The sequence below is a fragment of the Arachis stenosperma genome, chromosome 4, assembly GCF_014773155.1.
Source record: "Arachis stenosperma cultivar V10309 chromosome 4, arast.V10309.gnm1.PFL2, whole genome shotgun sequence".
Lineage (NCBI taxonomy): Eukaryota > Viridiplantae > Streptophyta > Magnoliopsida > Fabales > Fabaceae > Arachis > Arachis stenosperma.
In genome coordinates this window covers 105,600,080-105,672,168 of record NC_080380.1, presented here as the reverse complement: position 1 = coordinate 105,672,168, position 72,089 = coordinate 105,600,080, and the positions used below count along the sequence as shown (strand labels likewise).

Sequence of the window (72,089 nt, the reverse complement as noted above, 5' to 3'; positions counted from 1 at the left end):
TGACCTCCTTTTATTTGAGTATTTTGTGTAAATAGCCTAGTTTGTGGGCTTTTGAACTGTTTATTGTTTTGTTTAACTGCTAATACTTTTTTAGTTGTCTGCCTGGCAACTTTTTACTTTGAAAAACAAAAGTAGCGCTTCGAGGTAGATTTCGGTGGCCTTTTGAAGCTTTATCATACTATGCTTTTATTGTGCTTTTAGCATGGTATCTCTTCTGGTTTTGGAATCTTGCTGCTTGACTTCTTTGGGTTGCTTTCTTACTTATTGTTCGTAGCTTGGATTCCTTTGAGGCCGTGACTGTGTGGGTCCAATTTGTTTCTCAGTTTTTCTCTCTCTGACTTGTATTTTTAGCGCCTTATAACCGATTTCTTCATATTGATCCCCTTCTAAGTTGTTATTGTAATCCTCTTTCTTGGACCTTTGTTAGGTCTTTTTCAATGATTACTTTTACAACTTGTTTTGTAGGAGGTCGACTTCGTTAGGTCGTTCTTCTTCTAAGTTGTTTTTGTAATCCTCTTTCTTGGACCTTTGTTAGGTCTCTTTTAGGGATTACTTTTACAACTTGTCTTGTAGGAGACCGACTTCGTTAGGTCGATCTCTTCTAAGTTGTTTTTGTAATCCTCTTTCTTGGATCTTTGTTAGGTCTCTTTCAGGGATTACTTTTACAACTTGTCTTGTAGGAGACCGACTTCGTTAGGTCAATCTCTTCTAAGTTGTTTTTGTAATCCTCTTTCTTGGACCTTTGTTAGGTCTCTTTCCGGGATTACTTTTACAACTTGTCTTGTAGGAGACCGACTTCGTTAGGTCGATCTCTTCTAAGTTATAGCAATTCCTCTTTAATAAGGTTGGCGAGACCTCTTTCCAGGGATTTGCTGATAACTTGGGTTGACTTGGTCTGACTTTTTAGTGTCGGCCAGTCTTTTCAAGTTATTATATAGCAATCCGTAAGACCTCGTCAGGTTCTTTTTGGGATCACTTTCGATAACTTCTTGCATTATTCTGTGTTCATCTTTGCCGATTTGTAGATGGTGGTTTCTGTCCTGGTTTAATCGACCTTTAGGTGAATCGCATTTTCACCTTTGTCGGTCAATCATTCCTATCGAGATCGTATAGTGAATCTGTTCTTCACTTGCTGTTCGATCCGTTGCTTTATAATCGGACAATGAATGCCTCAAATTAATGCGTCTTGGGAATTTGTAGAATATCTGAAATGAACTTTATTTAAAGAAAGTGCAAATATATACAGGCGGGAGTTTTTCATACCCTTAAGTCAGATTAAATATCAATCTTGACGCCTCATTAAAAAACCTTTTCAGGAAAAAGAGTGCATCTTGTGATGAGACCTTTATCTTTCCTAACTATAGTACCTTCTTAGGTTACAGGCATGCCATGATCTAGGGAGTTCTCGTCCCTCGAGTTCGGACAGTCTGTAGTAGCCCTTCCAAAGTACTTCTGTGACTCGGTAAGGTCCTTTCCAGTTGGCTGCCAGCTTTCCTTCTCCGGATCGAGTTGTTCCAATATCATTTCGGATTAAGATGAGATCATTCTCAGCAAAACCTCTTGGCACTACCTTTTGATTATACCTGGAAGCCATTCGCCGCTTTAATGCTTCTTCTCTGATCCGAGCTCTTTCTTGGATTTCCGGAAGTAGGTTGAGCTCTTCTCTTTGAAGTTGAGAGTTGGTTTGTTCATTGTAGTGGACTACTCGGGGAGATCCTTCCTCTACTTCTATTGGAATCATTGCCTCCACTCCGTATGCTAATCGAAATGGTGATTCGTTCGTAGTAGAATGGGGGGTTTTCGATACGCCCATAGGACTTGTGGAAGTTCCTCGGCCCAAGCTCCCTTTGCTTCTTGCAGTCTCCATTTCAGCCCGGCCAATATGACTTTGTTGGCCGCTTCGGCTTGTCCATTGGCTTGGGGATGTTCGATGGAGGTGAACTGGTGTTTTATATTCAAGTCGGCCACTAGTTTTCTGAAGCATGCATCTATGAATTGGGTGCCATTATCTGTGGTGATGGAGTATGGGACCCCGAACCTTGTAATGATGTTCCTATATATGAATTTACGACTTCTTTGAGCAGTGGCGTTGGCTAGGGGTTCTGCCTCGATCCATTTTGTGAAATAGTCTACCCCCACTATGAGGAACTTGACTTGTTCCGATCCCTGGGGAAAGGGTCTGAGAAGATCGAGTCCCCACTTTGCAAATGGCCAGGGTGAGGTCACGCTGATGAGCTTTTCCGGTGGGGCGATGTGAAAGTTGGCATGCTTCTAGCATGGTGGACATGTCTTTACAAATTCGGTAGCTTCCTTCCGTAGAGTGGGCCAATAGAATCCCGCCCGGAGTACCTTTTTGGTGAGAGCTTGCGCTCCGAGATGATTGCCACAAATGCCGCTGTGTACTTCCTCCAAGACTTTCTTTGTATTGGAGGTCGGTACGCATTTTAACAATGGTGTTGAGATCCCTCTTTTGTATAGGGTGTTGTTTATGATAGTGCAGTACTGTGCCTCCCTTTTTAACCTCTTTGCCTCCTTTTCATTTGTAGGGAGCGCTTCTGTTTTAAGGTAGTTAATTATGGGGGTCATCTATCCTTGATCCCGATCTGTTATGGCTAGAACTTTTTCTTCTTCCGATATTGACAGGTTTTGTAGTATTTCCTGGATGAGGATTCTATTGTTGCCCCCTGGTTTAGTGCTGGCTAGTTTTGAGAGTGCATCAGCTCGGGCGTTTTGCTCGCGGGGTATGTGGCAGATCTTATATTCCCCGAGTTGTCCGAACTATTCTTTGGTTTTATCCAAATATTTTTTCATAGTAGGATCTTTGGCTTGGTAGCTCCCTGTTATTTGTGAAGTAACGACTTGTGAGTCGCTGTAGATGTTGAGTTTTTGAGCTTCAACTTCTTTAGCCAGCTTCAAACCAGCTAATAATGCTTCGTATTCCGCTTGGTTGTTTGAGGCCGGGAATCCGAATTTGAGGGAAAGCTCGAGTTGGGTTCCTTGGTTGCTTTCGATTATCACACCTGCACCACTTCCAGCTTTATTCGAGGAACCGTCCACGTATATATTCCACTCTATGGGGATCTCCGGGGCGTCTGTGAATTCTGCGATGAAGTCGGCTAGGTATTGTGATTTGATGGCTGTCCGTGCTTCATATTGGAGGTCGAACTCGGACAACTCAATTGCCCATTGTAGGATTCTTCTTGCTAGATCTGTTTTCTGCAATATCCTCTTTATTGGCTGGTTGGTCCAAACCTTAATGGTATGCGCATGGAAGTACGGGCGAAGTCGTCGGGATGTGAGTATGAGAGCGTAGGCAAACTTCTCTATTTTTTGGTAGTTCAGCTCTGACCCGTGCAGTGCTTTACTAATGAAGTAGACGGGTTGTTTCCCGCCCTCGTCTTCTCTAATTAGTGCTGAGGCTATTGCTCGACTTCCTACTGCGAGGTACAATATGAGTGGTTCCCCTTCTCGTGGTCGAGATAGGATAGGTGGCCGTCCCAAGAATTCTTTGAAGTCTTGGAAGGCTTGTTCACATTCCGTTGTCCACTCAAAGTTCTTTCCCTTCCTTAAAGTAGCGTAGAAAGGGAGGGATCTTATCGCTGACCCTGCTAGGAATCTGGATAAGGCTGCTAGTCTCCCATTGAGTTGTTGTACCTCTTTGACGCAGGTTGGGCTCTTCATGTTGAGTATGGCCCGACATTTATCTGGATTTGCCTCGATTCCTCTTTGTGTGAGCATAAAGCCCAAGAACATACCGGCTTCCACTGCGAAGGTGCATTTAGCCGGGTTAAGTCGCATGCCACGCTTCCGGATGGTGTCGAATACTTGAACCAAGTCGAACAGTAATGTTTCTTCACTTTGTGTCTTTATCAACATGTCATCCACGTAGACCTCCATGATTTTTTCGATGTGATCTGAGAAGACCTTATTCATTAGCCTCTGGTAAGTAGCTCCTGCGTTCTTAAGGCCGAAAGGCATTACGATGTAACAATAGTTTGCTTTGGGTGTTAAAAATGAGGTTTTTTCTTGATCCGGTGGATACATTGGGATCTGGTTGTACCCCGAGTATGCGTCCATAAACGAGAGATACCTATATCCCGATGCTTAGTAGTGGATAAGGATCTTTTGGGCAGGCTTTGTTGAGGTCGGTGTAGTCGGTGCACATTCGCCACTTCCCATTTGACTTTCTTACCAAGATGACATTTGCTAGCCATAGCGGGTACTTAACTTCTCTTATGAACCCTGCCTCTAGTAGTGCTTGCACCTGTTCTGCTACAGCCTGAGACCGTTTCGGCCTGAGTTTTCTTCGTCTTTGTTGTATGGTGCACGAAATTGTGATCATCAATGGCGCCATCAGCATGGTACGCTCAATTGTAATCTCAACTCTTTATCACAACTTCGCACAACTAACCAGCAAGTGCACTGGGTCATCCAAGTAATAAACCTTACGCGAGTAAGGGTCGATCCCACGGAGATTGTTGGTATGAAGCAAGCTATGGTCATCTTGTAAATCTCAGTCAGGCAGATTCAAATGGTTATGGATGATTTATGAATAAAGCATAAAATAAAGATAGAGATACTTATGTAATTCATTGGTGAGAATTTCAAATAAGCGTTTGGGGATGCTTTGTCCCTTCCATCTCTCTGCTTTCCTACTGTCTTTATCCAATCCTTCTTACTCCTTTCCATGGCAAGCTGTATGTTGGGCATCACCGTTGTCAGTGGCTACAGTCTCGTCCTCTCAGTGAAAATGTTCAACACGCTCTGTCACAGCACGGCTAATTATCTGTCGGTTCTCAATCAGGCTGAAATAGAATCCAGTGATTCTTTTGTGTCTGTCACTAACACCCAGCCTTCAGGAGTTTGAAGCTCGTCACAGTCATTCAATCCTTGAATCCTACTCAGAATACCACAGACAAGGTTTAGACCTTCCGGATTCTCTTGAATGCCGCCAGCAATTCTAGCTTATACCACGAAGATTCCGATTAAGGGATCCAAGAGATATCCACTCAATCTAAGGTAAAATGGAGGTGGTTGTCAGGCACACGTTCATAGGTAAGAATGATGATGAGTGTCACGGATCATCACATTCATCAAGTTGAGGAACAAGTGATATCTTAGAACAAGAATAAGCCGAATTGAATAGAAGAACAATAGTAATTGCATTGATACTCGAGGTACAGCAGAGCTCCACACTTTAATCTATGGTGTGTAGAAACTCCACCGTTGAAAATACATAAGAACAAGGTCTAGGCATGGCCAAATGGCCAGCCTCCCAATGATCTAAGAACTAGATGTTCAAAGATGATCCTAAGATCTAAAGTGATCAAAAGATTTCAAATACAATAGCAAAAAGGTCCTATTTGTAGAGAACTAGTAGCTTAGGATTTACAAAGCTGAGTAAATGACATAAAAATCCACCTCCGGGCCCACTTGGTGTGTACTTGGGCTGGGCATTAAAGCTTTCATGTGTAGAGACTTTTCTTGGAGTTAAACGCCAGCTTTTGTGCCAGTTTGGGCATTTAACTCCCATTCTTCACTACAAGAAAAATACCCATTCAGCCACACTTTTTTTAAGCTACATTTGAAAAGCGTAGCTGGTGGACGAAATTGTGATCAACAATATTGGCTCTTTGGTATGTGCATTTATTAACTCAGCACTTTCTTTCCACAACTCCGTTCATCTAACCAGCAAGTGTACTGGGTCGTCCAAGTAATAAAACTTACGTGAGTAAGGGTCGATCCCACAGAGATTGTTGGTATGAAGCAAGCTATGGTCACCTTGTAAATCTCAGTTAGGCAGATTAAATTGATTCATGATAGGTTCGAAAATTAATAATAAACAGAAAATAAAATAGGATAGAAATACTTATGTAAATCAATAGTGAGAATTTCAGATAGGCGTATGGAGATGCCGTGCTCCTCTTGAATCTCTACTTTCTTATTACATTCATCCAATCCTTCTTACTCCTTTCCATGGCAAGCTGTATGTAGGGCATCACCGTCGTCAATGGCTACTTTTCATCCTCTCGGGAAAATGGTCCTATGCGCTGTCACTGCATGGCTAATCGTCTGGAGGCATCACCCTTGTCGATGGCTACATCCCATCCTCTCAGTGAAAATGGTCCAAATGCTCTGTCACAGCACGGCTAATCATCTGTCGGTTCTCAATCAGGTTGGAATAGAATCCCTTGATTCTTTTACGTCTATCACTAACGCCCAGCCTTCAGGAGTTTGAAGCTCGTCACAGTCATTCAATACCAGAATCCTACTCGGAATACCACAGATAAGGTTAGACTTTCCGGATTCCCGGAATCCTACTCGGAATACCACAGACAAGGTTAGACTTTCCGGATTCCCATGAATGCCGCCATCTATCTAGCTTATACCACGAAGATTCTGTTGGGGAATCTAAGAGATATGCGCCCGGCCTAAGGTAGAACGGAAGTGGTTGTCAGTCACGCGCATTCATAGGTGAGAATGATGATGAGTATCACGGATCATCACATTCATCAAGTTGAAGTGCAACGTATATCTTGGAATAAGAATAAAAGAGAATTGAATAGAAAATAATAGTAATTGTATTGAAACTTGAGGTACAGCAGAGCTCCACACCCTTAATCTATGGTGTGTAGAAACTCCACCGTTGAAAATACATAAGTGAAAGGTTCAGGCATGGCCGAATGGCCAGCCCCCCCCCCCCCCCCCCCCCAAAACGTGATCAATGGCCTCCTAAGATGAAGAATAAAACAAAACTGAGACCATAGATGAAACGTGGTCAAAAGACACTGAATACAATAGTAAAATGTTCTATTTATACTAAACTAGCTACTAGGGTTTACATGAGTAAGTAATTGATGCATAAATCCACTTCCGGGGCCCACTTGGTGTGTGCTTGGGCTGAGCTTGATCTATCCACGAGCTGAGGCTTCTTTTGGAGTTGAACGCCAAGTTGTAACGTGTTTTGGGCGTTCAACTCCGGGTCGTGACGTGTTTCTGGCGTTTGACTCCAGACAGCAGCATGTACTTGGCGTTGAGCGCCACTTTACGTCATCAATTCCCGAATAAAGTATAGACTATTATATATTGCGGGAAAGATCTGGATGTCTACTTTTTAACGCCGTTGAAATCGCGTCATTTGGAGTTCTGTAGCTCCATAAATTCCATTTCGAGTGCAGGGAGGTCAGAATCCAACAGCATTAGCAGTCCTTTTGTCAGCCTTTTTCAGAGTTTTGCTCAAGTCCCTCAATTTCAGTCAGAAATTACCTGAAATTATAGAAAAACACACAAACTCATAGTAAAGTCCAGAAATGTGAATTTAACATAAAAACTAATGAAAACATCCCTAAAAGTAGCTTGAACTTACTAAAAACTACCTAAAAACAATGCCAAAAAGCGTATAAATTATCCGCTCATCACAACACAAAACTTAAATTGTTGCTTGTCCCCAAGCAACTGAAAATCAATTAGGATAAAAAGAAGAGAATATACTATAAATTCCAGAATATCAATGAATATTAATTATAATTTAGATGAGCGGGACTTGTAGCTTTTTGCTTCTGAACAGTTTTGGCATCTCACTTTTTCCTTTGAAGTTTAAAATGATTGGCTTCTCTAGGAACTTAGAATTTCGGATAGTGTTATTGACTTTCCTAGTTAAGTATGTTGATTCTTGAACACATCTACTTTTATGAGTCTTGGCCGTGGCCCTAAGCATTTTGTTTTCCAGTATTACCACCGGATACATAAATGCCACAGACACATGGCTGGGTGAACCTTTTCAGATTGTGACTCAGCTTTGCTAGAGTCCCCAGTTAGTGGTGTCCAGAGCTCTTAAGCACACTCTTTTGCTTTGGATCACGACTTTAACCACTCAGTCTCAAGCTTTTCACTTGGACCTGCATGCCACAAGCACATGATTAGGGACAGCTTGAATTAGCCGCTTAGGCCTAGATTTTATTTCCTTGGGCCCTCCTATCCATTGATGCTCAAAGACTTGGATCCTTTTTACCCTTGCCTTTTGGTTTTAAGGGTTATTGGCTTTTTCTGCTTGCTTTTTCTTTTTCTTCCTATTTTTTTCGCAAGCTTTTGTTTTTCACTGCTTTTTCTTGCTTCAAGAATCAATTCCATGATTTTTCAGATTATCAATAACATTTCTCTTTGTTCATCATTCTTTCAAGAGCCAACAGTTTTAACATTCATAAACAACAAGATCAAAAATATGCACTGTTCAAGCATTCATTCAGAGAACAAAAAGTATTGTCACCACATCAATATAATTAAACTAAATTCAAGGATAAATTCGAAATTCATGTACTTCTTGTTCTTTTGAATTAAAAACATTTTTCTTTTACGAGAGGTGAAGGATTAATGGATTTTATTCATAGCTTTAAGACATAGTTACTAAACACTAATGATCATGAATTAGAAACACAAAACATAGATAAACATGAAGCATAAAAATCAAAAAACGGAGAAATAAGAACAAGGAATGAGTCCACCTTAGTGAGGGTGGCGCCTTTTTGAAGAACCAATGGTGCTCTTTGAGCTCCTTTATGTCACTTCCTTGCTTCTGTTGGATGATCCCTAGTAATTTTGGTGTCCCTATCCTTAGTTGCTTCCAATGATTATGTGGAGGAACATGTATCCCCTGAGGTATCTTAGGGATCTCTTGATTTGCAGTCAAATGTTCTACCACTGAGCTATAAACCCTTTAGATGAGTCTTTCCATCTCCCATGACTCAGAGGTGGAAGCTTTTGTCTTCCCTTTTATCTCTCTCTCTCTTTTTGATGAGCGGATAATTTGTACGCTTTTTGGCATTGTTTTTAGTATGTTTTTAGTAGTTTTAGTTGAGTTCTTAGTATATTTTTATTAGTTTTTAGTTAAAATTCACTTTTCTGGACTTTACTATGAGTTTGTGTGTTTTTCTGTGATTTCAGGTATTTTCTGGCTGAAATTGAGGGACCTGAGCAAAAATCTGATTCAGAGACTGAAAAGGACTGCAGATGCTGTTGGATTCTGACCTCCCTGCACTCGAAGTGGATTTTCTGGAGCTACAGAAGCCCAATTGGCGTGTTCTCAACGGCGTTGGAAAGTAGACATCCTGGGCTTTCCAGCAATATATGATAGTCCATACTTTGCCCAAGATTTGATGGCCCAAACCGGCGTTCAAAGTCACCTCAAGAAATTCCAGCGTTAAACGCCGGAACTGGCACCTAATTGGGAGTTAAACGCCCAAACTGGCATAAAAACTGGCGTTTAACTCCAAGACAAGTCTCTACACGAAAATGCTTCATTGCTCAGCCCAAGCACACACCAAGTGGGCCCGGAAGTGGATTTTTATGTCATTTACTCATCTTTGTACACCTTAGGCTACTAGTTTTCTATAAGTAGGACCTTTTACTATTGTAATAGATATAGAGAGTCTTTTGATCATGTTTTGAGGATTGAACTCACTTTGGGAGGCTGGCCATTCGGCCATGCCTAGACCTTGTTCTTATGTATTTTCAACGGTGGAGTTTCTACACACCATAGATTAAGGTGTGGAGCTCTGCTGTACCTCGAGTATTAATGCAATTACTATTGTTCTTCTATTCAATTCCGCTTGTTCTTTGTCCAAGATATCACTTGTTCTTCAATCTGATGAAGGTGATGATTGACACTCATCATCATTCTCACCTATGAACAAGGTGACTGACAACCATTCTTGTTCTACAAGCATATGAGGCTTAGTGAATATCTCTTGGATTCTTTAACCAGAATCTTCGTGGTATAGGCGAGAACTGATGGCGGCATTCAAGAGAATCCGAAAGGTCTAACCTTGTCTGTGGTATTCTGAGTAGGATTCAATGATTGAATGACTGTGACGTGCTTCAAACTCCTAACCTGCTGGGCGTTAGTGACAGACACAAAAGAGGGATTCTATTCCAGTAGGAGCGGGAACCAACCGGTGATTGGCCGTACTGTGACAGAGTGCGTGAGCATTAGCTTTCACTGCGAGGATGGGAGGTAGCCACTGACAACGGTGAAACCCTACACGAGCTTGCCATGGAAAGGAGTAAGAAGGATTGGATGAAGACTGTAGGAAAGCAGAGAGACGGAAGGGAAGGCATCTTCATACGCTTATCTGAAGCTCTCACCAATGATATACATAAGTACCTCTATCTTTATCTTTATGCTTTATTCATCATCTATACCCATTTAAGTTTGCCTGACTGAGATTTACAAGATGACCATAGCTTGCTTCATAGCAACAATCTCCGTGGGATCGACCCTTACTCACGTAAGGTTTATTACTTGGACGACCCAGTGCACTTGCTGGTTAGTTGTGCGAAGTTGTGTTTATGCCATGGTATTGAGCACCAAGTCCTTGGAGCCATTACTAGGGATTGTTTATGTTTTGAAAAGTATTGATCACAATTTCGTGCACCAAGTTTTTGGCGCCGTTGCCGGGGATTGTTCTTGTGTATGGACAACTGACGGTTCATCTTGTTGCTTAGATTAGGCATTTATTTTTTTTCGAAATTCTTGAAGATGAATTCTAGAGTTTCATGATGATTTGCTGAAATCTGGCTGGCTATAAAGCCATGTCTAATTTCATTGGACCGAGGTTTCAACTTATCATCACAAGAGCTTGTTGATCTTGCTTTTGGAGCAGTGATCTGCTAAGGCTTGGCTGGCCTTTGGCCATGTCTAGTGTTTTGGACCGAAGCTTTCTTTGAAAGCTTGGCTGGCTGTGAAGCCATGTCTAATTCCTGGACCGGAGTCTTAGACTAGCATTGCACTGATTCCTGGAATTCTCATTTAGAATTTTGATATCTTTTTCCAATTAATTTTCGAAAATCACAAAAAAATTCACAAAAATCATAAAAACCAAAAATATTTGATGTTTCTTGATTGAGTCTAGTGTCTCATCTTAAGTTTGGTGTCAATTGCATGCATTCATTCATGTGTCTTAAAGATCTTCAAGTAATTCTTGATGATTTCTTACTCTGATCTTTGAATTCTCTTGACTTGAGTGTTTATGTGTCTCATATGCATTCTTATTAGTGTCAGTAGTATACAAACTGCTAAGTTTGGTATCTTGCATGCATTGTTATTTGATTCTTGTTGCATTTTGATTATTAAAAATCCAAAAATATTTTTAATTTGTGTCTTTGCAAGTCAATAATACAGAGAATTGAAGATTCAGAACATACTGCAGAGGAATTATACAGAAAAAGCGGGGCATTCGAAAATGCCCAGTGAAGAAGGCAGACTGGCGTTTAAACGCCAGCCAGGGTACCTGGTTGGGCGTTTAACGCCCAAAAAGGGTGCATTTTGGGCGTTAAACGCCAGAATGGATACCATTCTGGGCGTTTAACGCCAGGATGGTGCTAGGGGGAAGATTTTGTTTTCAAATCAATTTTTTTTTCAAGTTTTCAAAGTTTTTCAAAATCAAATATTTTTCAAATCAAATCTTTTCAATCAAATGTTTTCAAAATTAATTTCTTTCCTTTTTCAAAGATACTTACTAACAATTAATGATTTGATTGAAACATCACAAGATTGTTACCTTTTCTGTTGAGAAAGGTTTAAATGTTTCAAATCATATCTTTTCTTGTTAGGCAAGTCATTAATTTTTAAAATCAAATCCTTTTAATTTGTTTTCAAAATCAAATCTTTTTAAAATGTTTTTCAAATCATATCTTCTCAATCACATCTTTTTCAAAATAAGTTTTCAATCAAATCTTTTTAACTTCTAATTTCAAAATCTTTTTCAAAAATCACTTGATTTCTTTTTCACTTTGAATTTTCGAAAATTATCAATCAAATTTTCAAAATGTTTTCAAAATCTTTTTAATTGAATTTTCGAAAATTCTCTTCCCTCCTTCTCACATCCTTCTATTTATGGAGTACCACTCCTTCTCAATGCACAATTCGAACCTTATCTAAGTAAAGTTCGAATTCTTCTTCTCCTTCTTCTTTCTATTTCTCTTTTCCTCTGACACCTCAAGGAATCTCTATACTGTGACATAGAGGATTCCACATTTTCTTGTTCTCTTCTCTTTCATATGAGCAGGAGCAGAGACAAAGGCATTCTTGTTGAAGATGACCCTGAACCCAAAAGGACCTTGAAGAGAAAGCTAAGAGAAGCCAAAGCACAACTCTCTTTAGAGGACCTGACCGAATTCTTCAAGGAAGAAGAAGACATGGCAGCCGAAAATAACAATAATGCAAACAATGCAAGGAAGGTGCTGGGTGACTTTACTGCACCTACTCCTGATTTTTATGGGAGAAGCATCTCTATTCCTGCCATTGGAGCAAACAACTTTGAGCTTAAGCCTCAATTGGTTTCTCTAATGCAACAGAATTGCAAGTTCCATGGACTTCCAATGGAAGATCCTCATCAGTTGTTAGCTGAATTCTTGCAAATCTGTGACACAGTCAAGACTAATGGGGTTGACCCTGAGGTCTACAGACTGATGCTATTCCCTTTTGCTGTAAGAGACAGAGCTAGAATATGGTTGGACTCTCAACCTAAAGAAAGCCTGGACTCTTGGGAAAAGCTAGTCAATGCCTTCTTGGCAAAGTTCTTTCCACCACAAAGATGGAGTAAGCTTAGAGTGGAAGTCCAAACCTTCAGACAGAAGGATGGAGAATCCCTCTATGAAGCTTGGGAAAGATACAAACAATTGATCAGAAGATGTCCTTCTGACATGCTTTCTGAATAGAGCATCATAGGTATTTTCTATGATGGTCTCTCTGAACTATCCAAGATGTCCTTGGATAGCTCTGCTGGAGGATCTCTTCATCTGAAGAAGACGCCTACAGAGGCTCAAGAGCTCATTGAAATGGTTGCAAATAACCAATTCATGTACACTTCTGAAAGGAATCCTGTGAACAATGGGACTAGTCAGAAGAAAGGAGTTCTTGAGATTGACACTCTGAACGCCATTTTGGCTCAGAATAAAATATTGACTCAACAAGTCAATTTGATTTCTCAAAGTCTGTCTGGAATGCAAAATGCACCAAGCAGTACTAAGGAGGCTTCATCTAAGGAAGAAGCTTATGATCCTGAGAACCATTCAATGGAAGAGGTGAATTACCTAGGAGAACCCTATGGTAACACCTATAATTCTTCATGGAGAAATCACCCAAATCTCTCATGGAAGAATCAAGAGAGACCTCAACAAGGTTTCAATAATAATGGTGGAAGAAACAGGATTAACAATGGCAAACCTTTTCCATCATCTTCTCAGCAACAGACAGAGAATCCTAAGCAGAACCCCTCTGACTTAGCAACCATGGTCTCTGATCTAATTAAAACCACTCAAAGTTTCATGAATGAAACAAGGTCCTCCATTAGAAATTTGGAAGGACAAGTGGGACAGTTGAGCAAGAAAATTACTGAACTCCCTCCAAGTACTCTCCCAAGCAACACAGAAGAAAATCCAAAAGGAGAGTGCAAAGCCATCAATATGGCCGAATTTGGAGAGGATGGAGAGGCAGTGAACGCCACTGAGGAAGACCTCAATGGGCGTGCACTAGCCTCCAATGAGTTCCCCAATGAGGAACCATGGGAATCTGGGACTCAAAATGAGACCATAGAGATTCCATTGGACTTACTTCTGCCTTTCATGAGCTCTGATGAGTATTCTTCCTCTGAAGAGGATGAGTATGTCACTGAAGAGCAAGTTGCTAAATACCTTGGAGCAATCATGAAGCTAAATGACAAGTTATTTGGAAATGAGACTTGGGAGGATGAACCTCCTTTGCTCACCAAAGAACTGGATGACTTGTCTAGGCAGAAATTACCTCAAAAGAGACAAGATCCTGGGAAGTTTTCCATACCTTGTACCATAGGCACCATGACCTTCAAGAAGGCTTTGTGTGACTTAGGGTCAAGTGTAAACCTCATGCCTCTCTCAGTAATAGAGAAGCTAGGGATCTTTGAGGTACAAGCTGCAAGAATCTCACTAGAGATGGCAGACAACTCAAGAAAACAAGCTCATGGACTTGTAGAGAATGTTTTGGTGAAGATTGAAGACCATTACATCCCTACTGATTTCATAGTCCTAGAGACTGGGAGGTGCATGGATGAATCCATCATCCTTGGCAGACCCTTCCTAGCCACAGCAAAGGCTGTGATTGATGTTGATGGAGGTGAACTGATCATTCAAGTGAATGAAGAATCCTTTGTGTTTAAGGCTCAAGGATATCCCTCTGTCACCATGGAGAAGAAGCATGAAGAGCTTCTCTCAATTCAGAGTCAAACAGAGCCCCCACAGTCAAACTCTAAGTTTGGTGTTGGGAGGCCACAACCAAACTCTAAGTTTGGTGTTGAAACCCCACATTCAAACTCTAAGTTTGGTGTTGGGAGGTTCCAACATTTGCTCTGAGTATCTGTGAGGCTCCATGAGAGCCCTCTGTCAAGCTACTGACATTAAAGAAGCGCTTGTTGGGAGGCAACCCAATGATTATAATCTATATAGTTTCTTTTGTTATTTTATTTTTTTTGTAGGTTGATGATCATAAGAAGTCACAAAATCCATTGAAAAAGCAAAAACAAAATGAAAAACAGGAAGAAAAACAGCACACCCTGGAGGAAGATGCTGCTGGCGTTCAAACGCCAGTAAGCCTAGCAGTTGGGCGTTTAACGCCCAGTCTGGCACCATTCTGGGCGTTTAACGCCAGAAAGGGGCACCAGACTGGCGTTAAACGCCAGAAAAGGGCAAGAACCTGGCGTTAAACGCCAGGAATGGGCACCAGCCCGGCGTTTAACGCCAGAAATGGCTCAAAACGTGATTTTGAGCAACATTTGGTGCAGGGATGACTTTTCCTTGACACCACAGGATCTGTGGACCCCACAGGATCCCCACCAACACCACCACCACTCTCTCTCTTCTTCCCCCATTCACCAATCACCTCAATACCTCTTCCCCAAAACCCCTTCACCTATCAAATCCCATCTTTCTCTTCACCACTCACATCCATCCTTCATAAAACCCCACCAACCTCACCCTTCAAATTCAAACCACTTTCCCTCCCAAACCCACCCAATATGGCCGAACCCCATCTCCCCTCTCTCCTATAAATACCCTTCTTCACTCCTTCATTTTCACACAACCAAAACACCACTTCTCCCTCTCCTTGGCCGAATACACCACCATCTCCCTCTTCCTCATTTCTTCTTCTTCTACTCTCTTCTTTCTTCTTTTGCTCGAGGACGAGCAAACATTTTAAGTTTGGTGTGGTAAAAGCGTTGCTTTTTCGTTTTTCCATAACCATTATGGCATCCAAGGCCGGAGAAACCTCTAGAAAGAGGAAAGGGAAGGCAAAAGCTTCCACCTCCGAGTCATGGGAGATGGATAGATTCATCTCAAGGGTGCATCAAGACCACTTCTATGAAGTTGTGGCCTTGAAGAAGGTGATCCCCGAGGTCCCCTTTTCACTCAAAAGGGTGAATATCCGGAGATCCGCCATGAGATCCAAAGAAGAGGTTGGGAAGTACTTACCAACCCCATTCAACAAGTTGGAATCTTGATGGTTCAAGAATTCTATGCCAATGCATGGATCACCAAGAGCCATGATCAAAGTATGAACCCGGATCCAAAGAATTATCTTACTATGGTTCGGGGGAAATACTTAGATTTTAGTCCGGAAAGTGTGAGGGTGGCGTTCAACTTGCCTATGATGCAAGGAGATGAACATCCTTACACAAGAAGGGTCAACTTTGATCAAAGGTTGGACCAAGTCCTCACAGTCATATGTGAAGAGGGCGCACAATGGAAGAGAGATTCAAGAGGCAAGCCGGTTCAATTGAGAAGGCATGACCTCAAACCCGTGGCTAGAGGATGGTTGGAGTTTATCCAACGCTCAATCATTCCTACTAGCAACCGGTCTGAAGTTACTCTAGACCGGGCCATCATGATTCATAGCATCATGATTGGAGAAGAAGTGGAAGTTCATGAGGTTATAGCCCAAGAACTCTATAAAGTGGCGGACAAGTCTTCCACCTTGGCAAGGCTAGCCTTTCCTCATCTCATTTGTCACCTCTGTTATTTAGTTGGAGTTGACATAGAAGGAGATATCCCCATTGATGAGGACAAGCCCATCACTAAGAAAAGGATGGAGCAAACAAGAGACCCCTCTCATCATGAGATCCCTGAGATACCTCAAGGGATGCACTTTCCTCCACAAGACTATTGGGAGCAAGTAAACACCTCCCTAGGAGAATTGAGTTCCAACATGGGACAACTAAGGGTGGAGCATCAAGAACACTCCATTCTCCTCCATGAAATTAGAGAAGATCAAAGAATCATGAGAGAGGAGCAACAAAGGCAAGGAAGAGACATTGAGGAGCTCAAGCACTCCATAGGACCTTCAAGAGGAAGGAAGAGCCGCCATCACTAAGGTGGACCCGTTCCTTGATTTCCTTGTTCTTTAGTCTTCTGTTTTTCGAATTTTAGTGCTTATGTTTATCCATGTTTGTGTCTTATGATCATTAGTGTCTTAGTGTCTATGCCTTAAAGCTATGAATGTCCTATGAATCCATCACCTTTCTTAAATAAAAACGTGCTTAATTGAAAAGGAAAAGAATTGCATGAATTTTGAATTTTATAACAGTTTAATTATTTTGATGTGGTAGCAACACTTTTGTTCTCTGAATGTATGCTTGAACAGTGCATATGTCTTTTGAATTTGTGGTTCATGAATGTTGGCTCTTGAAAGAATGATGAAAAAGGAGACATGTTACTGAGGATCTGAAAAATCATAAAAATGATTCTTGAAGCAAGAAAAAGCAGTGAACACAAAAAAAAAAAGAAGAAGCAGAAAGCAAACGAAAAAAAAAAAAAAGAGAAAGAAAGAAATAAAGTTGTGATCCAAGGCAATAAGAGTGTGCTTAAGAACCCTGGACACCTCTAATTGGGGACTTTAGCAAAGCTGAGTCATAATCTGAAAAGGTTCACCCAATTATGTGTCTGTGGCATGTATGTATCCGGTGGTAATACTGGAAGACAGAGTGCTTTGGGCCACAGCCAAGACTCAATAAAGTAGCTGTGTTCAAGAATCATCATACTTAACTAGGAGAATCAATAACACTATCTGGATTCTGAGTTCCTAAAGAAGCCAATCATTCTGAGTTCCAAAGGATAAAGTGAGATGCCAAAACTATTCAGAGGCAAAAAGCTAAAAGCCCCGCTCATCTAATTAATACTGATCTTAATAGATGTTTTTGGAGTTCATTGCATATTCTCTTCTTTTTATCTTATTTGATCTTTAGTTGCTTGGGGACAAGCAACAATTTAAGTTTGGTGTTGTGATGAGCGGATAATTTGTACGCTTTTTGGCATTGTTTTTAGTATGTTTTTAGTAGTTTTAGTTGAGTTCTTAGTATATTTTTATTAGTTTTTAGTTAAAATTCACTTTTCTGGACTTTACTATGAGTTTGTGTGTTTTTCTGTGATTTCAGGTATTTTCTGGCTGAAATTGAGGGACCTGAGCAAAAATCTGATTCAGAGACTGAAAAGGACTGCAGATGCTGTTGGATTCTGACCTCCCTGCACTTGAAGTGGATTTTCTGGAGCTACAGAAGCCCAATTGGCGCGCTCTCAATGGAGTTGGAAAGTAGACATCCTGGGCTTTCCAGCAATATATGATAGTCCATACTTTGCCCAAGATTTGATGGCCCAAACCGGCGTTCAAAGTCACCTCAAGAAATTCCAGCGTTAAACGCCGGAACTGGCACCTAATTGGGAGTTAAACGCCCAAACTGGCATAAAAACTGGCGTTTAACTCCAAGACAAGTCTCTACACGAAAATGCTTCATTGCTCAGCCCAAGCACACACCAAGTGGGCCCGGAAGTGGATTTTTATGTCATTTACTCATCTTTGTACACCTTAGGCTACTAGTTTTCTATAAGTAGGACCTTTTACTATTGTAATAGATGTAGAGAGTCTTTTGATCATGTTTTGAGGATTGAACTCACTTTGGGAGGCTGGCCATTCGGCCATGCCTAGACCTTGTTCTTATGTATTTTCAACGGTGGAGTTTCTACACACCATAGATTAAGGTGTGGAGCTCTGCTGTACCTCGAGTATTAATGCAATTACTATTGTTCTTCTATTCAATTCCGCTTGTTCTTTGTCCAAGATATCACTTGTTCTTCAATCTGATGAAGGTGATGATTGACACTCATCATCATTCTCACCTATGAACAAGGTGACTGACAACCATTCTTGTTCTACAAGCATATGAGGCTTAGTGAATATCTCTTGGATTCTTTAACTGGAATCTTCGTGGTATAGGCGAGAACTGATGGCGGCATTCAAGAGAATCCGGAAGGTCTAACCTTGTCTGTGGTATTCTGAGTAGGATTCAATGATTGAATGACTGTGACGTGCTTCAAACTCCTAACCTGCTGGGCGTTAGTGACAGACGCAAAAGAGGGATTCTATTCCAGTAGGAGCGGGAACCAACCGGTGATTGGCCGTACTGTGACAGAGTGCGTGAGCATTAGCTTTCACTGCGAGGATGGGAGGTAGCCACTGACAACGGTGAAACCCTACACGAGCTTGCCATGGAAAGGAGTAAGAAGGATTGGATGAAGACTGTAGGAAAGCAGAGAGACGGAAGGGAAGGCATCTTCATACGCTTATCTGAAGCTCTCACCAATGATATACATAAGTACCTCTATCTTTATCTTTATGCTTTATTCATCATCTATACCCATTTGAGTCTGCCTGACTGAGATTTACAAGGTGACCATAGCTTGCTTCATAGCAACAATCTCCGTGGGATCGACCCTTACTCACGTAAGGTTTATTACTTGGACGACCCAGTGCACTTGCTGGTTAGTTGTGCGAAGTTGTGTTTATGCCATGGTATTGAGCACCAAGTCCTTGGAGCCATTACTAGGGATTGTTTATGTTTTGAAAAGTATTGATCACAATTTCGTGCACCACGTTTACCACACCAAACTTAGAAAATTGCTCGCCCTCGAGTAAGAGAAGAAAGAAAATATGAATAATAAGAAGAAGATATGGAGGACATGGAGGGATGTGTGTATTCGGCTATATGGGTGGGATTGGGTGGGAAAGAGATTTTGAATTTTGAAGGTAGGTGGGGTGTGTGGAGAAGAGTGGATGGATGTGAGTGGTGAATGGAAAACAGAAGGGATGACCATGAATGGAGAGAGAGGGGGCGAGGTAGGTGGGGATCCTGTGAGGTCTACAGATCCTGAGATGATCCTGTGGGGTCCACAGATCCTGAGGTGTCAAGGGTTTACATCCCTGCACCAATTAGGCATGTAAAATGCCTTTTCACACCATTCTGGTGTTTAAACGCCGAGATGATGCACACTCTGGGCGTTCAACACCCATGTGTAGCATGTTTCTGGCGTTGAACGCCAGTTCTATGCTTGTTACTGGCGTTCAGTGCCAGCTTTCCTCAAGGCACATTCCTAGCATTCAAACGCCAGAATGTTGCTTGTTTCTGGCGTTCAGCACCAGATTCATGCTCTGTTCTGGCGTTGAACGCCAACCAGATGCTCCTTACTGGCGTTGAACGCCAGTCTGTCCTTCCTCCAGGGTGTGATTTTTCTTCTGCTATTTTTGATTCTATTTTTAATTTTTATAATTTTTTTGACTCCACATGATCATGTACCTAATAAAACACAAAATAACAATAAAATAAAATTAAAATTAAATAAATAAAAATTGGGTTGCCTCCCAACAAGCGCTCTTTTAATGTCATTAGCTTGACAGTGGGCTCTCATGGAGCCTCACAGGTGATCGGGTCAATGTTGTATAGTCCCAACACCAAACTTAGAGTTTGGATATGGGGTCTTAACACCAAACTTAGAGTTTGGTTGTGGCCTCCCAACACCAAACTTAGAGTTTGACTGTGGGGGCTCTTCTTGACTCTAAACTGAGAGAAGCTCTTCATGCTTACTCTCTTTTGTCATAGAGGGATGGCCATGTGCCTTAAACACAAGGTAGTCCCCATTCAATTGAAGGACTAATTCACCTCTGTTGACATCTATCACAGCTCCTGCTGTAGCTAGGAAAGGTCTTCCAAGGATGATGCATTCATCCTCTTTCTTTCTAGTGTCTAAGATTATGAAATCAGCAGGGATGTAAAGGCCTTCAACCTTTACTAACACGTCCTCTACTATTCCATAAGCTTGTCTCAATGACTTGTCTGCCAATTGTAATGAGAACAAGGCAGGTTGTACCTCAATGATCCCCAGCTTCTCCATTACAGAGAGTGGCATAAGATGTATCCCTGATCCCAGATCACATAGAGCTTTTTCAAAGGTCATGGTGCCTATGGTACAAGGTATTAAGAAGTTGCCAGGATCTTGTCTCTTTTGAGGTAAAATTTGCTGAATCCAGGTATCTAGTTCATTAATGAGCAAGGGAGGTTCACTTTCCCAAGTCTCATTACCAAACAACTTGGCATTCAGCTTCATGATAGCTCCTAAATATTGAGCAACTTGCTCTCCAGTCACATCTTCATCCTCTTCAGAGGAAGAATAGTCTTCAGAGCTCATGAATGGCAGAAGGAGATTTAATGGAATCTCTATGGTCTCTATATGAGCCTCAGATTTCTTTGGATCCTTAATAGGAAACTCTTTCTTGCTTGAGAGACGTCCCAGGAGGTCTTCCTCACTAGGATTTTCGTCCTTCTCCTCCCTTGTGCATTTGGCCATATTGATCACATCAATGGCCTTGCACTCTCCTTTTGGATTCTCTTCTGTATTGCTTGGGAGAATACTGGGAGGAGTTTAAATGACTTTCTTACTCAGCTGGCCCACTTGTGCCTCCAGATTTCTGATGGAGGATCTTGTTTCACTCATGAAACTGAAAGTGACTTTTGACAGATCAGAGACTAGATTGGCTAAATTAGAAGTGCTTTGTTCAGAATTCTCTGTCTGTTATTGAGAAGATGATGAAAAAGGCTTGCTATTGCTCAGCCTATTGCATCCACCATTGTTAAAGCCTTGTTGAGGCTTTTATTGATCCTTCCATGAGAAATTTGGGTGATTTCTCCATGATGAGTTATAGGTGTTTCCATAAGGTTCACCCATGTAATTAACCTCTGCCATTGCAGGGTTCTCAGGATCATAAGCTTCTTTAGAAGCTGCCTCTTTAGTACTGTTGGATGCATTTTGCCATCCATTCAGACTTTGAGAAATCATGTTAACTTGCTGAGTCAACACTTTGTTCTGAGCCAATATGGCATTCAGAGCATCAATTTCAAGAACTCCCTTCTTTTGAGGCGTCCCATTATTCACGGAATTCCTCTCAGAAGTGTACATGAATTGGTTATTTGCAACCATGTCAATGAGTTCTTGAGCCTCTTCAGGCATTTTCTTTAGGTGAATAGATCCACCTGCAGAATGGTCCAATGACATTTTCGAAAACTCAGATAGACCATAATAGAATATATCTAATATGGTCCATTCTGAAAACATGTCAGATGGACACCTTTTGGTCAACTGCTTGTATCTTTCCCAAGCTTCATAGAGGGATTCACCATCTTTTTGTTTGAAGGTCTGAACATCCACTCTAAGCTTGCTCAGCTTTTGAGGAGGAAAGAATTTATCCAAGAAAGCCGTGACCAGCTTATCCCAGGAGTCCAGGCTATCCTTAGGTTGTGAATCCAACCATATTCTAGCTCTGTCTCTTACAGCAAAAGGGAAAAGCATGAGTCTGTAGACTTCAGGATTAACTCCATTCGTCTTAACAGTCTCACAAATCTGCAAGAACTCAGTTAAAAACTGGTAAGGATCTTCAGATGGAAGTCCATAAAACTTGCAGTTCTGTTGCATTAAAGCAACTAGTTGAGGCTTAAGCTCAAAATTATTGGCTCCAATGGCAGGAATGGAGATGCTTCTTCCATCAAATTTGGACGTTGGCTTTGTGAAGTCACCAAGCATTCTCCTTGCATTATTGTTGGGTTCGGCTGCCATCTCTTTCTCTTGTTCTAATGTTTCTGAAAGGTTACCTTTAGATTGTTGTACTTTAGCTTCTCTTAGTTTTCTCTTCAATGTCCTTTCAGGTTCAGGATCAATTTCAACAAGAGTGCCTTTTTCCTTGTTCCTGCTCATATGAAAGAGAAGAAAATAAGAAAAGAAGAGGAATCCTCTATGTCATAGTATAGAGATTCTTTTATGTTAGTAGAAGAAGAAAGGGGAGAAGAGTGAAGGAGAATGGGTTCGGATTTTTAGATGAAGAGAGGTGAAGAGAAGTGTTAGTAAATAAATAATTAAATAGAAGAAGAAAAGAGGGGGAGAATTTCGAAAATAATTTTGAAAAAGGGGTTAGTAATTTCGAAAATTAAAGATAAGATATAATCAAAATTAAAATTTAAAACGAAAAGAATTTTTGAAAAAGAGATGAGATATTTTCGAAAATTAGAGAGGGAAAAGTAGTTAGGTGGTTTTGAAAAAGATAAGAAACAAACAAAAAGTCAAATAGTTAGTTGAAATACATATTAAAGTCAAATTTGAAAAGATAAGAAGATAAGAAGTTAGATAAGATATTTTGAAATCAAATTTTTGAAAAAGATATGATAAAAAGATAAGATAAGAAGATAAGATAAGATATGTTTGAAAAAGATTTAATTTTTAAAATTACTTAACTAACAAGAAATTAAAAGATATGATTTTAGAACTTAAAGATTGAACCTTTCTTAACAAGAAAGTAACAAACTTCAAATTTTTGAATCAATCACATTGATTGTTAGTGTAATTTCGAAAATATGATATAAAGATAAGAAAAAGATTTTGAAAAAATTTTGAAAAAGATTTTCGAAAAATAGAAAAAAATGAAAAAGATATAATTTTTGAAAAAGATTTTAAAAAGATAAGATTTTTAAAATTGAAAATTTGACTTGACTTGTAAGAAACAACAAATTTTGAACATTTTTGACCAAGTCAACTCAAATTTTCGAAAATTATGAGAAAAATAAGGAAAAGATATTTTTTATTTTTGAATATTTTAATTATGAGAGAGAAAAACACAATTATGACCCAAAACATAAAAATTTTGGATCAAAACACATGATGCATGCAAGAACACTATGAATGTCAAGATGAACACCAAGAACACGTTGAAGATCATGATGAACATCAAGAACATATTTTTGAAAAATTTTTGATGCAAAAAAAACATGCAAGACACCAAACATAGAAATCTTTAATGCATGGACTCTAACAAACGAAAAATGCATATGAAAAACAACAAACAACACAAAACAAGAAATCATCAAGATCAAACAAGAAGACTTGTCAAGAACAACTTGAAGATCATGAAGAACACTATGAATGCATGGAATTTTCGAAAAATACAAGAAAAAATTTTTAAAGCATGCAATTGACACCAAACTTAAAAATTGACTCAAGACTCAAACAAGAAACATAAAATATTTTTTTATTTTTATGATTTTATGATTTTTTTTTTGGATTTTTATTAATTCTTTTCGAAAATATTTTTGAAAAAAAAACGAAAAAGAAAAGAAAAATTTTGGAAAAGATTTTTGAAAAGTTTTTGAAAAGAAAATTACCTAATCTGAGCAACAAGATGAACCGTCAGTTGTTCAAACTCAAACAATCCCCGGCAACGGCGCCAAAAACTTGGTGGACGAAATTGTGATCAACAATATTGGCTCTTTGGTATGTGCATTTATTAACTCAGCACTTTCTTTCCACAACTCCGTTCAACTGACCAGCAAGTGTACTAAGTCGTCCAAGTAATAAACCTTACGTGAGTAAGGGTCGATCCCACAGAGATTGTTGGTATGAAGCAAGCTATGGTCACCTTGTAAATCTCAGTTAGGCAGATTAAATTGATTCATGATAGGTTCGAAAATTAATAATAAACAGAAAATAAAATAGGATAGAAATACTTATGTAAATCAATAGTGAGAATTTCATATAGGCGTATGGAGATGTTGTGCTCCTCTTGAATCTCTACTTTCTTATTACATTCATCCAATCCTTCTTACTCCTTTCCATGGCAACCTGTATGTAGGGCATCACCATCGTCAATGACTACTTTTCATCCTCTCGGGAAAATGGTCCTATGCGCTGTCACTGCATGGCTAATCGTCTGGAGGCATCACCCTTGTCGATGGCTACATCCCATCCTCTCAGTGAAAATGGTCCAAATGTTCTGTCACAGCACGGCTAATCATCTGTCGGTTCTCAATCAGGTTGGAATAGAATCCCTTGATTCTTTTGCGTCTGGCACTAACGCCCAGCCTTCAGGAGTTTGAAGCTCGTCACAGTCATTCAATATCGGAATCCTACTCGGAATACCACAGACAAGGTTAGACTTTCCGGATTCCCGGAATCCTACTCGGAATACCATAGACAAGGTTAGACTTTCCGGATTCCCATGAATGCCGCCATCTATCTAGCTTATACCACGAAGATTCTGTTGGGGAATCTAAGAGATATGCGCCCGGCCTAAGGTAGAACGGAGGTGGCTGTCAGTCATGCGCGTTCATAGGTGAGAATGATGATGAATATCACGGATCATCACATTCATCAAGTTGAAGTGCAACGTATATCTTGGAATAAGAATAAAAGAGAATTGAATAGAAAATAATAGTAATTGTATTGAAACTTGAGGTACAGCAGAGCTCCACACCCTTAATCTATGGTGTGTAGAAACTCCACCGTTGAAAATACATAAGTGAAAGGTTCAGGCATGGCCGAATGGCCAGCCCCCCCCAAAACGTGATCAATGGCCTCCTAAGATGAAGAATAAAACAAAACTGAGACCAAATATGAAACGTGGTCAAAAGACACTGAATACAATAGTAAAATGTTCTATTTATACTAAACTAGCTACTAGGGTTTACATGAGTAAGTAATTGATGCATAAATCCACTTTCGGGGCCCACTTGGTGTGTGCTTGGGCTGAGCTTGATCTATCCACGAGCTGAGGCTTATTTTGGAGTTGAACGCCAAGTTGTAACGTGTTTTGGGTGTTCAACTCCAGGTCGTGACGTGTTTCTGGCGTTTGACTCCAGACAGCAGCATGTACTTGGCGTTGAGCGCCACTTTACGTCGTCAATTCCCAAATAAAGTATAGATTATTATATATTGCTGGAAAGCTCTGGATGTCTAATTTCCAACGTTGTTGAGAGCGCGCCATTTGGAGTTCTGTAGCTCCAGAAATTCTATTTCGAGTGCAGTGAGGTCAGAATCCAACAGCATCAGCAGTCCTTTTGTCAGCCTTTTTCAGAGTTTTGCTCAAGTCCCTCAATTTCAGTCAGAAATTACCTGAAATTACCGAAAAACACACAAACTCATAGTAAAGTCCAGAAATGTGAATTTAACATAAAAACTAATGAAAACATCCCTAAAAGTAGCTTGAACTTACTAAAAACTACCTAAAAACAATGCCAAAAAGCGTATAAATTATCCGCTCATCAGTAGCCTATTTATAAAAAGTGTAGCCTTAGGTATTATAGAAATCACTTATAAAGCGTAGCCCTATGTTAATATCTATAGGTCCACTTTTTATATCAAAGAGAATGCTTTTTGAAGCTAGCCTATTTATTAAGTTTTGGGTACGCTTTTAAAATGATGCTTAATAAGCACTTTTTCCTCTTTTGATTCGATCCAAAGAAAACTCACAACACTTAGTGAAATTTTCGTTCCCTCCAAAGCTCATTATCCCCTTTCTGAAACTCACAACACTTAGTAAATCACGGCGCCTTTATCCCCTTTCTGGAACCACATGAATCACAGCGCCTTTGTTCTCTCCAAAGCTCATCACCCAGTCACCACTCACCGCCAGTCACCACCCACCACTCACCACATCGCTGTGCCGCTCACTAGCTTACCACTCACCAGCTCTCACATTCTCATCCTCACTCAACACACCCAAAAGAGGAAAAAAATCAGAAAAGTGGAGAATGGGAAGAAGAAGAGAAGAAGAGAGGAGAGGGAAAGGAAGGAGAGGACGACGCCGGCTAGGGCTCTGCCGCGCGGACCATCGTCATTGCGTGCGCTGACCGTCGCCTCAGCATCGCCATCTCGTGCACTCACCGTCGCCGCTCAGCATCATCATCGCGTGTGCTCACTGTCGCTTCTCAGCATCGTCGTCGTCGCTCAGCATCGTCATCGCCTCTCACCTGAGAAGGTATGTATCGATTTTCAGTTTGTTCTATGAAATTTGGGAGGTTTTAGGTTCCAATTTAGGGTTTTTAATTAGGGATTTTACTGCATGAATGGTTTTAGCTTCCTGGTAGCCGAGAAGCAATCGCAGACCACCTACAATAATTCTTAATCTCATTCTCTTTGTTGCTCGTCATCTCACTTTTTATCTCATTCGCTCTCTCTTTATCTCACCCTCTATCTCACTTGTTCTCTGTGTATGGATTTTTCTTCTGTGAATTTTTGAAGATTTTGGGGGTTCTATTTTTTAGGCTTTCTAATTTTATGAGTTTCTGCTTCTTACTTCGTTAGGGTTTTCTTTTTTGTTTGAGAAGATTATTGGCCTCAAGTGTGCGAATTGTCGCCTCTTCAAACAGAGTTTATTATTTCTAACACCATTTATGGTTTGTGTATGCTATGAATTTGCAGAACTAATACAGATAGAAGCCAGAAGATTGGGAATTACTGATCAATGGTTCTTTAAGCTCTTCCTTCTCATCACTGATATTGGATCCGTGCAGCCTGTGTCAGGCGCTAAATCTGTTCCAGGAAGGCAAAATCAGTGGAAAGGATACAAAAACTAATGAGACTAAGGTTCGTTCACATCTAGTGGTTCAAAGAATAATCTAGGATTATTGGTTACATACTTGTATTCATTGATTTGGTAGGATGATGCGGGAGAAGATGGTACTGGTGCAAAGAATGATACAAGGAGCAATGCCCAAGCAGCTGAAAAAAGCGAGGGAGAGAAATTATTTGCACAATACTGAAATTATGCTCACTAAGGTTAAGATGCCACTTCCTGATATGATGGTAAGCTGAAAATTGGCGTGAATAAGTTTTTTGATCATTCAGGATAGAAGATTTTATAATGAAAATATCATTCTTATGCATGTTGCTTTCTAGTAAATATTAGTGTTTTTTATTTACATAGAAGATGCTTATTGAAATTTGATTGACTTGTATATGTGCCTAAGGCCACCGATAATAGCTGATGACAGGTCATCATATACCCATTTTTCAAGCTAATTTCACTTGTTTTATTAGCCTTTATGCACTTTCTTGTATCTTAAGTAAGCAATTTGGAATGAAAATGCACAACTTCTTTAAATCAAGCAATCACCATTAAATTGATGCTAAATCATGAGGTTTAAGCAAGAATTAATTGATTTTTAATGAATTATAAACCTTATGAGTTTAGAGATACTTTGAGTGGTTGTTTTGGTTTCTTGTAGGTGAAGAAAGGAAGAAAAGAGGAAAAACGTGGCTTAAGAAAGCGTGGTCCAAGGGAAGAAGGAATGTGGCGCATAGAAGGAGGAAGTAAACATTGCCCTTCACAAGGGCACACTGCCCTCCAGGAGAGCAACATTATGAGCCAAACCTTGAAAAGCATCACTGCCCTGCCCACAACAAGGGCGGAGCACAATTTGATGCTAAGAATCAAAGAGAGCAAAAACTCTGCCCTGCCCTCCTCAAGAGCAATATCGGGCTTCAACCAAGAAAAATTCAAAAGGAATTGCTTCATAATGCTTCCTATGGGTTTTGAACCCAAGGACAAGGAGGAAAGGAGTAGCGCTCAAGCACAATAAAATCAAGCAAAAATTAGCTTGCTTTCATTCTCCCTGGATCGAACACGGCACCATGAGGAAGCAAGGAACTAAGCATGACTTTGGTGCCAAGAAAACTAAAGAAAAGAAGTAGCATGCGCCTCCACCAAGTTTCGAACTTGGGACTTCACCATTGGCACATTGCCCTGCCCTCCACAAGGGCAGGGCAGCATTTTGTGATGCACGGCCAGCACACAAGATTGGCACGCACCAAGGGAGTCTCGGCCAGCAGCAGCGCGTGCGGGCAGAATCTGGCGCACCAAGAAAACTCTGCCCTGCCCTCCACAAGGGCAGGGCAGCATCCTGCAGCATCACACGCACCAAACACGCACGCAACAAGGGCCGCATGCACCATTTCCTGCCCTGCCGTCCACAATGGCAGGGCAGCCTCCTGGGAACTACTTCCTCATGGGCTGAAATTGGATTAAAAATCCAATTAAATTCATTTCTTCACCAAATCAAAAGCCCATCCAAATTCCAAAATCCAAGAATAGAAAGTGTATAAATAGGAGATAGTTTGATGTAATCAGGTCCCTCAATTTCAGCCAGAAAATACCTGAAATCACAGAAAAACACACAAAATCATAGTATAGTCCAGAAAAGTGAATTTTAACTAAAAACTAATAAAAATATAATAAAAACTAACTAAAACATACTAAAAACAATGCCAAAAAGCGTATAAATTATCCGCTCATCATTGTACCGGCTGGGATCCCAAATAGACTGCCAATTCGTGGCTCATCAGTTCGGGATCTATGCCTGGCATGTCGGCAGCTTTTCATGCGAAGAGATCAACATTATCTCGTAGGAACTGTATGAGTCATTCCTTTACGTCTCCTTTCAGGATCGTGCCAATATTAGTTGTCTTATCTGAGGTGTCTCCGATCTGAACTTTCTCTACTTCACCTTCGGGCTGTGGACGGATTTCTTCTCGTCTCTGAACTCCGCCAAGTTCGATTGTGTGGAACTCTCCTCCTTCACCTCTGAGGTTTAGAATTTCGTTATAACAGCGACGCGCCATCTTTTGATCTGCTTTTATTGTAGCTATCCCTTCTGCAGTTGGGAATTTCATACATAGATGTGGAGTTGAAACTATTGCACTGAGTTGATTTGACGTCGTTCGACCTATTAAGGCGTTGTAGGCTGAGCTTACGTCAACCACGATGTAGTCTATCTTAAGTGTTCTGGACTGGTTCCCCTTTCCAAAGATCGTATGTAGCGATACATATCCCAGTGGTTGTACTGGGGTATCCCCAAGTCCGAACAGGCTGTTCGGATATGCTCTTAGCTCTTTTTCTTCTAGGCCGAGCTTGTTGAAGGCAGTTTTGAATAAGATATCTGCGGAGCTTCCTTGGTCAATTAATGTATGGTGGAGGTTGGCGTTTACGAGTATGATAGTGATGACCATGGGGTCGTCGTGTCCCGACATGATTCCAGATGCGTCTTCTTTGGTAAACGTGATTGCTGGGATGTCTGTCGCCTCTTTTTTTCCTTCGACATGGTATATTTCTTTGAGATGTCGCTTGCGAGATGACTTGGAGATTCCTCCTCCCGCAAATCCACCGTGTATCACGTGGACGTGTCTCTCTGGTGTGCGAGGTGATCGTTCAGACCGTCCAGTATCTTCATCCCTTCTTCTTTTTCTTGGCTCTTCGTTCCGGTTGGCCAAAAACTGATCTTGTTTTCCTTCTCTTACTAATTTTTCTATGACATTTTTCAAGTCGAAGCATTCGTTTGTGGAATGTCCTCGAACTCGATGATACTCACAGTATTCGTTCTGATTCCCTCCTCCTCTTTTGCCTTTGAGTGGCCGAGCTGGGGGTATTTTTTCCGTATGGCAGACTTCTTTGTAAACATCTACCAAGGATACCCTGAGAGGGGTGTAGTTATGATATTTTTTTATTTTCTCCCTGGAGCAATCTTCTTTTTTCTTGGATTCTTTATCTTTATCTCGGTAGGCAGAACCGAACCTCGAGGCTTCCTCAAGTCGAGAATTTTCCTCCATGTTGATGTATTTCTGCGCCCGTTCTTGTACTTCGTCCAGGGATGCAGGGTACTTCTTTGATATAGATTGGCTAAACGGTCCTTCTCGTAGGCCATTTATGAGGCCCATAATGGCAGTTTCTATTGGTAAACTTTGTATGTCCATGCATGTTTTGTTGAATCTTTCCATGTAGTTACGAAGACTCTCCCGATCTCCTTGCTTGATTCCTAGTAGGCTGGGTGCGTGTTTAGCCTTATCTTTTTGTATGGAAAATCTGGCCAGGAACTTTTTGGCCAGGTCGTCGAAGCTTGAGATGGACTTCGGAGGTAGGCTGTCGAACCATCTAATGGTTGTCTTGGTAAGAGTTGTTGGAAAGGCCTTGCAGCGAACTACATCCGAGGCGTCAGTGAGGTACATTCTACTTCTAAAATTGCTGAGATGATGGTTGGGGTCTGAAGTGCCGTCACACAGAGTCATATCCGGAAGTTTGAAATCTTTTGGGATTTTGGTCTTCATAATTTCCCTGGTGAAAGGATCTTGATCCTTGCGAGAGCTATCCTCTGGAGTGGATTTAGTAGCTTTAGTTTTGAGATCAGCTTCGAGTTTTAGAATTTTATCTTCTAATTCTCAGCGTCGCCTTATCTCCCGATGCAGATCCTCTTCTTTTTCACGTTGATGTTGGGCTTCTTTCTCAAGTTGCTTTAATCGATCTTGAAGCGCCTCTATCACTCCTGGATTTGATAAATTTTTGTCCCCGTTGAGCTCCGGAGTATCTTTGAGTGTAACATCCACGTTCTTGTGCGGCGTTCTATCTTCCAAATTTGAATCGTGGTCGTTGTCATGGTCGTCCGCCATGGTGATGGGATGACTTCCAGGTTCCCCGGTAATGGCGCCAATGTTCCGAGGGTTACCTGAAACTGTAGGTCGATCTCGGTTGAGATCTTCTGTGTTGGTCGGAGCCAACGTGTCCGGCAGGTGTATAGCAGCCGGAGCTGGTGTGTCCGACTTATGGAACTGAGAGTGCTGCTGATCCTTTATCACCTAAGGGTGGGGGTACCTGCAAGGGACTCCGATGCTTAAGTTAGCAAGGGTATTAAGTAGGTATTGAGTAGAATCAGAGTATGAGTTATACCTGGGTGCTCCAGTGTATTTATAATGGTGTAGAGTGACCTTTTTAGATAAGATAAGTTAGTTATCTTATCTTATCTTATCTTCTAAGTGAGGTCAGCTTATCTTTCATGGGAACCGCCCTTCCCTCTGTAGGCTTGGGCTGCCTTAGGATTTGGGACGTGTTCCTCTATTTGGGCCCTTCTTTGGGCTTTTCTAGTGACTTGGCCAAGCTCTTTGGAAAGAGGTCGGGTTGTCCCATCCTGAAGAGGTCGGTCGCTTTGTCTATCGAACATCCCGGGTCGGACAGCTCGACCCAGGGTATGAACACCTGCATATCCTAGGAAGCTTCTAATTGCTTTGGCATTAGTAGGTGATGGTAATCATTCAATTACTTTCACATTGGCCTGATCGGCCTCTATTCCCTTGTTTGAAATCCGATGTCCACGAACAATGCCTTCGGTCACCATAAAGTGGCATTTTTTCCAGTTTAAAACCAGATTAGTTTCTTGGCATCGTTTTAAAACTCGGGCTAGATGGTTAAGGCAGGAATCAAAAGAATCCCCAAAGATAGAGAAATCTTTCATGAATACTTCAAGGAATTTCCCAACCATGTCGGAGAAAATGGAGAGCATACACCACTGAAAGGTTACAGGTGCATTACAGAGGCTGAATGTCATTCTTCTGTAAGTGAACACTCCAAATGGGCATGTGAATGCTGTCTTTTCTTGATGTTGAGGATCTACTGCAATTTGATTATATCTTGAATACCCATCTAGGAAGCGGTAGAATGCATGCCCTGCCAGTCTCTCCAGCATCTAGTCTATGAATGGTAAAGGAAAATAATTCATTCTTGTGGCGGTATTGAGTTATCTATAAACAATACACATACGCCAACCTGTCACTATCCTTGTAGGGATAAGCTCATTCCTTTCATTTTGGATCACCGTCATCCCTCCTTTCTTGGGTACAACTGGGATAGGGCTTACCCAGGGGCTATCTGAAATGGGATAGATAATACCAGTGTCCCACAGTTTTGTGACTTCTTTTTGGAATACTTCCTTCATAGCTGGATTTAGTTATCTCTGTTGTTGCACCACTGGTTTAGCATCTTTTTCGAGCCTAATCTTCTGCATGCACCGAGTTAGACTAATTCCCTTTAAGTCACTTATGGTCCACCCAATAGCTGTTCTACGGGTCTTTAGCACTTGAATTAGTGCTTGTTCTTCTTATGGCTTTAGAGCCGAGCTTATGATCACTGGGTAAGTGTCACTATCTCCCAGAAATACGTATTTCAAGGATGATGGTAATGGCTTGAGCTCGAACTTGGGAGGTTCATTTTCCACTTTAGGGGCTTTTAACACATCTTCTTGTTTTTCTGGTGCCTTTATGTTAGGTTTGTCATCCCCAAAGATGTTATCCAGCTCCTCCTCAAGTCTCTCAACTTCCTATACCTCTTCTACCAATGAGTTGATGATATCAAGCCTCAGACAAATTCTTCCTCATTGACTCTTAGTGTCACTTTCCCTTTTTGTACATCAATGAGGGTCCTTCCTGTAGTCAGGAAAGGTCTCCCTAGAATAATAGATACATTCTTGTGTTCTTCCATATCCAACACCATGAAGTCTATAGGTGATGAGCGGATAATTTATACGCTTTTTGGCATTGTTTTTAGGTAGTTTTTAGTAAGTTCAAGCTACTTTTAGGGATGTTTTCATTAGTTTTTATGTTAAATTCACATTTCTGGACTTTACTATGAGTTTGTGTGTTTTTCTGTGATTTCAGGTAATTTCTGGCTGAAATTGAGGGACTTGAGCAAAACTCTGAAAAAAGGCTGACAAAAGGACTGCTGATGTTGTTGGAATCTGACCTCCCTACACTCAAAATGGATTTTCTGGAGCTACAGAACTCCAATTGGCGCGCTCTCAACGGCATTGGAAAGTAGACATCCAGAGCTTTCCAGCAATGTATAATAGTCCATACTTCATTCGGAAATTGACGACGTAACTTGGCGTTGAACGCCAAGTACATGCTGCTGTCTGGAGTTAAACGCCAGAAAAACGTCATGATCCGGAGTTGAACGCCCAAAACACGTCATAACTCGGAGTTCAACTCCAAGAAAAGTCTCAGCTCGTGGATTGATCAAGCTCAGCCCAAGCATACACCAAGTGGGCCCCGGAAGTGGATTTATGCATCAATTACTTACTCATGTAAACCCTAGGAGCTAGTTTATTATAAATAGAACTTTTTACTATCATATTATCATCCTGAATTGTAATTTGAATCTTGTGATCACATTCAGGGGGCTGGCCTTTCGGCCATGCCAGAACCTTTTACTTATGTATTTTCAACAGTGGAGTTTCTGCACACCATAGATTAAGGGTGTGGAGCTCTGCTGTACCTCAAGTTTCAATACAATTACTATTACTTTTTATTCAATTCTCTCTTATTCTTATTCCAAGATATTCATTCGCACCCAAGAACATGATGAATGTGATGATTATGTGACGCTCATCATCATTCTCACCTATGAACGCGCGTGATTAACAACCACCTATGTTCTACATGCAACCGAGCTTGAATGTGTATCTCTTAGATTCCCCAACAGAATCTTCGTGGTATAAGCTAGATAGATGGCGGCATTCATGAGGATCCGGAAAGTCTAACCTTGTCTGTGGTATTCCGAGTAGGATCCAGGGAATCCGGAAAGTCTAACCTTGTCTGTGGTAATAAATGACTGTGACGTGCTTCAGACTCGCAAGTGCTGGGCGTTAGTGACAGACGCAAAAGAATCAAGGGATTCTATTCCAGTAGGAGCAGGAACCAACCAGTGATTAGCCGTGCTGTGACAGAGCGCGTGAGCGTAGTTTTCACTGCGAGGATGGGATGTAGCCTTCGGCCAGTGTGATGCCTCCAGACGATTAGCCATGCGAGTGACAGCGCAGAGGACCATTTTCCAGAGAGGATACAAAGTAGCCATCGTCGAACGGTGAACCCCTATACACAGCTTGCCATGGAAAGGAGTAAGAAGGATTGAGTTGAAGCAATAGGAAAGTAGGCGTTCTTGAGCCATACAGTATCTCCATTCGCTTTTCTGAAAATCCCACCAATGAATCTGCATAAGTATTCTATCCCTTTTATTATTTCTATTTTATTATTAATTTTCGAAACCATAAACAAATTTAATCTGCCTAACTGAGATTTACAAGGTGACCATAGCTTGCTTCATACCAACAATCTCTGTGGGATCGACCCTTACTCACGTAAGGTTTATTACTTGGACGACCCAGTACACTTGCTGGTTAGTTGAACGGAGTTGTGAATTCAACCGGTACCATAATAATGATTTCATACAAATACAAATAATATGGATCACAGTTTCGTCCACCAAGTTTTTGGCGCCGTTGCTGGGGATTGTTCGAATTTGGACAACTGACGGTTCATCTTGCTCAGATTAGGTAATTTTTTTTCAAAAATCTTTTTCAAAATTTTTCTTTTATTTCTCGTTTTTCCAACTTTGTTTTCGAAAAAAATAACAAAAATCTAAAAAAAAATCAAAAAATCATAAAAATCAAAAATATTTTGTGTTTCTTGTTTGAGTCTTGAGTCAATTTTTAAGTTTGGTGTCAATTGCTTGCTTTAAAATTTTTCTTGCATTTTTCGAAAATCCCATGCATTCATAGTGTTCTTCATGATCTTCAAGTTGTTCTTGATAAGTCCTCTTGTTTGATCTTGATGTTTTCTTGTTTTGTGTTGTTTGTTGTTTTTCATGTGCATCTTGGCATTCATATTTTCCATGCATTAAAGATTTCTAAGTTTGGTGACTTGCATGTTTTCTTTGCATTAAAAATTTTTCAAAATTATGTTCTTGATGTTCATCATGATCTTCAAAGTGTTCTTGGTGTTCATCTTGACATTCATAGCATTCTTGCATGCATTCATTGTTTTGATCTAAAAATTTCATGCATTGAGTATTTTTGTTGTTTTTCTCTCTCATAATTAAAAAAAATCAAAAATTCAAAAAAATATCTTTTCCTTATTTCCCTCCAAATTTTTGAAATTTTGGGTTGACTTGGTCAAAAATTTTCAAAATTAGTTGTTTCTTACAAGTCAAATCAAAATTTCAATTTTTAAAAAAAAAATCTTATCTTTTCAAAATTTTTTTTTAAAAATCATATTTTTTCCATTTTTGTTCTTATTTTCGAAAATTTTAAAAATTATTTTTCAAAATCTTTTTCTTATCTTTTATACCATATTTTCGAAAATATACTAACAATTAATGTGATTGATTCAAAAATTTGAAGTTTGTTACTTTCTTGTTAAGAAAGGTTCAATCTTTAAATTCTAGAATCTTATCTTGTAGTTTCTTGTTAGTTAAGTCATTTTAAAAATTAAATCTTTTTCAAAATATCTTTTTCTTAAAATTTTTATCTTATCTCTTATCATATCTTTTTCAAAAATTTTATCTTTTTCAAAATTTGATTTCAAATCTTTTTATCTAACTTCTTATCTTCTTATCTTTTTTAAAATTTAATTTCAATATCTTTTTCAATCAACTAACTAACTTTTTGTTTGTTTCTTATCTTTTTCAAAACCACCTAACTACTTCTCCCTCTTCTATTTTCGAAAATATTTCTCTCTTTTTCAAAAATTCTTTTTACTTAACTAATTGTTTCATGTTTTAATTTTAATTACAGCTTATCTCTAATTTTCGAAAAATACTAACTCCTTTTTCAAAATTATTTTCGAAAATTCTCCTTCTCTTTTCTTATTCTATTTAATTATTTAATTACTAACACTTCTCTTCACCTCTCTTCATCTAAAAATCCGAACCCATCCTTCTTCACTCTTCTCCCCTTTCTTTTTCTACTAACATAAAGGAATCTCTATACTGTGACATAGAGGATTCCTCTTTCTTTTCTTGTTTCCTTCTCTTTCATATGAGCAGGAACAGGGATAAAGGCACTCTTGTTGAAATTGATCCAGAACCTGAAAGGACTTTGAAGAGAAAATTAAGAGAAGCTAAATTACAACAATCCAGAAACAACCTTTCAGAAATTTTCGAACAAGAGAAGGAGATGGCAGCCGAAAATAATAATAATGCAAGGAGAATGCTTGGTGACTTCACAAAGCCAACGTCCAAGTTTGATGGAAGAAGCATCTCCATTCCTGCCATTGGAGCCAACAACTTTGAGCTGAAACCTCAGCTAGTTGCCTTAATGCAACAAAACTGCAAGTTTTATGGACTTCCATCTGAAGATCCTTATCAGTTTTTAACTGAGTTCTTGCAGATCTGTGAGACTGTAAAGACGAATGGAGTTGATCCTGAAGTCTACAGACTTATGCTTTTCCCTTTTGCTGTAAGAGACAGAGCTAGAATATGGTTGGATTCACAACCCACGGATAGCCTGGACTCCTAGGATAAGCTGGTTACAGCCTTCTTGGATAAATTCTTTCCTCCTCAAAAGCTGAGCAAGCTGAGAGTGGATGTTCAAACCTTCAAACAAAAAGATGGTGAATCCCTCTATGAAGCTTGGGAAAGATACAAGCAGCTGACCAAAAGATGTCCATCTGACATGTTTTCAGAATGGACCATATTAGATATATTCTATTATGGTCTCTCTGAATTTTCGAAAATGTCATTGGACCATTCTGCAGGTGGATCTATTCACCTGAAGAAAACGCCTGAAGAGGCTCAAGAGCTCATTGACATGGTTGCAAACAACCAATTCATGTACACTTCTGAGAGGAATTTCGTGAATAATGGGATACCTCAAAAGAAAGGAGTTCTTGAAATTGATACTCTGAATGCCATATTGGCTCAGAACAAAGTGTTGACTCAACAGGTCAACATGATCTCTCAAAATCTGAATGGATTGCAACATGCATCCAACAGTACTAGAGAGGCAGCTTCTGAAGAAGCTTATGATTCTGAGAACCCTGCCATGGCAGAGGTTAATTACATGGGTGAACCTTATGGAAACACTTATAACCCATCATGGAGAAATCATCCAAATTTCTCATGAAAGGATCAACAAAAGCCTCAACAAGGCTTTAACAATGGTGGACGCAACAGGCTGAACAATAGCAAGCCATATCCATCATCTTCTCAGCAACAAACAGAGAATTCTGAACAAAACACCTCTAATTTAGCCAATGTAGTCTCTGATCTGTCAAAGGCCACTTTCAGTTTCATGAGTGAAACAAGATCCTCCATTAGAAATCTGGAGGCACAAGTGGGCCAGCTGAGTAAGAAAGTCATTGAAACTCCTCCCAGTATTCTTCCAAGCAATACAGAAGAGAATCCAAAAGGAGAGTGCAAAGCCATTGACATAGTCAATATGGCCGAATGCACAAGGGAGGAGGAGGACGAAAATCCTAGTGAGAAAGACCTCCTGGGACGTCCCTCAAGCAAGAAGGAGTTTTCTATTAAGGATCCAAAGGAATCTGAGGCTCATATAGAGACCATAGAGATTCCATTAAATCTCCTTCTGCCATTCATGAGCTCTGAAGACTATTCTTCCTCTGAAGATGATGAAGATGTGACTGGAGAGGAAGTTGCTCAATATTTAGGAGCTATCATGAAGCTGAATGCCAAGTTATTTGGTAATGAGACTTGGGAAAGTGAATCTCCCTTGCTCATTAATGAACTGGATACTTGGATTCAGAAAATTCTACCTCAAAAGAAACAAGATCCTGGCAAGTTCTTAATACCTTGTACCATAGGCACCATGATCTTTGAAAAAGCTCTGTGTGATCTGGGGTCAGGGATAAATCTTATGCCACTCTCTGTAATGGAGAAGCTGGGGATCATTGAGGTACAACCTACCTTGTTCTCATTACAATTGGCAGACAAGTCATTGAGACAAGCTTATGGATTGGTAGAGGACGTGCTAGTAAAGGTTGAAGGCCTTTACATCCCTGCTGATTTCATAATCTTAGACACTAGGAAGGAAGAGGATGATTGCATCATCCTTGGAATACCTTTCCTAGCCACAGCAGGAGCTGTGATAGATGTCAACAGAGGTGAATTAGTCCTTCAATTGAATGGGGACTACCTTGTGTTTAAGGCACATGGCCATCCCTCTGTGACAGAAGAGCGTAAGCATGAAGAGCTTCTCTCAGTTCAGAGTCAAGAAGAGCCCACACAGTCAAACTCTAAGTTTGGTGTTGTGAGGCCACAACCAAACTCTAAGTTTGGTGTTAAGACCCCATATCCAAACTCTAAGTTTGGTGTTGGCAACTATACAACATTGACCTGATCACCTTGTGGCTCCATGAGAGCCACTGTCAAGCTACTGACATTAAAGAAGCGCTTGTTGGGAGGTAACCCAATTTTATTTATCTAATTTTTATTTTATTGTTATTTTGTGTTTTATTAGGTACATGATCAAGAGAAGTCACGAAAAAATCATAAAAATTAAAAACAGAATCAAAAACAGCAGAAGAAAAAATTCACACCCTGGAGGACGTACAGGCTGGCGTTCAACGCCAGTAAGATGCATCTGGTTGGCGTTCAACGCCAGAACAGAGCATCATTCTGGCGCTGAACGCCAGAAACAAGCAATATTCTGGCGTTGAACGCCAGGAATATGCCCAGAGAGGAAAAACTGGCGCTGAACGCCAGTAACAAGCATGAAACTGGCGTTCAACGCCAGAAACATGCTTTACATGGGCGTTGAACGCCCAGAATGTGCACCAATGGGCATTTAAACGCCAGAATGGTGTGCAAAGGCATTTTACATGCCTATTTGGTGCAGGGATGGAATTCCTTGACACCTCAGGATCTGTGGACCTCACAGGATCCCCACCTACCTCGCCCTCTCTCTTTCCATTCATGGTCATCCCTTCTGTTTTTCATTCACCACCTACATCTATCCACTCTTCCCCATACACCCCACCTACCTTTACAATTCAACTTCTCTTTCCCACCCAATCCCACCCATATAGCCGAATCCATCTCCCCTCACTCACCTCCATTTTCTTCTTCTTCTTCCTATCTTCTTTCTTCTCTTGCTCGAGGGCGAGCAATATTTTAAGTTTGGTGTGGTAAAAGCATAGCTTTTTTTGCTTTTTCATTACCATTAATGGCACCTAAGGCCAGAAAAACCTCAAAGGGAAGACAAAAGCTTCCACCTCTGAGTCTTGGGAGATGGAAAGACTCATATAAAGCCGTCATAGCTCGGTGGTAGAACATGTGGCTGCAAATCAAGAGATCCCTGAGATACCTCAGGGGATAACTTGTCCTCCACACAAACATTGGAAGCAACTAAGGGTAGAAACACCAAAATTACTAGGAATCATTCAACAGAAGCAAGGAAGAGACATAGAGGAGCTCAAAGAGCACCATTGGACCTTCAAGAAGGTGCCACCCTCACTCAGGTGGATTCATTCCTTGTTCTTATTTCTTTCTGCTTTTCGGTTTTTAATGTTGTGTTTATCTATGTTTTGTGTCTTTACTTCATGATCATTAGTATGTAGTAACTATGCCTTAAAGCTATGAATAAATTCCATTAATCCTTCACCTCTCTTAAAAGAAAAATGTTTTAATTCAAAAGAACAAGAAGTACATGAATTTCGAATTTATCCTTGAATTTAATTTAATTATATTGATGTGGTGACAATACTTTTTGTTTTCTGAATGAATGCTTGAACAGTGCATATGTCTTTTGATCTTGTTGTTTATGAATGTTAAAACTGTTGGCTCTTGAAAGAATGATGAACAAAGAGAAATGTTATTGATGATCTGAAAAATCATAAAATTGATTCTTGAAGCAAGAAAAAGCAGTGAAAAAGCAAACGCTTGCAAAAAAAAAATAAGAAAGAAAAAGAAAAAGCAAGCAGAAAAAGCCAATAGCCCTTAAAACCAAAAGGCAAGGGTAAAAAGGATCCAAGGCTTTGAGCATCAATGGATAGGAGGGCCCAAGGAAATAAAAATCCAGGCCTAAGCGGCTAAATCAAGCTGTCCCTAACCATATGCTTGTGTCATGAAGGTCCAAGTGAAAAGCTTCAGACTGAGTGGTTAAAGTCGTGATCCAAAGCAAAAAGAGTGTGCTTAAGAGCTTTGGACACCACTAACTGGGGACTTTAGCAAAGCTAAGTCACAATCTGAAAAGGTTCACCCAGTCATGTGTCTGTGGCATTTATGTATCCGGTGGTAATACTGGAAAACAAAGTGCTTAGGGCCACAGCCAAGACTCATAAGTAGCTGTGTTCAAGAATCAACATGCTTAACTAGGAAAATCAATAACACTATCCGAAATTCTAAATTCCTCAGAGACGCCAATCATTCTAAACTACAAAGGAAAAAGTGAGATGCCAAAACTGTTCAGAAGCAAAAAGCTACAAGTCCCGCTCATCTAATTAGAATTAATATTCATTGATATTCTGAAATTTATAGTATATTCTCTTCTTTTTATCCTAATTGATTTTCAGTTGCTTGGGGACAAGCAACAATTTAAGTTTGGTGTTGTGATGAGCGGATAATTTATACGCTTTTTGGCATTGTTTTTAGGTAGTTTTTAGTAAGTTCAAGCTACTTTTAGGGATGTTTTCATTAGTTTTTATGTTAAATTCACATTTCTGGACTTTACTATGAGTTTGTGTGTTTTTCTGTGATTTCAGGTAATTTCTGGCTGAAATTGAGGGACTTGAGCAAAACTCTGAAAAAAGGCTGACAAAAGGACTGCTGATGTTGTTGGAATCTGACCTCCCTGCACTCAAAATGGATTTTCTGGAGCTACAGAACTCCAATTGGCGCGCTCTCAATGGCGTTGGAAAGTAGACATCCAGAGCTTTCCAAAAATATATAATAATCTATACTTCATTCGGAAATTGACGATGTAACTTGGCGCTGAATGCCAAGTACATGCTGCTGTCTGGAGTTAAACGCCAGAAAAACGTCATGATCCGGAGTTGAACGCCCAAAACACGTCATAACGAGGAGTTCAACTCCAAGAGAAGCCTCAGCTCGTGGATTGATCAAGCTTAGCCCAAGCATACACCAAGTGGGCCCCGGAAGTGGATTTATGCATCAATTACTTACTCATGTAAACCCTAGGAGCTAGTTTATTATAAATAGAACTTTTTACTATCATATTATCATCCTGAATTGTAATTTGAATCTTGTGATCACATTCAGGGGGCTGGCCTTTCGGCCATGCCTGAACCTTTTACTTATGTATTTTCAACAGTGGAGTTTCTGCACACCATAGATTAAGGGTGTGGAGCTCTGCTGTACCTCAAGTTTCAATACAATTACTATTACTTTTTATTCAATTCTCTCTTATTCTTATTCGAAGATATTCATTCACACCCAAGAACATGATGAATGTGATGATTATGTGACGCTCATCATCATTCTCACCTATGAACGCGCGTGATTGACAACCACCTACGTTCTACTTGCAACCGAGCTTGAATGTGTATCTCTTAGATTCCCTAACAGAATCTTCGTGGTATAAGCTAGATAGATGGCGGCATTCATGAGGATCCAGAAAGTCTAACCTTGTCTGTGGTATTTCGAGTAGGATCCTGGGAATCTGGAAAGTCTAACCTTGTCTGTGGTATTCCGAGTAGGATTCCGGTAATGAATGACTGTGACGTGCTTCAGACTCGCAAGTGCTGGGCGTTAGTGACTGATGAGCGGATATTTTGTACGCTTTTTGGGGGTAATTTCATGTAGATTTTAGCATGTTTCAGTTAGTTTTTAGTAAAATAATATTAGTTTTTAGGCAAAAATCATATTTCTGGACTTTACTATGAGTGTGTGTATTTTTCTGTGATTTCAGGTATTTTCTGGCTGAAATTGAGGGAGCTGAGCAAAAATCTGACTTAGGCTGAAAAAGGACTGCTGATGCTGTTGGATCCTGACCTCCCTGCACTCGAAATGGGTTTTCTGGAGCTACAGGAGTCCAATTGGCGCGCTCTCAACGGCGTTGGAAAGTAGACATCCAGGGCTTTCCAGCATATATAATAGTCCATACTTTGCGCGAAGATAGACGACGTAACTTGGCGTTGAACGCCAAGTACATGCTGCTGTCTGGAGTTAAACGCCAGAGAAACGTCATGATCCGGAGTTGAACGCCCAAAACACGTCAAAACCTGGAGTTTGACGCCAAGAAAGGCCTTTACACGTGGAAAGCTTTAGTCTCAGCCCCAGCACACACCAAGTGGGCCCCAGAAGTGGATTTCTGCACCAATTATCTTAGTTTACTCATTTTTCTGTAAACTAGGTCACTAGTTTACTATTTAAACAACTTTTACAGACTTATCTTGTACCTCATGACATTTTCAGATCTGAATTACATACTTTGTGACGGCATGAGTCTCTAAACTCCATTGTTGGGGGTGAGGAGCTCTGCAGCGTCTCGATGATTTAATACAATTCCTTTGTTTTCCATTCAAACACGCTCGTTCTTATCTAAGATGTTTATTCGCGCCTAACTGTGGAGAAGGTGATGATCCGTGACACTCATCACCTTCCTCAACCCATGAACGTGTGCCTGACAACCACCTCCGTTCTACATCAGACTGAATGAATATCTCTTAGATTCCCCAACAGAATCTTCGTGGTATAGGCCGGATTGATGGCGGCATTCATGAGAATCCGGAAAGTCTAAACCTTGTCTGTGGTATTCCGAGTAGGATTCCGGGATTGAATGACTGTGACGTGCTTCAGACTTTAACCTGCTGGGCGTTAGTGACAGACGCAAAAGAGGGATTCTATTCCAGTAGGAGCGGGAACCAACCGGTGATTGGCCGTACTGTGACAGAGTGCGTGCATAGCTTTCACTGCGAGGATGGGAAGTAGCCATTGACAACGGTGACACCCTACATAGAGCTTGCCATGGAAGGAACCTGCGTGTGAGAAGAGGATTTCAAGGAAGAGTTGAAGTCAGAGGACAAAGCATCTCCAAAACTCCAACATATTCCCCATTACTGCACAACAAGTAACGCTTTTATTCTCTATTATTAAAGTAATAACTATTTATTCTACGCTCTAATTGGCAACAAAAATACGAGGCTAAAGAATCCTATTGGTATCCTGACTAAGCCAAATAAAATAATATTGATTGCTTCAAACCAATAATCTCTGTGGATTCGACCCTTACTCACGTAAGGTATTACTTGGACGACCCAGTACACTTGCTGGTTAGTTGAACGGAGTTGTGAATTCAACCAGTGCCATAATAAGGATTTTGAATGAACAAGAGACACAATAGTTTTTGTGTACATACTAAAGCTCAAAAGATAGAAATCACAATTTCGTCCACCAAGTTTTTGGCGCCGTTGCCGGGGATTATTGAGTTTGGACAATTGAAGGCTTATTTTATTTCTTAGATTAGGAATAATTATTTTTATTTTATTTTTTATGTTAGAGTCATTAAATCTTGATAGGATAGTTTATTTTCAAAAAAAAAAAAATTTCTTTTCAAAAATATTATTTTTCTTAATTAATTGTTAAATTTTCGTGAGTTTAGTGTCTTGTTCTAAGTTTGGTGTCAATTGCATATCTCATATTTTCTTTTAAAATTTTCGACTTGTGTTCTTTGTTCTTCATTGATCTTCAAGTTGTTCTTGCTTATTTTTCTGTTTGATCTTGATTTTTCTTGTTCTGTGTCTTTTCTTGTTTTTCTTGTGCTTTTTCAAAACATTAGTTTTCAAAATTTAGTTTATCCATAAAAATAATACATCTTTAAAATACATTACATTTTAATTCAGTTGGTTATAGTGTTGGCTTATGTTCTTGGCAATTGGGCACCAGTTCTTTTGAAAATCTTTTTCAAAAATAATTTTTCTTGGTTTAATCTGTGCCAAACTTTAAGTTTGGTGTTTTCTTGTTAATTTTAATATAATTTTCGAAAACTTGTCTTGATTTTCTAAAAATTTTAAGTTTGGTGTTCTTTCTTTTGTTCTTGGTGTTCTTGTGAATCTTCAAAGTGTTCTTGAGTTTTTCTTGTGTCTTGATCTTAAAATTTTTAAGTTTGGTGTTCCATGGTGTTTTCCCTCCAAAAATTTTCGAAAATAAGGAGTACTAGATCTAAAAATTTTAAGTCTTGTGTCTTTTGTGTGTTTTCTCTTTCATCATAAAATTCAAAATTCAAAAATTTTATATTTTCTAACTAATTTTGAACCACTTTTTCGAAATTTTTATATAAGTTTCAGATTTTAATTTCAATTTTTTTCGAAAAGTTTTCAAAAAAAAAAAAAAAAAAAAAAAAATTTATTATCATATTTTCTTTTTATATATTTTGTTTTACTTATTCCATTTTTCTAAATCAACATATAAATTATCTCTTGTATTCCAATTCTAAAGTAAGTATGAATGGACAAGACAAGAGGACTCTGGGGTCATATGCTAACCCCACTACTGCTTCATATGGGAGTAGTATTTGTATACCCTCCATTGGAGTTAGTAGCTTTGAGCTGAATCCTCAGCTCATTATCATGGTGCAGCAAAACTGCCAGTATTCTGGTCTTCCACATGAAGAACCTACAGAGTTTCTGGCACAATTTCTGCAAATTGCTGATACAGTACATGATAAGGAAGTGGATCAGGATATCTACAGATTACTACTGTTTCCATTTGCTGTAAAAGATCAAGCTAAGAGGTGGTTAAATAACCAGCCTAAGAACAGCATAAAAACATGGAAACAGCTGTCAGAAAAATTCCTGAATCACTATTTCCCTCCCAAACGGATGACACAGCTAAGGCTAAACATCCAAGGCTTCAAACAAGGAGATAATGAATCCCTTTATGATGCTTGGGAGAGATACAGAGAGATGCTAAGAAAATGCCCCTCTGAAATGTTTTCAGAATGGGTGCAATTAGACATCTTCTACTATGGGCTTACAGAAAAAGCTCAGATTTCTCTAGACCACTCAGCTGGTGGATCTATACACATGAGAAAAACAATTGAAGAAGCTCAAGAGCTTATTGATACAGTTGCCAGAAATCAACATATGTATCTAAGCAGTGAATCTTCTAAGAAAGGAGAAGCTAAAACAGTAACTGCAGAACTCAGTCCGGTGGATCAGGCTAATGAATTTAATCAGCAATTAGACTTTCTAACTCAGCAGCTAGCCGAATTCAATGAGATATTACAGGAAACAAGAATGGCAAACAGGAACATGGAAGTGCAATTAAAGCAAACAGAAAAACGACTGTCAAAACAAATAGTAGAAGAATGCCAAGCAGTTCAATTAAGAAGTGGGAAAACATTAAATACCTCACTTCAAAGCAGCAAGAAGCAAGGACATGAACGAATAGCTAATCAAAATCCCTCTGAGGACAAGCAGAGCCCAGAAAGGGATAAAGCTGGCGCTGAACGCCCAGACCATGCTGATTCCTGGCGTTCAACGCCAGAAACAAGCTTGAATCTGGCGTTGAACGCCCAAAAGGAGCATGGTTCTGGCGTTCAAACGCCAGTAACAAGCAAGGAAGTGGCGTCTAACGCCACTCCAGCTCCTACCTCTGGCATTCAAATGCCAGTAGGGAATCAGTCACATACAAGTGCTGATAACAAGGCTTCCCAACCCACTTCTGTAGGTAATAAACCTGCAGCAACTAAGGTTGAGGAATACAGAGCCAAAATGCCTTATCCTCAAAAACTCCGCCAAGCGGAACAAGATAAGCAATTTGCCCGCTTTGCAGACTATCTCAGGACTCTTGAAATAAAGATTCCGTTTGCAGAAGCACTTGAGCAAATACCCTCTTATGCTAAGTTCATGAAAGAGATCTTAAGTCATAAGAAGGATTGGAGGGAGACTGAAAAGGTTTACCTCACTGAAGAATGCAGTGCAGTCATTCTAAAAAGCTTACCTGAGAAGCTTAAAGATCCTGGGAGCTTTATGATACCATGCACATTAGAAGGTAATTGCACCAAGCAAGCTTTATGTGACCTTGGGGCAAGTATCAACCTAATACCTGCATCTACTATCAGAAAGCTTGGTTTAACTGAAGAAATCAAACCAACCAGGATATGTCTTCAACTTGCTGATGGCTCCATTAAATACCCATCAGGCGTGATTGAAGACATGATTGTCAAGGTTGGGCCATTTGCCTTTCCTACTGACTTTGTGGTGCTGGAAATGGAGGAGCACAAGAGTGCAACTCTCATTCTAGGAAGACCTTTCCTAGCAACTGGCCGAACCCTCATTGATGTCCAAAAAGGGGAAGTAACCTTGAGAGTCAATGAGGAGGAATTCAAGTTGAATGTGGTCAAAGCCATGCAACATCCAGACACCCAAATGACTGCATGAGTGTTGACATGATTGATTCTCTGGTAAGAGAGGTCAATATGGCTGAGAGTCTCGAATCAGAGCTAGAGGACATCTTTAAAGATGTTCAGCCTGATTTGGAGGAGTCAGAGAAGATAATAGAACCTCTGAAAATCCCTCAGGAAGAGGAGAAACCTCCAAAACCCGAGCTCAAACCATTACCACCATCCCTGAAATATGCATTTCTGGGAGAAGGTGAAACCTTTCCTGTAATTATAAGCTCTACCTTGGAGCCACAGGAAGAGGAAGCACTAATTCAAGTGCTAAGGACGCACAAGACAGCTCTTGGGTGGTCCATTAGTGATCTTAAGGGCATTAGCCCAGCCAGGTGCATGCACAAAATCTTGTTGGAAGATGACGCCAAGCCAGTGGTTCAACCACAAAGGCGGCTGAATCCAGCTATGAAAGAAGTGGTGCAGAAAGAGGTCACTAAATTACTAGAGGCTGGGATTATTTATCCTATTTCTGACAGCCCCTGGGTGAGCCCTGTCCAAGTTGTCCCTAAGAAAGGAGGCATGACAGTAGTTCACAATGAAAAAAATGAACTGGTTCCTACAAGGACAGTTACAGGGTGGCGTATGTGTATTGATTATAGAAGGCTCAATACAGCCACCAGAAAGGATCATTTTCCTTTACCATTCATAGACCAGATGCTAGAAAGACTAGCAGGTCATGAATACTACTGCTTTCTGGATGGATATTCAGGTTATAATCAAATTGCAGTAGATCCCCAGGATCAAGAGAAAACGGCATTCACATGCCCTTCTGGAGTATTTGCATACAGAAGGATGCCATTTGGCTTATGCAATGCACCTGCAACCTTTCAGAGGTGCATGCTCTCAATTTTCTCTGATATGGTGGAAAAATTCCTGGAAGTCTTCATGGATGACTTTTCAGTATTTGGAGACTCATTCAGCTCCTGCCTTAACCATTTAGCACTTGTTCTGAAAAGATGCCAAGAGACTAACCTGGTTTTAAACTGGGAAAAATGTCACTTTATGGTGACTGAAGGAATTGTCCTTGGACACAAAATTTCGAACAAGGGGATAGAGGTGGACCAAGCTAAGGTAGAAGTAATTGAAAAATTACCACCACCTGCTAATGTTAAGGCAATCAGAAGCTTTCTGGGACATGCAGGGTTTTATAGGAGGTTTATAAAGGATTTTTCAAAAATCGCCAAACCCCTGAGCAACCTGCTAGCTGCAGACATGCCATTTATCTTTGATGAGAAGTGTCTGCAGGCATTTGAAACTCTGAAAGCTAAATTGGTCACAGCACCAATCATCTCTGCACCAGACTGGACATTACCATTTGAACTAATGTGTGATGCCAGTGACCATGCCATTGGTGCAGTGTTGGGGCAAAGGCATGACAAGCTTCTGCATGTCATTTACTATGCCAGCCGTGTGCTAAATGATGCACAGAAGAATTACACAACCACAGAAAAAGAGCTACTTGCAGTGGTTTACGCCATTGACAAATTCAGATCCTACTTAGTAGGATCAAAAGTGATTGTGTACACTGATCATGCTGCTCTTAAATATCTACTCACAAAGCAAGATTCAAAACCCAGACTCATCAGATGGGTGCTGCTTCTGCAAGAGTTTGATATAGAAATAAGAGACAGAAAAGGGACAGAAAATCAAGTAGCAGATCACCTGTCCCGAATAGAACCATTGGAAGGGGCGTCCCTCCCTCTCACTGAAATTTCTGAAACCTTTCCGGATGAGCAATTACTAGCCGTCCAGGAAGTGCCATGGTTTGCAGACATTGCAAACTACAAGGCAGTGAGATTCATACCCAAGGAGTACAGTAAGGTGCAATCAAAGAAATTAATCACAGATGCAAAATACTATCTCTGGGATGAACCATATCTCTTTAAGAGATGTGCAGACGGAGTAATCCGTAGATGTGTGCCTAAAGAAGAAGCACAGAAGATCCTTTGGCATTGCCATGGATCACAGTATGGAGGACATTTTGGAAGTGAACGAACAGCCACAAGAGTCCTCCAGAGTGGCTTCTACTGGCCTACTCTCTATAAAGATTCCCGAGCATTTGTGCTTAACTGTGATAGTTGCCAGAGATCAGGCAACCTGCCCCACAGTTATGCTATGCCTCAACAAGGAATCTTGGAAATTGAGTTGTTTGATGTATGGGGTATTGACTTCATGGGACCTTTCCCACCATCATACTCAAACACCTATATTCTGGTGGCAGTGGATTATGTATCCAAATGGGTGGAGGCTATTGCAACACCCACTAATGACCTAAAACAGTGTTAAAATTCCTCCAGAAACATATCTTCAGCAGATTTGGTATCCCCAGAGTGTTAATCAGTGATGGGGGTACTCATTTCTGTAATAAGCAGCTCTACTCTGCTCTAGTCCGTTATGGAGTCAACCACAGGGTGGCTACTCCATATCACCCACAGACTAATGGGCAGGCAGAAGTCTCAAATAGAGAACTTAAAAGAATCCTGGAACGGACTGTAATTAACCGCAGAAAGGATTGGGCAAGAAGCTTGGATGATGCTCTGTGGGCATACAGAACAGCATTTAAGACCCCTATAGGGACCTCTCCATACCAGCTTGTGTATGGAAAGGCGTGTCACTTGCCAGTGGAACTGGAACACAAGGCCTACTGGGCAACCAGATTCCTGAACCTTGATGCCAAATTAGCTGGAGAAAAACGATTGCTCCAGTTAAATGAGCTAGAAGAGTTTAGACTCAATGCTTTTGAAAATGCAAAAATTTACAAGGAAAAAGCAAAAAAATGGCATGATAAGAAATTGTCATCCAGAGTCTTTAAACCAGGGCAGAAAGTTCTGCTATTTAACTCTAGGCTCAAATTATTCCCCGGGAAATTAAAATCCCGGTGGAGAGGTCCATATGTAATTACAAGTGTATCACCATATGGCTACATAGAGCTTCAAGATAATGACTCTAACAAAAAGTTCATTGTCAATGGACAAAGAGTTAAACATTATCTTGAAGGCAATTTTGAGCAAGAATGCTCAAGACTGAGACTTAATTGAAGAATCAGTGATAGTCCAGCTAATGACATTAAAGAAGCGCTTGCTGGGAGGCAACCCAGCCATATACAAAGTTTAATTACTAATTAAATAAATTTTCTTTCTTTACAGGTTTAGGTATAAGTATCTTCAAAGGTGAAATAACAAATTAACTGAAGTCCCAAGAGTTACAGAGAAATTTGGAAGTTCACTGGCATGAAAAAGCCAGTAAGAAACACTTTGGGCGTTAAACGCCCAAAAGAAGCACCCACTGGGCGTTTAACGCCAGTAAGGGTAGCCTTCTGGGCGTTAAACGCCAGAAAGGAGCATCTTCTGGGCGTTAAACGCCAGAAAGATGCACCTTCTGGGCGTTTAACGCCAATCTGCTAGCATTCTGGGCGTTTAGAAAAACGCCCAGTAAAGAAGGACTTCCTGGCGTTCAACGCCAGAAAGAAGCATCACATGGGCGTTGAACGCCCAGGAGAAGCATCACATGGGCGTTAAACGCCCAAACCATGCACCATGTGGGCGTTTAACGCCAGGATGGTGGGAGGAGGTACAATTTCGTTTTTCTTTATATTTTTTCCAAATTTTTATGTTTCAACTCATGATTTCTTGCATCAACATATTTCAAATTATCATCTCTCATCCCAAATTAGAGTTCTAAAAATCCTAATTTCTAATATCCCTTTTTCAAAATATCAAAGGTATCTTAATCCATAAAGGACAAATTAATTTTCAATCCAATCAAACTCTTTTAAAAATTTGTTTTCAAAACTCAATTATCTTTTTAAAAAAAAAAAAAAAATATCTTTTTCAAAATTAAATTTTTCAGATTTATCTTTTAAATTCTTATTCATATCTTTCTCTTTTAAAAATTATATCTTTTTCTAATCATATCTTTTAAAATCATATCTTTTATCTTATCTCTTTCTTATTTTTCGAAAAATAAACCCACCCCCCCTCCCTATATCTTGTGTTCGGCGCCCTCCTCATCATCCAAACTGCTCTCCTCCTATCCCTCTTCTTTCTTCTCTTTTTGCTTGAGGACAAGCAAAGCTCTAAGTTTGGTGTGGATATCCGTGATCATCAAATTCATGGCCCCAAGAGGAAAACAACCCACCCAAAAGGGCAAGAAAGAAAGCGCTCCAAAGCCACTTTGGAATCAAGGGAAGTTCTTATCTAAAGAACATTCAGATCATTATTATAAAATAATGAGTCACAGATCAGTGATCCCGGAAGTCAGATTTGATTTGAAAGAAGATGAATATCCGGAGATCCAAGAGCAAATCAGAAACAGGCATTGGGAAATTCTGGCCAATCCTGAAACAAAAGTGGGAAGAAACATGGTTCAAGAGTTCTATGCTAATCTATGGCAGACAGAAAGGCAAAGAATCGTTGGAGCTGCTATCTTTGATCATAAAACTGTGGTCAGAGGAAAGATCATTCATACCAATCCTGACAGGATCAGGGAGATATTCAAGATTCCTCAACTAAAAGACGACCCAGACTCCTTTAATAGGAGAATGATGAGGGTCAATAAAGGATTGGACAGGATCTTGGAAGATATATGCGTTCCTGGAGCCAAGTGGACTACCAGCACAACTGGCGACCCAGTTCAACTAAAAAGGGAGGATCTAAAACCAGTAGCCAGAGGCTGGCTGGATTTCGTAGGGCGTTCCATATTGCCCACCAGCAACCGTTCTGAAGTAACCATCAAAAGAGCTGTCATGATTCACTGCATCATGTTGGGAAAAGAGGTAGAAGTCCATCAACTGATCTCATGTGAGCTATACAAAGTAGCAAACAGGAACTCTAAAGACGCCAGATTGGCCTATCCAAGCTTAATTTCTATGCTCTGCAAAGATGCCGGAGTGAAGATGGGAATAACAGAGTACATCCCAGTTGAAAAGCCAATTACTGGAATATCAATGGTCAGACAGCAACAAGATGATTCAACCAGGAAGAGAGCACAAGAAGCTCTCCCAGAACTGCCTCAATTCGAATATTGGGAACATCTTGAAGCCTCTATTTCCAGATTGCAAGAAGCTATGGATCAAATAAAGGAAGAACAGAATAATCAAAGTAGCATGCTTTGCAAACTGCTCAAAGAACAGGAGGAGCAAGGGCGTGATCTAAGGGAGCTGAAGCGCCAAAAATTAATCCTTGAACAACACCCCAGAGATTAGAAGAACACGTCCTTCCTCAAAACAAAAGGTTGCTGAGTTCCAATTTTCCTGCTTTAATTTAGTGATAGCATTTTTTATTTGAAATTCACCTTAGGAGATATTTAGTAGTAATTAGTATGTCTATTTTGATTTTATTTCCAATTAAGCTATAGTTTATTTTTCTCATCATCATCAGGCATGAATAAAGTAGTAGATTTTATTTTAGAATAAAGAAGTAATCTATATTTTTCGAGTTCCTAATAATAAAATTTATAATTAATTATATGTGGTGGCAATACTTTTGTTCTCTGAATGAATGCTTGAACAGTGCATAAATTGTATTTTGAATTTGATGAATATTGGCTCCTGAAAGGATGAGGAACACGAAAAATATTATTGATGATCTGAAAAATCATGAAATTGATTCTTGAAGCAAGAAAAAGCAGTTCAAAAAAAAAAAAAAAAAAAAAAATTTACAATCAAAAGGAATAAAAGCCAAGCAGCCCTTAAAACCAAAAGGCAAGGGTAAAAAGGATCCAAGGCTTTGAGCATCAATGGAGAGGAGGGCCCAAGGAAATAAAATCCAGGCCTAAGCGGCTAAACCAAGCTGTCCCTAACCATGTGCTTGTGGCATGCATGTCCAAGTTACAAGCTTGAGACTGAGTGGTTAAAGTCGTGGTCCAAAGCAAAAGAGTGTGCTTAAGAGCTCTGGACACCACTAACTGGGGACTCTAGCAAAGCTGAGTCACAATCTGAAAAGGTTCACCCAGTTATGTGTCTGTGGCATTTATGTATCCGGTGGTAATACTGGAAGACAAAATGCTTAGGGCCACGGCCAAGACTCATAAATAGCTGTGTTCAAGAATCAACATACTACACTAGGAGAGTCAATAATACTATCTGAATTCTGAGTTCCTAAGGATGCCAATTATTCTGAAATTCTAAAGATACAGGGAGATGCCAAAACTGTTCAGAGACAAAAAGCTACAAGCCCCGCTCATCTAATAAGAATCTGAGCTTCATTTAAAACTCTAAAATATATATTACTTCTTAATTTCTGTTAGAGCCTATTTTATTCATCTAGTTGCTTGAGGACAAGCAACAGTTTAAGTTTGGTGTTGTGATGAGCGGATATTTTGTACGCTTTTTGGGGGTAATTTCATGTAGATTTTAGCATGTTTCAGTTAGTTTTTAGTAAAATATTAGTTTTTAGGCAAAAATCATATTTCTGGACTTTACTATGAGTGTGTATTTTTCTGTGATTTCAGGTATTTTCTGGCTGAAATTGAGGGAGCTGAGCAAAAATCTGACTTAGACTGAAAAAGGACTGCTGATGCTGTTGGATCCTGACCTCCCTGCACTCGAAATGGATTTTCTGGAGCTACAGAGTCCAATTGGCGCGCTCTCAACGGCGTTGGAAAGTAGACATCCAGGGCTTTCCAGCAATATATAATAGTCCATACTTTGCGCGAAGATAGACGACGTAACTTGGCGTTGAACGCCAAGTACATGCTGCTGTCTGGAGTTAAACGCCAGAAAACGTCATGATCCGGAGTTGAACGCCCAAAACACGTCAAAACCTGGAGTTTGACGCCAAGAAAGGCCTTTACACGTGGAAAGCTTTAGTCTCAGCCCCAGCACACACCAAGTGGGCCCCAGAAGTGGATTTCTGCACCAATTATCTTAGTTTCATTTTTCTGTAAACCTAGGTCACTAGTTTACTATTTAAAACAACTTTTACAGACTTATCTTGTACCTCATGCTATTTTCAGATCTGAATTACATACTTTGTGACGGCATGAGTCTCTAAACTCCATTGTTGGGGGTGAGGAGCTCTGCAGCGTCTCGATGATTTAATACAATTCCTTTGTTTTCCATTCAAACACGCTTGTTCTTATCTAAGATGTTTATTCGCGCTTAACTGTGGAGAAGGTGATGATCCGTGACACTCATCACCTTCCTCAATCCATGAACGTGTGCCTGACAACCACCTCCGTTCTACATCAGATTGAATGAATGTCTCTTAGCTTCCCTAATCAGAATCTTCGTGGTATAAGCTGGATTGATGGCGGCATTCATGAGAATCCGGAAAGTCTAAACCTTGTCTGTGGTATTCCGAGTAGGATTCCGGGATTGAATGACTGTGACGTGCTTCAGACTTTAACCTGCTGGGCGTTAGTGACAGACGCAAAAGAGGGATTCTATTCCAGTAGGAGCGGGAACCAACCGGTGATTGGCCGTACTGTGACAGAGTGCGTGCATAGCTTTCATTGCGAGGATGGGAAGTAGCCATTGACACGGTGACACCCTACATAGAGCTTGCCATGGAAGGAACAATGCGTGTGAGAAAAGGACGCCTAGGAAAGTAGAAATTCAAAGACAAAGCATCTCCAAAACTCCAACATATTCGTCATTACTGCACAACAAGTAACGCTTTTATTCTCTATTATTAAAGTAATAACTACTTATTCTACGCTCTAATTGGCAACGAAAATACGAGGCTAAAGAATCCTATTGGTATCCTGACTAAGCCAAATAAAATAACATTGATTGCTTCAAACCAATAATCTCTGTGGATTCGACCCTTACTCACGTAAGGTATTACTTGGACGACCCAGTACACTTGCTGGTTAGTTGAACGGAGTTGTGAATTCAACCAGTGCCCCAAGGGTACATGCTAAAGCTCAAAAGATAGAATAATATATTAAGAATATTGAATCACAATTTCGTCCACCACTATGGATCATGATGGCTTGGTCTAGAGTAACTTCGGACCGGTTGCTAGTGGGAATGATTGAGCATTGGATAAACTCCAACCATCCTCTAGCCACGGGCTTGAGGTCATGCCTTCTCAGTTGAACCGACTTCCCTCTTGAATCTCTCTTCCATTGGGCGCCCTCTTCACAAATGTCCGTGAGGACTTGGTCCAACCTTTGATCAAAGTTGACCCTTTTTGAGTTTGAAAGGGACCTCATGGATCACCTTCTTCATGGCCACAACTTCATAGAAGTGGTCTTGATGCACCCTTGAGATGAATCTCTCCATCTCCCATGACTCGGAGGTGGAAGCTTTTGCCTTCCCTTTCCTCTTTCTAGAGGTTTCTCCGGCCTTGGATGCCATAAATGGTTATGGAAAAACTAAAAGCAACGCTTTTACCACACCAAACTTAAAAGGTTTGCTCGTCCTCGAGCAAAAGAAGAAAGAAGAGAGTAGAAGAAGAAGAAATGAGGAAAAAGGGAATGGCTTTTGTGTTCGGCCAAAGAGGGGGAGAAGTGGTGTTTAGGTTGTGTGAAAATGAAGGAGTGAAGAAGGGTTTATATAGGAGAGGAGGGGCTTATGGTTCGGTCATGTATGAGTGGGTTTGGGAGGGAAGGTGGTTTGAATTTGAAGGGTGAGGTAGGTGGGGCTTTATGAAGGATGGATGTGAGTGGTGAAGAGAAAGATGGGATTTTATAGGTGAAGGGTTTTTGGGGAAGAGGTGTTGAGGTGATTGGTGAATGGGTGAAGAAGAGAGAGAGTGGTGGGGTTGGTGGGGATCCTGTGGGGTCCACAGATCCTGAGGTGTCAAGGAAAAGTCATCCCTGCACCAAATGGCATGCAAAAACGTGTTTTGAGCCAATTCTGGCGTTAAACGCCGGGCTGGTACCCATTTCTGGCGTTTAACGCCAAGTGATTGCCCTTTTCTGGCGTTTAACACTAGTCTGGTGCCCCTTTCTGGCGTTAAACGCCCAGAATGGTGCCAGACTGGGCGTTAAACGCCCAGAATGGTGCCAGACTGGGCGTTAAACGCCCACCTGCTAGCCTTACTGGCGTTTAAACGCCAGTAGGTTCTTCCTCCAGGGTGTGCTGTTTTTCTTCCTGTTTTTCATTCTGTTTTTTCTTTTTCAATTGATTTTGTGACTTCTCATGATCATCAACCTACAGAAAACATAAACTAACAAAAGAAAATAGATAAAATATGACATTGGGTTGCCTCCCAACAAGCGCTTCTTTAATGTCAGTAGCTTGACAGAGGGCTCTCATGGAGCCTCACATTTTCTCAGAGCAATGTTGGAACCTCCCAACACCAAACTTAGAGTTTGAATGTGGGGGTTCAACACCAAACTTAGAGTTTGGTTGTGGCCTCCCAACACCAAACTTAGAGTTTGACTGTGGGGGCTCTGTTTGACTCTGTTTTGAGAGAAGCTCTTCAAGCTTCCTCTCCATGGTGACAGAGGGATATCCTTGAGCCTTAAACACAAAGGATTCTTCATTCACTTGAATGATCAGTTCACCTCCATCAACATCAATCACAGCCTTTGCTGTGGCTAGGAAGGGTCTGCCAAGGATGATAGATTCATCCATGCACTCCCCAGTCTCTAGGACTATAAAATCAGCAGGGATGTAATGGTCTTCAATCTTCACCAAAACATCCTCTACAAGTCCATAAGCTTGTTTCCTTGAATTGTCTGCCATCTCTAGTGAGATTCTTGCAGCTTGTACCTCAAAGATCCCTAGCTTCTCCATTACAGAGAGAGGCATGAGGTTACACTTGACCCTAAGTCACAGAGCCTTCTTGAAGGTCATGGTGCCTATGGTACAAGGTATGGAGAACTTTCCAGGGTCCTGCCTCTTTGAGGTAATTCTGCCTAGACAAGTCATCCAATTCTTTGGTGAGCAAAGGGGGTTCATCCTCCCAAGTCTCATTTCCAAATAACTTGTCATTTAGCTTCATGATTGCTCCAAGGTATTTAGCAACTTGCTCTTCAGTGACATACTCATCCTTTTCAGAGGAGGAATACTCATCAGAGCTCATGAAAGGCAAAGTAAGTCCAATGGAATCTCTATGGTCTCATTTTGAGCCTCAGATTCCCATGGTTCCTCATTGGGGAACTCAGTGGAGGTCAGTGCACGCCCATTGAGGTCTTCCTCAGTGGCGTTCACTTCCTCTCCTTCCTCTCCAAATTCGGCCATGTTGATGGCCTTGCACTCTCCTTTTGGATTTTCTTCTGTATTGCTTGGGAGAGTACTAGGAGGGAGTTCAGTAATTTTCTTGTTCAGCTGTCCCACTTGTGCCTCCAAATTCCTAATGGAGGACCTTGTTTCAGTCATGAAACTTTGAGTGGTTTTGATTAGATCAGAGACCATGGTTGCTAAGTCAGAGTGGTTCTGCTTAGAATTCTCTGTCTGTTGCTGAGAAGATGATGGAAAAGGCTTGCCATTGCTAAACCTGTTTCTTCCACCATTATTGTTGTTGAAACTTTGTTGAGGTCTCTCTTGATTCTTCCATGAGAAATTTGGATGATTTCTCCATGAAGAATTATAGGTGTTTCCATAAGGTTCTCCTAGGTAATTCACCTCTTCCATTGAAGGGTTCTCAGGATCATAAGCTTCTTCTTCAGATGAAGCATCCTTAGTACTGCTTGGTGCATTTTGCATTCCAGACAGACTTTGAGAAATCAAATTGACTTGTTGAGTCAATATCTTGTTCTGAGCCAATATGGCATTCAGAGTATCAATCTCAAGAACTCCTTTCTTCTGATTAGTCCCATTGTTCACAGGATTCCTTTCAGAGGTGTACATGAATTGGTTATTTGCAACCATTTCAATTAGCTCTTGAGCTTCTGTAGGCGTCTTCTTCAGATGAAGAGATCCTCCAGCAGAGCTATCCAAAGACATCTTGGATAGTTCAGAGAGACCATCATAGAAAATACCTATGATGCTCCATTCAGAAAGCATGTCAGAAGGACATTTTCTTATCAATTTTTTGTATCTTTCCCAAGCTTCATAGAGGGATTCGCCATCCTTCTGTCTGAAGGTTTGGACTTCCACTCTAAGCTTACTCAATTTTTTGAGGTGGAAAGAACTTTGCCAAGAAGGCATTGACTAGCTTTTCCCATGAGTCCAGGCTTTCTTTAGGTTATGAGTCCAACCATGTCCTAGCTCTGTCTCTTACAGCAAAAGGGAATAGCATAAGTCTGTAGACCTCAAGGTCAACCCCATTAGTCTTGACAGTGTCACAGATTTGCAAGAATTCAGCTAAGAACTGATGAGGATCTTCCAATGGAAGTCCATGGAACTTGCAATTCTGTTGCATTAGAGAAACTAATTGAGGCTTAAGCTCAAAGTTGTTTGCTCCAATGGCAGGGATAGAGATGCTTCTCCCATAGAAGTCGGGAGTAGGTGCAGTAAAGTCACCCAGCACCTTCCTTGCATTGTTGTTGTTTTCGGCTGCCATGGGTTCTTCTTCTTTGAAGATTTCTGTTAGGTCCTCTACAGAGAGTTGTGCCTTAGCTTCTCTTAGCTTTCGCTTTAAGGTCCTTTCAGGTTCAGGGTCAGCTTCAACAAGAATGCCTTTGTCTTTGCTCCTGCTCATATGAAAGAGAAGAGAACAAGAAAATATGGAATCCTCTATGTCACAGTATAGAGATTCCTTGAGGTGTCAGAGAAATAGAAAAATAGAAGAAAGAGGTAGAAGAATTCGAACTTAATCAGATAGAGTTCGAATTGTGCATTGAGAAGGAGTGGTACTCCATAAATAGAAGGATGTGAGAAGAGAGGAAGAAATTTTCGAAAATTAATTAAAAAGATTTTAAAAACATTTTGAAAAACTTTAATTTGATTTTCGAAAAAACAAGAGTGAGAAAGAGATCAAGTAATTTTTGAGAAAGATTTGAAATTAGAAATCAAAAAGATATGATTAAAAACTGTTTTGAAAAAGATTTGATTGAAAAGTTATGGTTTTAAAAAGATGTGATTGAGAAGATATGATTTGAAAAACAATTTTAAAAAGATTTGATTTTAAAAATTAATGACTTGCCTAACAAGAAAATATATGATTCAAACATTAAACCTTCCTCAACAGAAAAGGCAACATACTTAAAATGTTCAATCAAATCATTAATTGTTAGCAGTATCTTTGAAAAAGGAAAGAAATTGATTTTGAAAACATTTGATTGAAAAGATATGATTTGAAAAAGATTTGATTTTGAAAAACTTTGAAAACTTGAAAAAAATTGATTTTGAAAACAAAATCCTCCCCCTTGTGCCATCCTGGCGTTAAACGCCCAGAATGGTGCACATTCTGGCGTTTAACGCCCAATGCACTACCTTTTTGGGCGTTAAACGCCCAACCAGGCACCCTGGCTGGCGTTTAAACGCCACTCTGTCCTTCTTCACTGGGCGTTTTGAACGCCCAGCTTTTTCTGTGTAATTCCTCTACTGCATGTTCTGAATCTTCAGTTCCCTGTACTATTGACTTGAAAATAGAACCAAGATCAAATAAACAATGCATGCAAGACACCAAACTTAAATTTAGACACTAGACTCAAACAAGAAACATAAATATTTTTGGTTTTTATGATTTTAAAATTTTTTGGATTTTTCGAAAATTATATGGAAATAGAAATAAAGGTTTCAGAATTCTTAATTTGGATTCCAGGAATCATTGCAATGCTAGTCTAAGACTCCGGTCCAGGAATTAGACATGGCTTCACAGCCAGCCAAGCTTTCAAAGAAAGCTTCGGTCCAAAACACTAGACATGGCCAATGGCCAGCCAAGCCTTAGCAGATCATTGCTCCAATAGCAAGATTGATAGAGATCAACAAGCTCTTGTGATAATCAGTCGAAACCTCGGTCCAATAAGATTAGACATGGCTTCTCAACCAGCCAGATTTCAACAGATCATCATGAAACTCTAGAATTCATTTTTAAGAACTCTGGAAAAAAAATACCTAATCTAAGCAACAAGATGAACCGTCAGTTGTCCATACACGAAACAATCCCCGGCAACGGCGCCAAAAACTTGGTCGGCGGAAACTGTGATCACTACAACTTCGCACCACTGACCAGCAAGTGCACTGGGTCGTCCAAGTAATAAACCTTACGCGAGTAAGGGTCGATCCCACGGAGATTGTTGGTATGAAGCAAGCTATGGTCACCTTGTAAATCTTAGTCAGGAAGACTCAAATGGGTATAGATGATGAATAAAACATAAAGATAAAGATAGAGATACTTATGTAATTCATTGGTAGGAATTTCAGATAAGCGTATGAAGATGCTTGGTCCCTTCCGTCTCTCTGCTTTCCTACTGTCTTCATCCAATCCTTCTTACTCCTTTCCATGGCAAGCTTATGCAAGGGTTTCACCGTTGTCAGTGGCTACCTCCCATCCTCTCAGTGGAAATGTTCAACGCACCCTGTCACGGCACGGCTATCCATCTGTCGGTTCTCGATCAGGCCAGAATAGAATCCAGTGATTCTTTTGCGTCTGTCACTAACGCCCCGCCCTCAGGAGTTTGAAGCACGTCACAGTCATTCAATCATTGAATCCTACTCAGAATACCACAGACAAGGTTAGACCTTCCAGATTCTCTTGAATGCCGCCATCAGTTCTTGCCTATACCACGAAGACTCTGATCTCATGGAATGGCTGGCTCGTTTGTCAGGCGAGCGCTCGGTTGTCAGGTGATCAACCATGCATCGTGTATCAGGAATCCAAGAGATATTCACCCAATCTAAGGTAGAACGGAGGTGGTTGTCAGTCACACGTTCATAGGTGAGAATGATGATGAGTGTCACGGATCATCACATTCATCAAGTTGAAGAACAAGTGATATCTTGGAACAAGAACAAGCAGAATTGAATAGAAGAACAATAGTAATTGCATTAATACTCGAGGTACAGCAGAGCTCCACACCTTAATCTATGGTGTGTAGAAACTCCACCGTTGAAAATACATAAGAACAAAAGTGATCATTGGCTTCGGCCCCCAGAGAGGGAACCAGAAGAACCAAGATGAAAATACAATAGTAAAAGGTCCTACTTATAGGGAACTAGTAGCTTAAGAATTACAAGATGAGTAAATGACATAAAAATCCACTTCCGGGCCCACTTGGTGTGTGCTTGGGCTGAGCAATGAAGCATTTTCGTGTAGAGACTCTTCTTGGAGTTAAACGCCAGCTTTTATGCCAGTTTGGGCGTTTAACTCCCATTTTGGTGCCAGTTCCGGCGTTTAACGCTGGAAATCTGAAGGTGACTTTGAACGCCGGTTTGGGCCATCAAATCTTGGGCAAAGTATGGACTATCATATATTGCCGGAAAGCCCAGGATGTCTACTTTCTAACTCCGTTGAGAGCGCGCCAATTGGGCTTCTGTAGCTCCAGAAAATCCACTTCGAATGCAGGGAGGTCAGAATCCAACAGCATCTGCAGTCCTTTTCAGTCTCTGAATCAGATTTTTGCTCAGGTCCCTCAATTTCAGCCAAAAAATACCTGAAATCACAGAAAAACACACAAACTCATAGTAAAGTCCAGAAAAGTGAATTTTAACTAAAAACTAATAAAAATATACTAAAAACTAACTAGATCATACTAAAAACATACTAAAAACAATGCCAAAAAGCGTACAAATTATCCGCTCATCAATACCCTAAGAGGAGTATAGTTATGATACTTTTTGATTTTCTCTCCAGAGTGATCCTCCTTTTCCTTGGATTCTTTATCTCGGTAGGCAGAACCAAACCTTGAGGCTTCGCCAAGTCGAGAATTTTCCTCCATGTTGATGTATTTCTGTGCCCGTTCTTGTACTTCGTCTAAGGATGTCGGGTATCTCTTTGATATAGATTGGCTAAATGGTCCTTCTCGTAGGCCATTTATGAGGCCCATAATGGCAGCTTCTGTTGGAAGACTTTGTATGTCCATATAACATACTATGATATATAACATTGTAAAATACATAAAACAAGGTAGATAAAACTTATCCTCCACTCTGTCCACCATATTTTTCGAGTATCATCATCTGCCTCATCAAAACTCAGCCAAGGCTTGTTGTAGTTTTTCTTAAAAACGTGAGAAATATGCTTCAAGCCAGGCTTAGGTGGGTGCCAACTACATCAAAAATCGAAAAAATGATAAAGACATATTACTTAGTAAAAATGAGACATACTATTCGTAAAATTTAAAGCAAATAACAAACGATTTGGCACCATCATTTCTAAGCTTGGGAGCACTTGTGCTAGAGTGACTAGTGGCAGTGGATGCTCCTTGGCCCTGAGTATCTTGGGTAGCATTAGATGTGGTTTGTCTTTCCTACAAGATCCTGCTTGACTGGGAGCTACAATAGCTGGATCACTCTGCACACCATGTGTGGCATTGTTGGAAGGTTCATTGGCTTGTTGAGTGCATGGTCTTGGCACACCCGAAATAGGCATTATGTGTATCTGAGGCTCCTGACGAGAGGGGGTAGTAGTAGCAATAGGTGGCGGTCTCTCATTGGTCGGAGCAGTCGTGCCTGATGATGAACCAACGAGAGTGTATGAATCCGCATGCAAGTCAAGGGGGTGACCAATAGAAAGCCTAAGCATCCCCTTTCGGCCTCGGCCTCGGTCACGGCCATGACCGCGATCTCCGTCTCTACCAACCATATCCTGTACACATTGAAATAAGCAAGTTATTATCCATAATATACCCGATATAAGAAATTACAAAATATGAATTAAAGTAAATTAACAGATTTGCAAATTAAGAATTTACAACTAAAACCTTAATATGAGAATTCTGAACTTCCATCATCATCAATGTAAGCATCATTGTCATTATAGATCTCAATGTCATCGTCCTCCTCATTATTTACATTGGAAACCTGGAGGTCAGCTACTTGAAGTTGTATCATATCAACATCTCCTAATATAGATGCTAATGACAGTGGAAACTCGATTTCTAATATGATCCTAGCATGTGGAGGCTCATCATTTTGATACACCTTAGTTTCATATTCATTTTGTGCCTCCTCCATTATTTTTTATGGTTTACATGTAATCACAACCTTCTAATTAGACTTACAACCTTGTAGATATGGCATGTAATACACTTATCTAGCTTTTTGCGCAAGGATGAATGGATCATAACTCTCATATCTCCTAATGGGTAATACTTTTAATTATTTTGTAGTCTTTGTGTCTACGCATTTTCCGAGGCCTGGTAAGATCATACCACTCACAATAAAACAAGGTGACTCTCAAACTAACAAAACTTGGATATTCAACAATCAAAATCTCTTTAAGAGTGTCGTACCAGTCAGATGCATCATTCCCTCCATCACCTTTAACATATATGCCTGTATTATCTGTCTTCCTTCCACATGTATGCTCAGGAGTATGAAATCTATACCTGTTGACCTTGAACATACCAATACTCATGGCTCTAGTTTTTGGATCGAATGATAAACTCAATAGATGAGGACAAGTTATGCCATTACTGGAATTTTTTACCTGATTTTGTCAAACAAAATATAGTATTTAGAAAAACAAGATTTACTTTGACATATTTTGGTACAATCAACAAATGTAATAACCTACATGCTCATGGAACCATGATGGAAAGTTGGATAAAGAATTATTGCTCCTATGAATCTGCTCGTATTGACTTCTAAACGTATCGACTTTAGGACAATTCAACAAGATATGTAAGTGAGCGGCTTTCATTTTCATATTAGTCAACCACCTGTCTTTGTTGGCTCCCCTAAGAAAACCCAGTTGATAAAAAATAGAAAGGGTAGGCTCAAATGAACTTTTACCACCATCATCATTTCGATTTAATTATTTAATTATTTTTTATTGTTTGTTTCATCCTAATAATTGCAAAACTTAGCATTAAAATTAAGAGAACCTTGATATAGAAAAATAAAAATGGTACAGAATCTCGCTAGAGTTCCACCTCGCCTTGGGTTCATTGTCACGCTAAAAATCCTTGCTCGTGCGATTAGCTGCTGTGCCGAGCTACTGAGTAAGGTGTCAGAGTAGTGGGTGTGACAGAGGCACTGGCCACTGGGTAGGGTTTATGATTTTCTCATGGTCACCGCTTTCTTGGTTTGAGGGGGTGTTGAGAGATTGTGTGTGTTGAGGGGGTGTTTGAGAAGCAACGGCGGCGCAAATGTGACGGAGCGATGATGGCAGCGGAGAATGACGCGGGTTGGTAATGAAATGGAGAATTTGGGGTAAAATGAGAAACTTTGGACGTGGAAAATGGACGCGGATAAGTGTTTTAGTGATAAAAATCGACGGCATATTTGTCGATTTTAATTTTAAAAAAATCGACACTTTAAGCGTATATTTTATACATTAAATCTACACCATTAATTTGATTTTAGAAAGTGATCTGGACCGTTCAAATTTATCGAAGACAATTGTTGTCGATATTTTAATTAATAAAATAGATGCCTTGTTCGTCGATTTTAAAATAAAAGTATTTTCGGCCCCTGACTCATCGACAATGTGACGATAGAAGGGCATAGGTTAATGCATCATAAAATTATCGATGACCTGGCTGTCGATTTTAATATTTTATTTTAATTATTTTTTAGCAATATCGACAGCAAGCCATCGAAAAATATCGATGGTAGAAATAACCGTCGATTTTTGGCATCGAAAAAAATGCTTTTTTTGTAGTGCTTTTTGTTAAGCCTTTTCTTCTGTTATGCTGAGCTGGCACAAATTGTTAGTAAGGCAACTACTCAGCCTACCTATAAGCTTGTAACCCTCTCAACTGTGCAGAACACACTGAATCACTCATTCTTTCTTCTTCTTCCAAGTCTTCTCTCTAATCTCTCTTCTCTTCATTTCAGTTTATCACTCACAATCTTTGTTCTCTTCAGTTTAAGCAAGACTCTGATATCTTTACATGGTATCAGAGCTTAGTTCTCATGGCTGCAATAAACAATTTTGCTCCTACTGCAAACTCAGCTCAAACAGCAAGTGTACCAGGATTCACAGCAACTCCAATTTACATGAAGCTTGACAATGACAACTTTCTACAATGAAAGGACCAAGTTGAGACATGGATTGAAGGAAACGATCTGCTGGACCACATTACAAGAGCAAGAATTCCACAGTAGTTTCTTGAAAATAGAGAAGTCAATTCAGAATATCAAATATGGAAGAAACAAGATGCATTGTTGAAATCTTGGTTGTTAGCCTCCATAACCAAACCACAGACAACTCAAATGGTTGGGTGCATATACACTTACCAGATTTGGAACAGGTTAGAAAGTCATTTTACTTCACAAATTAAGGCTAGAGCAATACAATTGAGAAATTAGCTCAGTAGCATGAAAATCGGTGTTTCAGTAAATGACTATGTGCTAAAGATCAAAAGTACAATTGATGCATTAACCTCATTAGGAGAAATAGTGAGTGAAAGTGAACATATAAATACAATTCTTCATGGCCTAACTGAAGATTATGCACCGGTACTCACTTCAATTTTAACAAGATCTCAAGGAATCACAGTTGGTGAGCTAGAAGCAGTACTGTTTGCACACGAAAGTATGCTTGAAAGATTCAGAAAACCAAAATTAGATCATCTGTTGCAGGCAAATATTGCTCAATCAAGTCACACAAGACAGTTCAATCAATAGGCATATCAGGCCAATTTTGCACAAAGAGGAGGTTTCAGACGAGGTCCTCGCGGTAGCAGGTTTCAAAATTTTAGAAATACAAGACAATCACAAGACTATGGCAGAACTCAATTTGTTCATTCAGAATATGAAAGAAGACAACAATTTTACTCAAATAGGCTAGGAAACCAGAGCTATGAAAGAATGCAAGATAGGTCTCAATGTCAGATATGCAATAAATATGGTAACACAGCCATATTTTGTTGGTATAAATATGATGATGATAGTGGATAGTACACACCTTAATACAAAGGAGACTATGTAGAAAGACAGCAGCAAGTTGAGCAACCAAAGGCAAATTTTAGCAGTGTTGGCTAACCCTGCAACTATTCAAGATTCAATATGGTATCCTGACTTTGGAGCTACACATAATATGAGTGCGGAATCACAAGTTATGGCTGAAAAGAAAATTATGCAGGCATAGTAGTTGTTGGTAATGGTACAGGTTTAGATATTAATTGTGTTGGAAAAGCATATTTTAAAACTGATTTGAGTTCTAAACATCTAATAATGCAAAAACTGCTACTAGTGCCAAATATAACTAAAATTTTGCTCAGTGTCAACCAATTTTGCTGTGACAATAAAGTGTTTTTCGAATTCCACTCTCATGGTTGTTTTGTCAAATCTCAAGCCACTAAAGAAGTTATCCTACATGGAGATGTGGTCAGAAGAATGTATAGGCTCCTCAATTTTCATCCAGTTCACACACCTTTTGCCCTCATCAGTTCAGTGGAGGTAGCATCAAATAAACACAAGCTCTGGCATGCTAGACTTGGGCATGCCTCAGCAGTTGTAGTCTCTAGAGTGTTAAAACTTTGTAATATCCCTTCTTCCCCAAATAAGTCAATATGTAGTACCTACTGCATTGCCAAATCTCACACCCTACCCTTCTTTAAATCTAAAACATCTTACAATGCTCCCTTAAAACTTGTGTACTCTGACATTTGGGGCTCAGCCCCAACACCTGATTCTAATAGAAATTACTATTTTGTTAATTTTATTGATGCATTTTCCAGATACACTTGGTTATATCTAATTAGAAATAGAGCTCAACTAAAATTAGTTTTATTGCATTTTCAACGTATGGTTTGAACTAGAATTAAAGGATAAACTTAAATGTCTCCAAAGTGACAATGCTGCAGAATATCCCAGTCTCTCTAAACTGTTGCAAGAGCAAGGAATCATTCACAGGTTTCCATGCCCTCAGATACACCAGCAGAATGGCACTGCTGAACGTAAGCATAGGCATGTTGTTTAAATGGGCCTAACAATACTGGCTGCAGCCTCATTGCCAACCAAATTTAGGGAGAAGCCTTCACCATTGCAGCTCAAATCATCAACCTCCTTCCCACAGAAGTGCTGAATGGAGCCTCACCAACTGAGAAGTTGTTTAACAAGCAACCCAACTATGAAGACTTAAAGGTGTTTGGTTGCTTGTGCTTTCCACACCTGAGACCTTATAATAAGAACAAGTTGCAATTCAGGTCTTCAGCATGTGTCTTCCTTGGATATGCCACCTCTCATAAGGGGTACAAATGCCAAACAAGCTCAGGAAAAATAGTCATTAGCAGGAATGTAGTTTTTAATGAAGAAGAGTTTCCTTTCAAAGATCCAGACTCAGACTTCAATACTGTCAGCTCTCAAGCTCAAACCCCACCTTTTTCTTCTCTACCTCCACTACAAATCTCCCAAAGCCCTCTATTTCTTCACAACCTCAGCGTCTTCCTGCCAATCCTCATCATCTTTAACTTCACACTCCCCCACCTAACACACCACCAGCTATTGAGCAAATTCCTCAGCCTTCCTCAACCCTCAACCTACTCTTAGACATACAATCTCACCTTTAATTCTCACATCACAAAGCACCCTCAGACATACCTACTCCAGTTTCAATTTCAGACATGGAAATTATCCTACCCTATACCTCAGCTGCTGAGCCTAATCCTTCAGTCCCTAATGTCCATCTTATGGTGACAAGAAGAAAAACTGGCTCTTTGAGGCCAAGGGCCTTTCAAGCATCTGTAGAACCCCAAACTGTACAGCAAGCCTTGGCTGATCCTAACTGGACACAGGCCATGGGTGCTTAATTTGAGGCCTTGCAGCGAAATAATACCTGGAAGCTTGTCCCCCTACCTCCTGACGGAGAAGTCATAGGCAGCAAATGGATTTTCTGCCTCAAGTACAATGCAAATGGGAGCCTACAAAAGCACAAAGATTGCCTTGTTGCTCAAGGATTCTCTCAGCAACTTGGATTTGATTTTACTGAAACCTACAATCCAATTGTAAAGCAAACATCAATTCGAGTCATACTTTCTATAGCACTAGCCAGGGGTTAGTCAATTAGGCAAGTTGATGTGAACAATGACTTTTTACATGGGGAGCTCACTGAAGATGTCTATATGAAGCAGCCGTAGGGATACATCTCAGGTGACAGTAGCTTGCTTTGCAAGCTTACCAAAGCACTCTATGGCCTGAAACAGGCGCCTAGAGCTTGGTATCATAAGCTTTCCTCAGCACTTTAGAAACTTGGCTTCTCACCAACAAAATCCGATGTGTCTGGTTGTCCAGCAATTAGAATTGTCTCTCAGCTATATGCTGATCTATGTTGATGATCATTATGACTGGAAATTGCCCTACAATCCTCATTATAGTTACTCAAAAGCTACATTCAACTTTTGCATTGAAGGACATGGGAGAGTTGCATTATTTCTTGGGGATTCAAGTGACCAAAACTGATGATGAGGGATTGATGTTGTCCCAAGGCAAGTATGTGCAGAACTTGCTAGCAAAAGCTGGCATGAGTAACTGCAAACCATGTATCACACCTCTGCCATCTACTCTTAAAATTCATGCTGTGGGAAGAGATGCTTTTAATGATCGCTAACTATACTGTTTTGTAGTAGGAAGCCTTCAATACCTCACTGTGACAAGACCAGATTCAGCCTACCGTGTAAATAAATTTGTTCAATTTATACAAACACCTTTAGTAGCTCACTAGAAGTTAGTCAAAAGAATACTGAGATATGTCGGTCGCACAGCTGTGTGGTCTGAAGATTCACAAAGATCCATCTCTGAAGGTCACAGCCTACTGTGACTCTGAATGGGCTAGAAACCCAAATGATAAGAAGTCAATTGGAGGTTTCTGTGTGTTTGTAGGAAGGAATCTAGTGTCCTGGCAGTCAAAGAAGCAAGGAGTGGGGCTAGATCAAGCACAGAGATAAAATACAGGGCACTAGCAGATTTAGTGGCAAAATTGATTTCGATCAAAGGTCTGATAAGTGAGTTGAAATGGCCAGTCCAAGAACCACCTATAACATATTGTGCTAACCAAAGTGCTGTACTTTTAGCAGCAAATCCGATACTACATTAAAAAACAAAGCATTTCGAGATAGACTTGCACTTTGCAAGAGATTGTGTTACAAGTAAAGTGGTGCAAGTAAGTCATGTTTCCAGTTCAGTGTAAATTGCAGATACATTCACCAGACTCTCCTCTCTACTACTTCATTCAGTTCCGGAACAAGCTAAAGGTGTAGAACTTGGAGAAATCAACAACTTCAACTTGGCAGGGACATGATAGAGAATGTATAAAGAAAAATGTGAGGGTCATGATGAGTAGTATGTATGAGTTCAATTTAGATTGTTGGAAGAGTTAATTACTCTAAATTAGTTACTCACCCACCTTCTTGAGTTAATTGTTAATTGCATTTCCTGCTTTTCCTTTCGTTAAGCCTTTCTTTTCGTTATGCTGAACTGGCACAGGTTATTAGTGAGGCAACTACTCAGCCTATCTAATCAGCTTGTAACCCTCTCAACTGTGTAGAATACACTGAATCACTCGTTCTTTTTTTTTCTCTGAATCTTCTCTAATCTCTCTTTCTCTTCATCTTAGTTTCTCACTCACAATTTTGTTCTCTTCAGTTTAAGCAAGACTCTGATATTCTTACAATTAGTAGAAAAAAAAACTCGGACTATATTTAGTTTATAACTGTCGAAAATTTAAAATAACTAACGAAAAAAATGGTCAGAACAAATTTGTCTTTTTTTAATAAAGGAAAACAAGAGCTAAAGCCATTAAAAAACTTGTTAGCTTAAAATATGAAAACAAAAGCCATTGATTACATTTTAAAATGAAAAATTAGTTAAGTGCTGGGTCGGGACTAAAATATTGGTCGATGAACATACATATAAATTTATGAATAATGCTGCATATTCAAATTTTTAGTTGTAACTAACATTATTTTAATTCTGTTTTGATACATAAAAATTTATAATATCTTGATTCGTCCGTTATAACTTAAACTAGTACTCAAATATTGTCTTATAGCGTGATTTATTTTTCACAACATCGGTTACGAAATAAAACGTTATATGCCATTTAAACCGAACTATGATACAATAACACATATCTAAACAGAGAGTCAAAATCAGACGAATGTCACGGCACAAATTTATGAGAAATGTAGGAAGAAAAATAGTATAATAATTGTTAGTTGATACCCCCATGTGATGAGATGAATATGCTTCGCTAAGCACAACCTTAAAAAGGAAAAAAAAAATGGCATATGAATCTGGCACCCACACCCACCTTAGATTTGCTTTAGGGAGGGGTTTCAAAACAGCAAAGCAGAAAGGGACACACAAATAACAATTTGCCTAGCTAGTTATATATCTTACTATTTTATTTTATGTATTTTATTTTCTATATATACTTTTTTTTAGGGTTGGCTGCATATGTTTGGCTGCACTTTGTTTCATTTAACAAATTAAAACATGCCAATGACTAACGGGAGGGTTCATTCCCAACCTATCGGAGACAAATGCAACGTAATTCTGATTATTATTATTAGGTTTAATTTAGTCTGTTAATTAGTTCTTATACTTCCAATAATTTTTGATTAAGTCTTATATTTATAAATTTATAATTAATTTTTTATATTATATAAAATTTATAATTAAATTTTTATTAGTTGTTATTTTTCAAAAATAATTAGAATATTTATTTTTAAATTTTTATATTTTATTTAAAATCAATACAAAAAATAATATTTCAAAAGAATAATTATTTTTCAAAAATAGTTAACTAGAAAGAATGTAAATGAAAGTTTCAATCTAATATAATTTATTATAAATGTTTAAACTAGGAGGATTTAACTAAATTTTGATAAATTATAAAGACAAATAGAATAAAAAATCTTATTATTATTATTGAAGAGTAGTTTAATCTCGAAGTGTTCAACATTCAATCCAACTCGATTCAAGACATATTTTTTATAGGGTTTAAGTTTGTCACGTTTATATTATTATTTTGAGTTAAGTTCTTGTTATATTTTGGGTCATTCAGTTCGATTTGAAGTTGTCTTTTATAATAAAAATATATATTTTTTAGTAAAATTAGTAACGTCATACTATATTTTATATTTAAGTAATATTTTATATTATACAATATTATTTTTTACTCTAACATAATTTATTTTGGTATAAATATGATATAATATTTATTAAATTTAATTTTTAAAAGTAAATATTAATATTTTGTATATAAATTAAAAAGTTATATATACTAATTAATATATCGGGTCGACCCAGTGTAATCAAATTTATTTTTATTTTTTGGTTGGGTCAAAGTAAGTCTAGTGATCTTTTAAGATCAATCCAAATCTAATTAACCCGACCCATGCACACTCTTAATTTAGCCTCACAATAATAATAATCAATAATTTTGTCATATTTTGGATTTAAATCTACAATAAAAAAATATTTTATGGTATTTTAATATATAATAAAAAATATTTAAAAAAAAAATATTAAAAATCAACCTTTTTTATTCCTTATATTAATATATATAGTAGATTATTTATTATTTTATTTAAAATCATTATATGCACGTAACTTTATTTTTTTTTTGAAAATAGAGCTCAACACAAAGTGGAGCGAGAACATAACTAAATAAAAATAAAAATACAAAGCAGTAACCAAGTAGACCTACTGATCTAACCCTTTGTCTCTCCGGCATTGCCATCAACAACTAAGGGGTCAGCACCTAACCATTCAGTGTAGCTCTGAACAGACAAGTTGATAATCTCCTCAACTCCTTTTTCTTTATTCTGAAAAATTCTCCGGTTTCGTTCCAGCCAGATATTCCACATAATGGCACAAAAACACACCATCCACCTCTTGCGCTCCTCCTTATTACTTTGCCTCGGTCCAACTCTGAAAATGCTCCTTGACTGTACCTGGGTATATCCATTGCACGCCAACATGAGATATCCAAGCACACCAGACCTGCCAAGAGAAATTACAGCCAAGAAACGGTGTAATCATTTTCATCGCCTATTTTACATAAGGCACATAGAGAATCTTCTTGGCTAATAACCCCGAACCGACGCAATCTCTCCTTCGTATTGACCCTGCCAATCAAGCCAAACCAGACAAATAACTCCATCCTGGGAGGACAAGTCCTTTCCAAATTGACCTAGTGAAGCTGTAGCTTGAGATATCCTCTGGAGCCATTTTTATCTGCAACACCTGCACAAATGAGTTAGTAGAAAAAATACCCTGCTTATCATATTTCCACACAACTCTATCCTCTCTCCCAAGTGCAAGTTAACTACTCTCAAAGTGTTATGACCTGTTCACTAGATCCAACTCCCATTGGAACAGCTCACGCCTCCATTGAAAGTTCCATATCCAAGTTAACCCATCCAGAACCCACAATCCCCTATCCACTGATCCTCTTTGGTTTGAAACCAGAGAAAAGCCTTGGAAATCGATTCTTTAAAGACCCCCCCATGATCCAGACATCCTCCCAGAACCGAGTACGTCTCCCATCACCCATTCCATAGCCAATCTATTATCATCTTCTGCCTCACTTCTTGATTCTTGAACTGTATTTGACAAATGTCCTTCCACGGACCGCCCCTATCAGGTAATCTCTGAGAGTATAGAAGCTCAGTTGGGTTCAAGTCATTACAAGAGCACACTACCCTCTTCCACAGTGGGCAATCTTCCTCAGAGAATCGCCACCACCACTTAAACAGAAGGTTGTATTGCGTAACAAAGCATCCCCAACTCCCAATCCTCCTAGCCTCTTGGGAGCCTGTACCACTTCCCACTTCACCATGGCCATACCCAGAACTCCCATCCTCCCTACCAAAAGAAACTTCTTTGTAGAGAAATCAGTTCTCAGCAACGCCTTTGGCATCTTATATAGGCTCAAGTAATAAACTGGCAAGCTATTCAACACAGATTTAATAAGCACCAACTTACCAGCTTTGTTGAGCACCTTGGCTTTCCAAGGCTAAGTTGCTCCTCCACTTTGTCTATTATTGGCTCCATGTCTT

At 39.8% G+C, this 72,089-nt stretch overlaps 3 non-coding genes across 3 annotated transcripts; 2 read left to right on the top strand and 1 right to left on the bottom strand.

The window, feature by feature from the left end:
- Positions 1–12,597: 12,597 nt before the first annotated feature.
- Positions 12,598–12,705, bottom strand: LOC130977391 (small nucleolar RNA R71). The gene has a single exon (XR_009085083.1). It is a non-coding gene; the product is annotated as a small nucleolar RNA R71 (small nucleolar RNA).
- Positions 12,706–21,460: 8,755 nt separating this feature from the next.
- LOC130977630 (small nucleolar RNA R71) lies at positions 21,461–21,564 on the top strand. Its single transcript, XR_009085315.1, has one exon. It is a non-coding gene; the product is annotated as a small nucleolar RNA R71 (small nucleolar RNA).
- Positions 21,565–57,030: 35,466 nt separating this feature from the next.
- Positions 57,031–57,138, top strand: LOC130978712 (small nucleolar RNA R71). The gene has a single exon (XR_009086330.1). It is a non-coding gene; the product is annotated as a small nucleolar RNA R71 (small nucleolar RNA).
- The last annotated feature ends 14,951 nt before the right edge of the window (positions 57,139–72,089 follow it).